Source organism: Sander lucioperca, chromosome 16 (genome assembly GCF_008315115.2).
Source record: "Sander lucioperca isolate FBNREF2018 chromosome 16, SLUC_FBN_1.2, whole genome shotgun sequence".
NCBI lineage: Eukaryota > Metazoa > Chordata > Actinopteri > Perciformes > Percidae > Sander > Sander lucioperca.
This window is the reverse complement of record NC_050188.1, coordinates 4,696,785-4,757,732: the sequence shown is the minus strand read 5'-3', so window position 1 is coordinate 4,757,732 and position 60,948 is coordinate 4,696,785. Positions and strand designations below refer to the sequence as shown.

The 60,948-nt window shown below is 42.0% G+C and overlaps 4 protein-coding genes and 1 long non-coding RNA gene across 5 annotated transcripts in view; 4 read left to right on the top strand and 1 right to left on the bottom strand.

Moving 5' to 3' along the window:
• Positions 1 to 3,026: 3,026 nt before the first annotated feature.
• Positions 3,027 to 19,048, top strand: LOC116041250. The gene is made up of 2 exons (XR_004102880.1): positions 3,027 to 3,146; positions 18,846 to 19,048. It is a non-coding gene; the product is annotated as an uncharacterized LOC116041250 (long non-coding RNA).
• On the top strand, positions 11,516 to 19,048 carry LOC116041246 (CMP-N-acetylneuraminate-beta-galactosamide-alpha-2,3-sialyltransferase 1-like). Its single transcript, XM_031287133.2, has 7 exons — positions 11,516 to 11,561; positions 11,814 to 12,084; positions 12,231 to 12,427; positions 16,108 to 16,287; positions 18,115 to 18,160; positions 18,260 to 18,379; positions 18,534 to 19,048. The coding sequence occupies exons 2-7, from the start codon at positions 11,857 to 11,859 to the stop codon at positions 18,699 to 18,701; spliced, it is 939 nt and encodes a 312-aa protein (XP_031142993.1). The 5' UTR covers positions 11,516 to 11,561; positions 11,814 to 11,856; the 3' UTR covers positions 18,702 to 19,048.
• A 1,457-nt stretch (positions 19,049 to 20,505) lies between these two features.
• Positions 20,506 to 27,549, top strand: LOC116041248 (CMP-N-acetylneuraminate-beta-galactosamide-alpha-2,3-sialyltransferase 1-like). The gene is made up of 7 exons (XM_031287136.2): positions 20,506 to 20,589; positions 20,842 to 21,112; positions 21,259 to 21,455; positions 24,609 to 24,788; positions 26,616 to 26,661; positions 26,761 to 26,880; positions 27,035 to 27,549. Exons 2-7 carry the CDS (start codon positions 20,885 to 20,887, stop codon positions 27,200 to 27,202), a joined length of 939 nt encoding a protein of 312 aa, XP_031142996.1. The 5' UTR covers positions 20,506 to 20,589; positions 20,842 to 20,884; the 3' UTR covers positions 27,203 to 27,549.
• Positions 27,550 to 29,006: 1,457 nt separating this feature from the next.
• On the top strand, positions 29,007 to 33,491 carry LOC116041247 (CMP-N-acetylneuraminate-beta-galactosamide-alpha-2,3-sialyltransferase 1-like). The gene is made up of 7 exons (XM_031287135.2): positions 29,007 to 29,090; positions 29,343 to 29,613; positions 29,760 to 29,956; positions 31,774 to 31,953; positions 32,905 to 32,950; positions 33,050 to 33,169; positions 33,324 to 33,491. The coding sequence occupies exons 2-7, from the start codon at positions 29,386 to 29,388 to the stop codon at positions 33,489 to 33,491; spliced, it is 939 nt and encodes a 312-aa protein (XP_031142995.1). The 5' UTR covers positions 29,007 to 29,090; positions 29,343 to 29,385.
• A 15,284-nt stretch (positions 33,492 to 48,775) lies between these two features.
• LOC116041244 (CMP-N-acetylneuraminate-beta-galactosamide-alpha-2,3-sialyltransferase 1-like) overlaps positions 48,776 to 60,948 on the bottom strand; it is a 21,873-nt gene continuing 9,700 nt past the window's right edge. The window contains exons 2-7 of the mRNA XM_031287131.1: positions 53,190 to 53,457; positions 51,760 to 51,956; positions 51,390 to 51,569; positions 49,867 to 49,912; positions 49,652 to 49,771; positions 48,776 to 49,502 (exon numbers count right to left, since the gene is read on the bottom strand). Coding sequence (XP_031142991.1) covers positions 49,335 to 49,502; positions 49,652 to 49,771; positions 49,867 to 49,912; positions 51,390 to 51,569; positions 51,760 to 51,956; positions 53,190 to 53,417 — 939 coding nt within the window. The 5' untranslated portion in view covers positions 53,418 to 53,457 and the 3' untranslated portion in view covers positions 48,776 to 49,334. The remainder of the gene's footprint in view (positions 49,503 to 49,651; positions 49,772 to 49,866; positions 49,913 to 51,389; positions 51,570 to 51,759; positions 51,957 to 53,189; positions 53,458 to 60,948) is intronic.

Sequence of the window (60,948 nt, the reverse complement as noted above, 5' to 3'; positions counted from 1 at the left end):
ATCGGATAACGAGATTGTTTTTCGTTTTCCGTTTTTTAATATCAAAACAAAAAACGAATAATGGGTTGTTTTCCGTTTTTTGTTTTCCTATTTACTAATGGTAATTGGGAAACTGGCCGTTTTTCGTTTTTGTTTTTTTCCTTTCAAAACGAAAATCCGTTGGCCACCAAGTACACGGACCGTGAAAGTAAACGGACATTGGCGAAAAGACATGAGTCCGGCAAAAATTTCCTGCGGCACTGGAGCAATCCCAGAAGTGGAACGTCGTGGATATAGACTAGAGGGGGCGCTAGCGAGCCATTTTTGCGAGTCTATTCAGAAAACCCTTGAAATACATAAATTTGCACCAGGCCTGATGTGGCCGTAAATCTTGGTGAGTTTTTGAGTGTGTTTAGGCCCTCAAAAAGGCAATTAATTCGGTATAGTAAAAATAATAATACTTCCATCAGTTTCAAGAGGGCCTTCGCTGACCACTTTGGGGTGTAAAATCAAAAATCAAAGCTAACAAGGATTTGGTGAGTATTATTTTGAATGCATTTAACAATAAATTGTGGTGCCTTAAATAGTAATGCTGTGATGCTGTATGAAGAGGAATCCGCCGACACTGTTCTTGATTATAAAAAGGTTTATTACAAGCAAAGATTCAGCATCAATTTTACAAACTCCTGCAGAGAGCTTGGAGAACGACCAACCCAATCTTCCAAAAAGTCGTTCTGCCTTTTCTTTGTGTGAACAACGTATATATCCTATGCATTGTATCAACATAGGACGTGATATGTGTGAGTATATGATTGGACCGGATAACTGACCAATCAATGCCTGTTATCTGGCACAACTCCAAAAAAGGTCTCTTCTGTCTTGGGGGGACCTCTACTCATGTTAACAATTTCCAGATGTTCTCAGTGAATGTAGAGTAAAGTTCATGCATCTCCTTATACCAACTCTTAAGTCAAAGTGTATAGAAAGTTATAGAATGTCAATATACCACAAAACGTTTTTGGCTGTAAAGGTCATGGTTCATAAAAATAGGTTTAAAGCCTAATTCTGATTCACAACAGGTGATGGTCCTTAATCCAGCTTTTATGAGGTATGTTCATGACGTGGCTGGAAAAGAAGGGTTATTACCCCTCCACTGGCTTTCTGGCTTTGATTCTTGCCCTTCATATGCGTGACGAGGTAAGTACGTTTTTAAGTTAGAGTTCTACTTGTGAATGTCACCAGTGTTGCTGTAACAAACAAATAATTAACAAGTGGATGCAAATAATGAATGACTTGTTTAATGACTGGTACTACGTCCTTAGTTCCTGACATTGGTTACTTTTGTTTTCCTAGGTCAGTGCAGGGGCAGATTGGCCATCTGGCAATTCTGGCAAATGCCAGAAGGGCCGGACCATTTTATTTAATGTGGGCCGGTCAGAATTTTTTTTAATTTTTTTATACAAATACATTTTCTTTACAGGCCGACAGCACATAGGCCAAGTTTTTATCACTTGCACAATTTCACTATGGTAATAATAATAATAATAATAATAATAATAACAACAATAACTATTAAGCATTTGGCCAGTCGGCAACGGCCGGCCTGGTCCTGAGATGGGACCGACTGACCCAATCAGAAGTTACTCAAATTGGGACATTCAGTCAAAATCAAGCACATCACCTTTAAACGGGATCTCCGTTTGCAGGATTCAGGCTGTTACCGGACCCTCCCGGTGATCATGCTGCTCTAGGGGACCGGCTGAAGTAGCGAGAAGCCGCTGCTGACGGGCACAGAGCTCTGCCGGAGCTCTGACTGCTGTCCGCACGGCCGTCTGACAGCATCAGTATTAAATTGACAGTTTCATTACCGGTTAAAAATGTCTCGTTGTCGCGTTAAATAGTAGTCTAATTCAGTGTTTTGGTACAGTTGGTTTTAACACCTGATGCAAAGCGGAGCACACATGAAAACCCTGAACAAGCAGCGTCTTTCTGCGCCATCTTTCTGCTGTGCCCCATTCACGTAGTGTCAGGTTTTACACTAATGTAGGTTAAACTCTGCAATTAATCCACGGTTCACATGTATACATGAATTGTGGTGGTCCATTACACTGTAGGCTATATTCAACATCACTGATCATTTTCGATCAATACAATGTAGAAAACATTACACTTCATAACGTTTTGTATCCATAACATGATTGTGTTATTCTACAATTTAGCAGTAAAAGCAGTAGCCTCTGTAATTCGATCCTACATTTTTCAACTTGGGAGCAAAACGTGCTCCTTGGGGGAAAAAAGTGACTATAAACCCCTGTTCATGCTAATTAAACAACTGGACCTTGGGGTCAAGTGTTGTCGTATCCGGCCCATATCCTGGATGTGAAAGCCCCCTTACTGGACTACTGAATATAATAATATTCCATTATATTTTGTATTTTAAATTGTTACCTGCCACCAGAATTTTGTGATTTCCTTGCCATAAATATAGACGTTTTTAGCATAAATTGGTGCCCAAAAATGTATCAGAATGCAGGAATTGAAGTCTTTTACCATCAAAATTTCCTAATTACAGACAGCCATAAAAACATATTTAAATTGCTGAATTAGAGAGTTAAAACAGATGAAAAGATGGAGAACCAGACGGACAACATGTATAGTGTCAACAGAGAGAAACACGGACAATCGAACAGACAGACCGTGACAACAAAGAACAACATACTGTAGAGAATGACAGTATGCAAACGGCATAAACAGACAGTATGTGTACATTTGTTATAAATGTGTGCTCTTTAAAAAGTAGTAAGCATTATTTGCCAGTTACTTACATTAACTGTTTAAAAATGTGTTACATAAGGTACTGCTTAAATTATTTCACCATCTGTACACAAATGTAATTAGTGAATGCACGTGTCCGTGGGTGGAGCTGCATGGTAATGTGGGCTCGGTGCCAGGGCTGAATTTTTGTCCCAGTCCGCCCCTGGGTCAGTGTGTTTGGTTATGGAGCAGACAGTGATGGAAACTGGAGTCATTACTGGGAAAAACGACCACATCCTGGTAGTACAGAGTATAGAATGATCCAGGAGCTAGATGAGCAACAGAAACTCAAGTTTTATACAGGGTTCTGATGTTTCTCTCAGCATTTAAAGGAAGGTTAGTAGTAGGTAACAGTAGAAGAACCTGAAGGGCTGCATTTTTTCCACAATTAAGACGGTTAAGATACCAATGTTTGTGTTTTTGGACGTGTATGTAGATCTCCTGGGTTTGCTAGACAGATGCTACTTTTGAAGGATTATTTGCGTGTGTTAATGACTGGAAGACAAACTATACAATTACAGTGTGTGTTTACACTATAGATAGCCAACTAGTGTAGAATGCACAAGTTATGATTGGGACAAGTAGGATAAAAGTTAGGGATAAAAAGCTGTGTCAAAATGTATTCTTGTTTACATTTAATAAATAAGGTTGGGGTAACGGTGAAGTATACTGCACCTTATTTACTGATGTGGTAACTGAACAAACATTTGACATAAGCTTGTGTCCAAAGCAAACTACAATAAGTGCTTTCAACCTCCACAGGAACACGAGTTAAATGGCAGAAACAAGTCAGATCACAAAGATTCAGGCCCCTATCTTGCACCTGGCGCAGTGCAGCGCAAAGCCCGACCCAAGTGTCTTTGCTAGTTTAAGACCAACGCAGTTGTCAATTTCCCATCCAGTGCCCATGGGCGTGCTGGTCTTACAAGGAGGTGTGTTCAGGTGAATTCTTGGCGTATTGCTATCTTGAGACAGCAGTAAGTGATCGCGCCTTTGACCAAAAAACCTGGTCTACAGTAAATAGTGCAGCATTTCATTTTTATTTTAAAGCAGCCATATTATGCTCATTTTCAGGTTCATAATTGTATTTTAAGGTTGTACCAGAATAGGTTTACATGGTTTAATTTTCAAAAAACACCATATTTTTGTTGTACTGCAGTGCTCTCTCTCACTGCTGCAGATCCTCTTTTCACCTGGTCTCTGTTTTAGCTACAGAGTGAGACCTCTTTTCTTCTTCTTCTTCTGTACTATCTTTGATTGCACTGCACATGTGCAGTAGCTCAGATGTAGATCATGTCAGCTAGCTAGCTCCATAGACAGTAAAAGAAAGGCTGTTTCTACAACTTCGGTCAGTTACAAGGCAGGATTAACTGGGAGACTTCTAAATGAGGGCGCACATGTAAGTAGTTCTTTTGTAGATTATGGTGAACTTGTGTGTGTTGTAGCAGTGCTTTGCTATTGAGAACGAGGTAGCATGCTAGGGTTAGCATTAGCGTTAGCATGCTAACGAGCTAATGGTTGCAGTTAGCCTGCTCGTTTCGGCTTGTGACGTCACAAGCCGTGCCGATTTTGAACAGCTCACCCAGAGACTGAAGGCAGGACACATTCAGAAACTGTATCTCACTCTAAACAGCATGGATGGATTTTTTTCAAAGTTTGTATGTGTGTGGAAGCACCAGAGACACAACGACGTGGCCCATAATCAGTCGCTCCGGATCTCATCTCTCTCGGCGGCCTTCCAGGATACCGCGCCATGGGACCCAGCTGCCTGCCCACGCCCATCGTCCTGCTCGACACCGGTTATCAAGCCACCCTGGACTGAGGTGGTTTGCGGCCGAAAGAGATCCTCGGGTAGGGCTCCATCGCCTCCTGCCCTCAGCCTCTCCAACCGCTTCAATGCTTTGTCGGAGTCGGAGCCGGTGGTGGCCAGTGCGGCTCACCGGGCTCGCCCCGCTTCAAAGCAGACTGACCAGCCGTCGTCACGGAAGACGATTGCTACCGCGCGGCGAAAGCTTCTGAGGGATGCGGTAGTCAGACGGTCCGGTGGCCTACACTGCCTGGATCGGCCAAATGACAACGTTCCTCAAAAACAATCTCCACAACCGAACGGTAAGCATTCTTCCTCTTCTTTTCCCTGCCCATCTGAAACCGACACTGACTGTTTTGCTCCCGTCACCGGCTACCCACACCCCCCCACTCCTCGTCCGCTCTTCCCCCTAACCACAGTAATTATTGGGGACTCCATCACTAGAGACCTACGGTTTCATAATGCTGTCACACACTGTTTTCCCGGAGCCAAAGTTGCAGACATCCTGGCTAAAGTCATGGACCTGATACCCTCATTTCCGACCTCTATCAAACGCATCGTGGTCCATTGTGGACATAACGACATGTCCACTCGGATTCAGGAGTGTGAGCGCACAAGGCGAGACTTTACCACTCTCATTGAGGCTTTAAAAAGCACTGGGAAGTCGGTTTTTATTTCGGGCCCACTTCCATCTCTAGGTCGCGGATCAGGCCTCTTTAGTAGACTACTCTCCCTTAACACCTGGCTCCAGCTCACATGCAGCATTCACAGGATAGGTTTTATTGACAACTTCAATCTGTTTTGGGAACGTGGCTCCCTGTTCAGCAGGGATGGGATTCATCCCAATACACACGGAAGCCAGATGCTACGTGGAAATTTGCACCACGCCCTGCATACCCAGACCTCTGATTGACTGTTTACATCCCGTAAACACTCCCACAAGCACACTGACCAGACACACTCTCCCAAAGTCAATAATCAGAGATACAGCGCTACACGCCCCTCTGTGCTCCCTTCAGAGCAATCACCCATTCATAATCCCATAACCACCGTGTCTGTCCCCCGACTGAGACCGTTTAAACATAACACTAACAAAAGAGGTGCTATACTAAACAACCTAATTGGAATTAAAACAACCACTGCAACGATAGAACAGAATAGGAAAATCAAATGTGGACTATTAAATATTAGATCTCTGTCATCGAAAGCATTATTGGTAAACGAATTGATATCAGATAACCACATTGATTTATTCTGCCTCACCGAAACCTGGCTGGGCCATGACGAATATGTTAGTTTAAACGAAGCCACTCCTCCCAGTCATAATAATACCCAAATTCCACGAGGCTCAGGCCGAGGAGGGGGAGTTGCAGCCATATTTGACTCGAGCCTGTTAATTAATCCTAAACCTAAACTAAATTATAACTCGTTTGAAAGCCTTGTTCTTAATCTTCAACACCCAACATGGAAAACAGTACAGCCAATTATATTCGTTGTTGTTTACCGAGCACCAGGTCCATATTCTGAGTTTTTATCTGAATTCTCAGAGTTTTTATCATGCGTAGTCCTTCAATCAGACAAAGTACTTATTGTAGGTGATTTTAATATCCATGTGGACATTGACAGCAATAGCCTTAGTACTGCTTTCAATTCACTGCTAGATTCTATTGGTTTCAGTCAGAGGGTGCATAAGGCCACGCACTGTTTTAACCACACCCTCGACCTTGTGCTAGAATATGGCATCAAAATTGACGATTTAATAGTATTTCCGCAGAATCCTTTATTATCAGACCATTTTTTAATAACTTTCGAATTCCTACTACCAGACTATACGAAATTAAATCAAAGTTTCTACACTAGATGCTTATCTGACAGTGCTATAGCTAAATTTAAGGAAGATATTCCAACAGCACTTAACTCAATGTCATGCCTTAATATAACAGAGGACTGTTATGTTAACTTTAGTCCCTCCCAACTTGATAACTTTGTAGACGCTGCTACGGCCTGCCTAAGGACTACTTTAGACTCGGTTGCTCCTATCAAAAAGAAGATGATGAAGGAAAGGAAACTAGCACCTTGGTATAACTCCCAAACTCGTAAATTAAAACAAATCTCACGAAAACTTGAAAGTAAATGGCGTTCCACCAAACTGGAAGAATCTCGTGTGGATTGGCAAGATAGTCTAAAAAATTATAGGAGGGCCCTCAGAAATGCCAGATCAGACTACTACTCAATACTAATAGAAGAAAATAAGAACAACCCAAGGTTTCTTTTCAGCACTGTAGCCAGGCTGACAGAGAGTCATAGCTCTGTTGAGCCATCTATTCCTATAGCTCTGAGCAGTGATGACTTCATGACCTTTTTTAATGATAAAATTATAACAATTAGAGAAAAAATTCATCACCTTCTGCCCACAGCTTCCAACGACTCACCATTGGGCGCAGGAGGGCTAGAGAGAACGATAAGACCTGATACTTATTTAGACGGCTTTTATCCTTTAGACCTCCAACAATTAATGTTAAGGGTCTCTTCAGCTAAGCCAACTACCTGTCTCTTAGACCCCATTCCAACGAAGCTACTTAAAGAAGCACTACCCGTGGTCAACACCACATTACTAGATACGATCAATATGTCCTTATTAACGGGTCACGTACCGCAGTCTTTTAAAGTAGCTGTGATAAAACCTATTCTGAAAAAACCCACCCTCGACCCTGAGGTCTTAGCCAACTATAGACCTATATCTAACCTCCCGTTTCTCTCCAAAATCCTTGAGAAGGTAGTCGCTAATCAATTGTGTGACTTTCTGCATAGAAATAGTCTATTTGAAGACTTTCAGTCAGGATTTAGAATGCATCATAGCACAGAGACGGCACTGGTGAAAATCACTAACGACCTTCTAACTGCTGCTGACAAAGGACTTGTCTCCGTACTTGTCTTATTAGATCTTAGTGCTGCATTCGACACTATTGACCATACCATCCTCTTACAGAGACTGGAACATTTAGTTGGCATTAAAGGAATCGCACTAAGCTGGTTTAAGTCCTATTTTTCTGAGCGATCCCAATTTGTTAATATTAACGATAAACCATCCAAATACGCTAAAGTTAGCCATGGCGTTCCTCAAGGCTCAGTGCTTGGACCAATTCTATTCTCTTTATATATGCTTCCTCTAGGCAATATTATTAGGAAACACTCAATTAACTTTCACTGTTACGCAGACGACACCCAATTATATCTGTCAATTAAGCCCGACGAAAACGATCAGTTAGCTAAACTTCAAGCGTGCATTAAAGATATAAAATCCTGGATGACCCACAATTTTCTGATGTTAAACTCAAACAAAACGGAAGTTATTGTGCTGGGACCCAAGCACCACCGAACTTCATTATCTAAATATATAGCTACCCTAGATGGTATTGCCCTGGCCTCCAGCACTACTGTCAGAAATCTAGGAATCATTTTTGACCAGGATCTATCCTTTAACGCCCACTTAAAACAAACCTCAAGAACAGCCTTTTTCCATCTTCGTAACATTGCCAAAATCAGGAACATCCTGTCTCAAAATGATGCTGAAAAACTAGTCCATGCATTCGTAACTTCCCGGCTGGACTACTGTAATTCTTTACTATCAGGCTGCTCAAATAAGTCCCTCAAGACCCTCCAGCTGATCCAGAATGCTGCAGCACGTGTTCTGACAAGAACTAACAAAAGAGATCACATTTCTCCTGTATTAGCTTCTCTGCATTGGCTTCCTGTAAAATCCAGGATTGAATTTAAAATCCTTCTCCTGACCTACAAAGCACTAAATGGTCAAGCACCATCATACATAGAAGAGCTTTTAGTACCTTATTGTCCCACTAGAGCACTGCGCTCCCAGAACTCAGAGCTACTTGTGGTTCCTAGAGTCTCTAAAAGTAGAATCGGAGCCAGAGCCTTCAGCTACCAGGCTCCTCTCCTGTGGAACCAGCTCCCAACTTGGGTTCGGGGGGCTGACACCGTCGCCACATTTAAGAATAAACTGAAAACCATCATCTTTGATAAAGCTTATAGTTAGGGAGTGAGGAGTTGCAGCATAGTAGAGTAGAGTAGAGGGAGGCAGGAAGTACAAGCCCGTTCCGGCAGGGGAGAGTACGAGCCCGGTCCAGGGCCCCTCTCTTTAGCCTGCCTCTCTTAGTTATGCTATTATAACTCTAGACTGCTGTGGGAAGCTCCTTCCAAGGACACAATGAGCCGCTCCCTCTTCTCTCTTTTCACTTGTCTCCTTTTGTGTGCATCTTAGTCCCAGAAATGCCTGTTACTAACCTAGCTCTGGGGAGTTTTCTCCCCGGAGTCCCTTTGCTTCTTCTTCACCCAGAACATCGCCTTGGAATTGGGTGGCACCTACACCGGGGTCCTGGGTGCAGCTGACGCTATGGACTTACTACACCCTGCTACGCTCTGCGTTTCCCCGCAGTGTCCGACTGCGTCCTGCCGCGTCCAACCGCGTCCTCCCAGGCTGCTGTGCCACACTACACCCCGTAACGCCCTGCTGTGCCCTACTATGACATGAACTACTATGACTACCATTGTGATCACTGCTTCACTATCTTTATTATGACTATTATTGCCACCATTCACCACTCCCCCAACTGGTGCCGTCAGACACCGCCTACCAAGAGTCTGGGTCTGTACGAGGTTTCTTCCTAACAAAAAAGGGAGTTTTTCCTTGCCACTGTCGCAATAGCTACTGCTAATGCTTGCTCTTGAGGCAACCACTGTAATAGTTGGGGCTTCGTAAAGTACAGAGTTTGGTCTAGACCTACTCTATCTGTAAAGTGTCTCGAGATAACTCTTGTTATGATTTGATACTATAAATAAAATTGAATTGAATTGAATTGAATGTGCCAAGGTACAAACGCGCCTGGCTTTTAAAGGGAATGGGAGATGACACTCTGGTTTATTGCATGTTACGCCCAAAACACACCTACGAATTAATGAAGATACTAAGTACAACCCTTTTGAACCATGCGCCCGGCGCACGGACCCTATTTTCTGCCGTCAAACTAGAAGAGGTGGCTTTGGACACGCCCTAAATGCACTTGCGCCATGCGCTTCACGCCGTGCGCTTAGATCGTTAAAATAGGGCCCAAAATGTTTAAATTAGGCAACACACAAACTAAATTAGCAATAAATACACAAATGTCCTCAGTTCAGAGGTCCTCTATGTATTGTCTTAATAAAAACATGCACAGAGGATGTGACAAAGATGCGTGTACTGTTGAGCACAGATCCCTGTTGTGTCTCGTCAAGTATGTTAATTTTATTCTTGTTTCATGTTTAGTCCTTTGTTGTCATGAGCACTTTATGTTAAGTTAAAGTCACTCATGTCTAGTCTCATTGTGCACTTCCTGTTTTATTTTGTACTCACCTTTTCCCTCTCGTTTCAGACCCTGACTTCCTCCCTTTGTGTGAATTTCCCACCATTGTGTTTGTCTACCCCGCCCCTGATTGGTTTCACCTGTATTCCCCTACATAATGTATAAATAGTCCTTGTCTCCCTTTGTCTTGTTGCCAGTTTGTCTTGTTCAGTCTGTATGATAGTCTCGTCAAACATCCCAGCCATACTTTCATGTTATCAGGTTTTGATTGAAGCATTTTTTCTTTGTTTGTACTTTAATCCTCAGTGTGAGTGATGTTTTGTGTTGATTGAACTTTGCCCAGTAAATTACTTTTGTTATACCTACTACTGCTTTAGAGTCGTGCATTTGAGTCCACCAGTTTCGGGTCTGAGGTCATTACATTCTCAGCCCGTGGAGACACACACACACACACACACACACACACACACACATACACACACACACACACTTACATACATACATACATACATACACATGCACATGCACACCCACTATTTGGAGACATACTGTAAGTGTATTTTTATGGGTTGTAAAAATGATAAATGATGAGTGAGAGAAAAAAATAATAATGTTAAAATGCTGATGAGAATCCCATTGACTGACGGATGAAAGAGTATACATTTTGGCCTGATAATATGTTGCTCTTTTACATCTGGCTGTAATAAGTGGAAGACAAGACATGATGACTCCACTGATGTGTGCAGTGGAGTCAGGGTACAGGAGTACACCCCTGTTTTAACAATTTGCAAATACAATGAGAAGAACATTACAGAAATATTTCCATATAGCTTAGTTTCACCTAGAATTCCCCTGACATGCCACATCCACATGCTGCCGTAAAAGAAAGGTAACACACCCCAGCAGCATTCAGCTGCAACATACCATGTCTGGTGTAGCCTAAACATTACAGCTCTACAGATCAGCAGTCCAGAGACTGGTATAACAAACTCATCTTCAGGCACCAGCATGTCCAAACATCAGTGTTGGAAATAGCGATCAGTAGATTGTGGAGTGCAAACAGCACAATATGGCAGCATTACTTCACAGGACACGTTGACAAAGAAATGTGCTCCTTTCATGATGTCAATAGTTCTTGAGAAATAAGATTTCCCAATCTGACATCTTCCTAAAAATACAATGGGGTACATTTTTGCTTGTTCCCATTGAGCTGCAACAGCCCCATGTTTCTGTTGAGTTGCAGCTCCACTTGGACTTAGCTGTGCCATAGCTGAAGCCCCTTGTTCCCCCAAGTTGCTCTGACCCGGCTGGGGGGGCAGCCTATGTTAATAAAATGGCAGAAGCCTGAAAATCTGAAAGTTTTCACAGAAAATATATTATTTATTTGTTAAAATTAATGTTTGGATGGATTTGGACAAATGTGTACAAACCACACCCCTTCACCACAGTGTTCCAATTATCTTAGACTCTATCCTGGCACGGATACAAAGCATACTGTACATATGGCATTCAGCTAGTTGATCATCATCCTCCGATACTCTTAGAGTCAGACGTCAGATATTTTCTCAATATAACTGGAGTAGAAGCGGATTTACTCTCATCAGGTAGGACAAAAATAAAACAATCAATTTTAACTTATTATTGTGACTATTATTATTAATTTAACCAAACATATTTTTCATTGATTTTATTTATATTTTGCCTAATAAATAAATGGAAATATGACTACAGGAATCAAGGGAAAACAATAAAGACGTATCATTATTAACTACTTTAAATAAAAAATATGACAAGTTTTTCCTCATTTATGATTGTAGTCTCTCTTGTGTATATTTCGCCAGATATTTTGTCTATAGATTGGAGCTGTTGTTTCCAAATCAGAAGTGTCACACAGCCAAGATGAAACTAAAAGAGAGGGCGCTCATTGTCCTGCTGTGTGTGACTACTATATATGTGTCATGGAGAGGATATAGGCCATGCTCCCTGCCTCAGGAGAAAAGCCCCTGTGCTTGTGAGCGATGTTTATCTGAAGATGATCTGTGGTTTATGAAGCGTTTCAACAAATCTGTTGAACCATTTTTGTCAGCAAACTACAATCTCTCAGAGGACGTTTTCAACTGGTGGAAGGTAAGTTGTAAACTTGCAAGAAAACAGTCTCTCAACCTGCACTTCAGATCAGGGAATAAAATATAATCAACAGTCATCATCACTGTGGTGACAACCCCTGCCATTGTGTTTATATAGTCAATCCATTTGTTTGGTGTGCCTGACAGCGCTTACAGAGTGAAAAGGGCAACTTCAGTACCTTCAGACAAACAGTGGACAGGCTGTTTCTGACGGTCCCACCCAGTCCAGATCTTCTAGAATCCAGCCCTGACCGCTGCAGGACTTGTGCTGTGGTGGGGAATTCTGTGAATTTGAGGAGATCACATTATGGACCGCTCATAGATTTCCACGATGTCATCATACGGTAAGTCCTCAGGCTAAAGAAAGCTGTTTTCTTCTAATATTGTCTTTGTCACAATGAGTTGAGTCAGTGGAAAAAAAACATCAAAGTTGTTTCTTCAATGTCAGAAACTAAAAGTGAAAATTCAAGCAGTCCCTCGATGTATTTCTGCCAAGCACAGTGACATGTGAATTAAATAAAAAAAAACCTTAAAACCACCTCCATCATGCTGGTGCCAAAACACTCCACTGCAACAAGCCTTAATGACTTCCGTCCAGTTGCACTCACTCCCATCATTATGAAGTGCTTCGAGAGGCTGGTCCTGGTCCATCTCAAGACCTGCTTACCACCCTCACTGGACCGCTTCCAATTTACCTACCGTCAGAACAGGAGCACAAAGGATGCCATCTCTACGGCACTTCACTCTGCCCTGTCCCACCTTGACAATATCAACACCTATGTGAGAATGCTGTTCATTGACTTCAGTTCAGCATTCAACACCATCATCCCCTCCAAACTGATCACCAAACTCAGTGAACCGGGCATCAATACCTCCCTCTGTAACTGGATTCTGGACGTCCTAACCAACAGACCTCAGTCTGTTAGGTTAGATAATCACACCTCCTCAACCATCCCCCTGAACACCGGCGTACCACAGGGTTGTGTGCTGAGCCCTCTCCTTTACTCCCTCTTCACCTACGACTGCACATCTGTACATGGCTCTAACACCATTGTCAAGTTTGCAGACGACACTACGGTGATTGGTCTCATCAGCAACAACAATGAGACGGCCTACAAGGAGGAGGTCCAGCACCTATCATCGTGGTCCACTGACAACAACCTGGCTCTCAACACCAACAAGACCAAAGAGCTCATTGTGGACTTCAGGAAGTCTAAAGCTAGCACACACACCCCCATTCTCATCAACAGGACTGAGGTGGAGCGTGTCACCAGCTTCAAGTTTCTGGGTGTCCACATCTCTGAGGACCTCTCTTGGACCCTCAACACCTCTACCCTGATCAAGAAGGCTTAACAGCATCTCTTCTTTCTGAGGAGACTCAAGAAGGTCCATCTGTCTCCTCAGAGCCTGGTGAACTTCTACGGCTGCACCATCGAGAGCATCCTCACCAACTGTGTCACAGTTTGGTATGGCACCTGCTCTGCCTGTGACCGGAAAGCACTGCAGAGGGTGGTGAAAACAGCACAACACATCACCGGTTCCTCACCCCTCTCCATCGAGACCATCCAGGGCAAGCGATGCTTGCGTAAGGGACACACACACACACACACACACACACACACACACGGACAATTTGTACTACCCTATTCCACCCATACTGTTCTATTTATTTTTTTACAAATGTACGTACTGTAATTACACCTAAACATAGCCAGATTATACTGCTCTTCATACTATTCATCCTGCACATACACTTTTTCTTCATACTCTTATAATGTTACCACACTGTACATAACTGTACTATACTGTACATCTGTCTATATGGTTCAGACAGAATATCCGTATTTACTGTTTTTCTTATTATATATTCTGCTAATAACTGTATATATCTATATTATCGCACCGTTGTGACGAAAAGAGAGCTGAGCCAGAAGGCAAAGCTCTCGATCTACCGGTCAGTTTTCGTTCCTACCCTCACCTATGGTCATGAAAGCTGGGTCATGACCGAAAGAACGAGATCCAGGGTACAAGCGGCCGAAATGGGTTTCCTCAGGAGGGTGGCTGGCGTCTCCCTTAGAGATAGGGTGAGAAGCTCAGTCATCCGTGAGGAGCTCGGAGTAGAGCCGCTGCTCCTTCGCGTCGAAAGGAGCCAGTTGAGGTGGTTCGGGCATCTGGTAAGGATGCCCCCTGGGCGCCTCCCTAGGGAGGTGTTCCAGGCACGTCCAGCTGGGAGGAGGCCTCGGGGAAGACCCAGGACTAGGTGGAGGGATTATATCTCCAACCTGGCCTGGGAACGCCTCGGGATCCCCCAGTCGGAGTTGGTTAATGTGGCTCGGGAAAGGGAAGTTTGGGGTCCCCTGCTGGAGCTGCTACCCCCGCGACCCGTTACCGGATAAGCGGACGAAGATGGATCTATATTATTCTTACTACTATTATAATGTCACTGCTACTACACTGCACATATCTGTACATGTTGTTCGTACATTGTTCTCTCATTGGCTCTCTTTCCAGCTCTCAGCGAAGGCGGTCGCTTTTTCTCCCTCTCCCTCCCAGGCCTACCCTGCTTGCTATCTTGTCTTGTGTTGTCTGCTGTTAACTTTTTAGAGACTCTCCCTGCAAGGCTCTACAAATACCTAAAAATCATGGAATTGATTAACTGGTCTCTCAACGCAATTGACACTGTATTCTCGAGGAGGAGCACTGGTTCGGGTGAGCCAGCATGTCCTGACGGAACGTTTGCTGCGGGGTATACGATGGACGGCTGGGAGAAATGGCGTGTCGTGTGTCTCTCTGCTCTTTCCGTGGAGGACGTTGAGGATATCTACCTATTTGGAACCCTGATAACTGGAATGTTGCTGATTGGAGGATGCTTCGCTCTGGTTTATCGAAGAATTGGAAAGACTTTGGTAGCTGTCCAAAGCCCAAGGAAGCTGCCTGGCCTGACTGAAGCTGTCGGAAAAGCGATCAGTTTGCAAACTGGAACTATTAATCGCGTGATGGAAACCAACATGGTAATGACCCGCGGCTTGGATACCATCATGAGGAAGGTCATGGATTTGGAAAGAAAAATTGACCAGTTGAACAGTGTGTAGTTGGACAATAGAATGAATGTTTAAATTAGAGCAGCCATTCGCGTAGACAAAACAAATTTAATCTTTCGGCTCCCTTATCCTGAACGGCCTTGCCAAGGCCGTCTCTTGGAACAAACAGTCACCCTGTTGGGGCTCTGCAAGCGAGATGCTCTTGGTTCCTCCCCCGTCTCCCCCACTGCCTGCTGATTGTCGTATCGGTTCTGGACTGTTCAAGGGTGTCACCATGGCAACGTGCTGTGTTTTCGCTATAACATTCTGCGGACTGGGCCACTAGTGGGACTGCCGGGCTGTGCGTTTCTCAGCAGGCCAAACTCCCCCAACCTACCCTCTCCCCAGTCCAACGCCTTCGCAGCAAATGTGCAACTGTACATTTATGTTATGTTATGTTATGTTATGTTATGTTATGTTATGTTCAGCAGTGCAAATGTACTGTTTGTGTGCCTATGTGCTGAGGTTTTTTTCCTGTTCCCACACTGTTCTTATCTTTATGAGGATAGTCTGTGAGTTGCTTTTTTTCCCTCTCCTCTCCTCATGTGATGCTGTATTCTCCCTGCGAGAGTTAAGGGAGAGTTGTTTTGGCGCCGCATTTATGGCGACTCGGTGTGTCTGTGCGTGTTGCTTTAATGTGACATGCACCTACAGCACCAGGACAAATTCCTCGTGTGTGTAAACGTACTTGGCATTAAAGCTTTTTCTGATTCTGATTCTGATTCTGATTCTGATTACATAGCCATATTTATTCTGCTCTTATAACACTGCAATATATTTCTTGTCCTGCCTATGCACCACCTGTCTATACTTTCCATATCACATGGACTTTTCTGCTTTTTTTGCACTTCTGGTTAGACACAAACTGCATTTCGTTGTCTTTGTACTCTGCACAATGACAATAAAGTTGAATCTAATCTAATATCCCTCTGCTCTCTATTTAGAGTGAATACTGGTCGAATCAAAGGCTATGAAGCAGATGTTGGGACCAGAACAACTCATCGTGTCATGTATCCAGAGAGTTCTATGGATTTAGATAACACCACTCATCTTGTGCTGGCTCCATTTAAGATAGTTGATTTTGAATGGCTCACAAAGGCCCTCACCACAGGATTCAAAGGACGGTGAGTCTGAGTTTTATGGACTATGTGATCCTTTGTCCCTTGCAGTGTTTATTTTGTAAAAAAACTATGGCGATACGTGTCCGTTAACAACTTTTATCCAATGACAAGACGAGACGATACCACCGTGATTAAACGTGTGACGATATCAACATGCAATATCGTTGTCAAAGGAAAGACGAGACTAAAATATATAAAAAAATGTTCTCGCTTCATTTTCAGAAAATTCCACCTTTTCTTCCGCTCCCTCTCTCTCTCTTTTCTGCGTAGCGTCACACACCCTCAGGTAATGCTGGCAGACTGAATGAGATATAATATACACTCACCTAAAGGATTATCAGGAACACCCTACTTCTACCGTGTTTGACCCCCTTTCGCCTTCAGAACTGCCTGAATTCTTCGTGGCATTGATTCAACAAGATGCTGGAAGCATTATTTAGAAATGTTGGCCCATATTGATAGGATAGCATTTTGCAGTTGATGGAGATTTGTGGGATGCACATCCAGGGAACGAAGCTCCCATTCCACCACATCCCAAAGATGTTCTATTGGGTTGAGATCTGGTGACTGTGGGGGCCATTTTATTACAGTGAACTCATTGCCATGTTCAAGAAACCAATTTAAAATGATTCAAACCATGTGACATGGTGCATTATCCTGCTGGAAGTAGCCATCAGAGGATGGGTACATGGTGGTCAAAAAGGGATGGACATGGTCAGAAACAATGCTCAGGTAGGCTGTGGCATTTAAATGATGCCCAGTTGGTACTAAGGGGCCTAAAGTGTGCCAAGAAAACATCCTCCACACCATTACACCACCACCAGCAGCATGCCCAGTGGTAACAAGGCATGACGGATCCCCACACCATTACACCACCACCACCAGCCTGCCCAGTGGTAACAAGGCATGACGGATCCCCACACCAGTACACCACCACCACCAGCCTGCCCAGTGGTAACAAGGCATGACGGATCCCCACACCATTACACCACCACCACCTCATTCTGTTTATGCCAAATTCTGACTCTACCATCTGAATGTCTCAACAAAAATTGAGACTCCTCAGACCAGGCAAAATTTGTACAGTTTTCTACTCTCCAATTTTGGTGAGCTTGTGCAAATTGTAGCCTCATTCTCCTATTTTTAGTGGAGATGAGTGGTACCCGGTGGGGTCTTCTGCTGGTGTAGCCCATCCGCCTCAAGGTTGTGCGCGTTGTGGCTTCACAAATGCTTTGCTGCATACCTCAGTTGTAATGAGTGGTTATTTGAGTCAAAGTTGATCTTCTATCAGCTGGAATCAGTCGGCCCATTCTCCTCTGACCTCTGAACTTGTTTTGGTGGAACGTGTACGTTCAAAAGTTGTTTTAGTCGTGCAACAGAAAACTCAGATTGGACAGATAGTCTAGCTAGCTGTCTGGATTTACCCTGCAGAGATCTGAGGAGCAGTTAACCATAGTCCTCATAAATCCACCGGAGTTTAAAATTACAACACAAAGAAAGCAGAAGGAAACAGACATTGGAGAAAAGACATGCATCCGGCGGAATTTGCTGCAGCACCGGAAGTGGAGCGTCGTGGATATAGACTGGGGGGGGGGCGCTAGCGAGCCATTTTTGAGCGATTATTAACAAACCCCTTGAAATACATAAATTTGCACCAGGCCTGATGCGACTGCAACTTTTGGTGAGTTTTTGACTGTGTTTAGGCCCTCAAAAAGGCGATTCATTCGGTATAATAAAAATAATAATACTCCCATCACTTTCAAGAGGGCCTTCGCTGGCCGATGGATGTCGGATGATATTAAGTGTGACATTTCATGTTTGTTTCAACAGACCACGTTGGGGTTTTAAATCAAAAATCAAAGCTAACAATGATTTGGTGAGTATTATTTTGAATGCATTTAACAATAAATGTTTTTGGCTGCAAAGGTCATGGTTCATAAAAATAGGTTTAAAGTCTAATTCTGATTCACAACAGGTGATGGTCCTTAATCCAGCTTTTATGAGGTATGTTCATGACCTGTGGCTGGAAAAGAAGGGCAAGTACCCCTCCACCGGCTTTCTGGCTTTGATTCTTGCCCTTCATATGTGTGACGAGGTAAGTTCATTTTTAAGTTAGAGTTCTACTTGTGAATGTCACCAGTGTTGCTGTAACACTAATAATTAACAAGTGGATGCAAATAATGAATGACTTGTTTAATGACTGGTACTATGTCCTCAGTTCCTGACATTGGTTACTTTTGTTTTCCTAGGTCAGTGTGTTTGGTTATGGAGCAGACAGTGACGGAAACTGGAGTCATTACTGGGAAAAACTAAACAACAAAAGGTTAAAAACTGGACCACATCCTGGAGATACAGAGTATAGAATGATCCAGGAGCTAGATGATCTACAGGAACTCAGGTTTTATACAGGGTTCTGATTCTGTTCTCTCAGCATTTAAAGGAAGGTTAGTAGTAGGTAACAGTAGAAGAACCTGAAGGGCTGCATTTTTCCACAGTTAAGACGGTTAAGATACCAATCTTTGTGTTTTTGGACGTGTATGTAGATCTCCTGGGTTTGCTAGACAGATGCTACTTCTGAAGGATTATTTGCATGTGTTAATGACTGGAAGACAAACTATACAATTACAGTGTGTGTTTACACTATAGATAGCCAACTAGTGTAGAATGCACAAGTTATGATTGGGACAAGTAGAATAAAAGTTAGGGATAAAATGCTGTGTCAAAATGTCTTGTTGTTTACATTGAATAAATAAGGTTGGGGTAATGGTGCAGTATACTGTACCATTCACTGTATTTACTGAGGTGATAACTGAACAAACATTTGATATAAGCTTGTATCCAAAGCAAACTACAATAAGTGCTTTCAACCTCCACAGGAACACGAGTTAGATGGCAGAAACAAGTCAGATCACAAAGATAAAAAGTTTGAATTAGGCAACACACAAACAAACTTAGCAATAAATATACAAATGTCCTCAGTTCAGTGGTCCTCAATGTATTGTCTTAATAGAAAGGTGCACAGATGATGTGACAAAGATGTTTGCAGTGTTGAGCACAGTTCGCAGCCAGTGGAGACACACACACACACACGTATACACACGCACATACACACAAATAATAATGGCTGTATCTATTTGGAGACATAAGTGTATTTTTTATGAGTTGTAAAAATGATAAATGATGAGTGAGGAAAAAAATAATAATGTTAAAATGCTGATGAGAATCCCATTGACTGACGGATGAAAGAGTATACATTTTGGCCTATCATGATAATATTTTGCTCTTTTACGTCTGGCTGTAATAAGTGGAAGACAAGACATGATGACTCCACTGATGTGTGCAGTGGAGTCAGGGTACAGGAGTACACCCCTGTTTTAACAATTTGCAAATACAATGAGAAGAACATTACAGAAATATTTTAATATAGCTTAGTTTCACCTAGAATTCCCCTGACATGCCACATCCACATGCTGCCGTAAAAGAAAGGTAACACACCCCAGCAGCATTCAGCTGCAACATACCATGTCTGGTGTAGCCTAAACATTACAGCTCTACAGATCAGCAGTCCACAGACTGGTATAACAAACTCATCTTCAGGCACCAGCATGTCCAAACATCAGTGTTGGAAATAGCGATCAGTAGATTGTGGAGTGCAAACAGCACAATATGGCAGCATTACTTCACAGGACACGTTGACAAAGAAATGTGCTCCTTTCATGACGTCAATAGTTCTTGAGAAATAAGATTTCCCAATCTGACATTGTTACACATCTTCCTAAAAATACAATGGGTACATTTTTGCTTGTTCCCATTGAGCTGCAACAGCCCCATGTTTCTGTTGAGTTGCAGCTCCACTCGGACTTAGCTGTGCCATAGCTGAAGCCCCTTGTTCCCCCAAGTTGCTCTGACGCTGGGCAACAGACCAGCTGACCTGTGGCCGGTCTCCAGTCCTCAACCCACTTTTCGGGATTCAGGTCCCCCACCTTCTGCCATTTTATTAACATAGGCTGGGGGGGGCAGCCTATGTTAATAAAATGGCAGAAGCCTGAAAATCTGAAAGTTTTCACAGAAAATATATTATTTATTTGTTAAAATTAATGTTTGGATGGATTTGGACAAATGTGTACAAACCACACCCCTTCACCACAGTGTTCCAATTATCTTAGACTCTATCCTGGCACGGATACAAAGCATACTGTACATATGGCATTCAGCTAGTTGATCATCATCCTCCGATACTCTTAGAGTCAGACGTCAGATATTTTCTCAATATAACTGGAGTAGAAGCGGATTTACTCTCATCAGGTAGGACAAAAATAAAACAATCAATTTTAACTTATTATTGTGACTATTATTATTAATTTAACCAAACATGTTTTTCAACGATTTTATTTATATTTTGCCTAATAAATAAATGGAAATATGACTACAGGAATCAAGGGAAAACAATAAAGACGTATCATTATTAACTACTTTAAATAAAAAATATGACAAGTTTTTCCTCATTTATGATTGTAGTCTCTCTTGTGTATATTTCGCCACATATTTTGTCTATAGATTGGAGCTGTTGTTTCCAAATCAGAAGCGTCACACAGCCAAGATGAAACTAAAAGAGAAGGCGCTCATTGTCCTGCTGTGTGTGACTGCTATCTGTGTGTCATGGAGAGGATATAGGCCATGCTCCCTGCCTCAGGACAAAAGCCCCTGTGCTTGTGAGCGATGTTTATCTGAAGATGATCTGTGGTTTATGAAGCGTTTCAACAAATCTGTTGAACCATTTTTGTCAGCAAACTACAATCTCTCAGAGGACGTTTTCAACTGGTGGAAGGTAAGTTGTAAACTTGCAAGAAAACAGTCTCTCAACCTGCACTTCAGATCAGGGAATAAAATATAATCAACAGTCATCATCACTGTGGTGACAACCCCTGCCATTGTGTTTATATAGTCAATCCATTTGTTTGGTGTGCCTGACAGCGCTTACAGAGTGAAAAGGGCAACTTCAGTACCTTCAGACAAACAGTGGACAGGCTGTTTCTGACGGTCCCACCCAGTCCAGATCTTCTAGAATCCAGCCCTGACCGCTGCAGGACTTGTGCTGTGGTGGGGAATTCTGTGAATTTGAGGAGATCACATTATGGACCGCTCATAGATTTCCACGATGTCATCATACGGTAAGTCCTCAGGCTAAAGAAAGCTGTTTTCTTCTAATATTGTCTTTGTCACAATGAGTTGAGTCAGTGGAAAAAAAACATCAAAGTTGTTTCTTCAATGTCAGAAACTAAAAGTGAAAATTCAAGCAGTCCCTCGATGTATTTCTGCCAAGCACAGTGACATGTGAATTAAATAAAAAAAAACCTTAAAACCACCTCCATCATGCTGGTGCCAAAACACTCCACTGCAACAAGCCTTAATGACTTCCGTCCAGTTGCACTCACTCCCATCATTATGAAGTGCTTCGAGAGGCTGGTCCTGGTCCATCTCAAGACCTGCTTACCACCCTCACTGGACCGCTTCCAATTTACCTACCGTCAGAACAGGAGCACAAAGGATGCCATCTCTACGGCACTTCACTCTGCCCTGTCCCACCTTGACAATATCAACACCTATGTGAGAATGCTGTTCATTGACTTCAGTTCAGCATTCAACACCATCATCCCCTCCAAACTGATCACCAAACTCAGTGAACCGGGCATCAATACCTCCCTCTGTAACTGGATTCTGGACGTCCTAACCAACAGACCTCAGTCTGTTAGGTTAGATAATCACACCTCCTCAACCATCACCCTGAACACCGGCGTACCACAGGGTTGTGTGCTGAGCCCTCTCCTTTACTCCCTCTTCACCTACGACTGCACATCTGTACATGGCTCTAACACCATTGTCAAGTTTGCAGACGACACTACGGTGATTGGTCTCATCAGCAACAACAATGAGACGGCCTACAAGGAGGAGGTCCAGCACCTATCATCGTGGTCCACTGACAACAACCTGGCTCTCAACACCAACAAGACCAAAGAGCTCATTGTGGACTTCAGGAAGTCTAAAGCTAGCACACACACCCCCATTCTCATCAACAGGACTGAGGTGGAGCGTGTCACCAGCTTCAAGTTTCTGGGTGTCCACATCTCTGAGGACCTCTCTTGGACCCTCAACACCTCTACCCTGATCAAGAAGGCTTAACAGCATCTCTTCTTTCTGAGGAGACTCAAGAAGGTCCATCTGTCTCCTCAGAGCCTGGTGAACTTCTACGGCTGCACCATCGAGAGCATCCTCACCAACTGTGTCACAGTTTGGTATGGCACCTGCTCTGCCTGTGACCGGAAAGCACTGCAGAGGGTGGTGAAAACAGCACAACACATCACCGGTTCCTCACCCCTCTCCATCGAGACCATCCAGGGCAAGCGATGCTTGCGTAAGGGACACACACACACACACACACACACACACACGGACAATTTGTACTACCCTATTCCACCCATACTGTTCTATTTATTTTTTTACAAATGTACGTACTGTAATTACACCTAAACATAGCCAGATTATACTGCTCTTCATACTATTCATCCTGCACATACACTTTTTCTTCATACTCTTATAATGTTACCACACTGTACATAACTGTACTATACTGTACATCTGTCTATATGGTTCAGACAGAATATCCGTATTTACTGTTTTTCTTATTATATATTCTGCTAATAACTGTATATATCTATATTATTCTTACTACTATTATAATGTCACTGCTACTACACTGCACATATCTGTACATGTTGTTCGTACATTGTTCTCTCATTGGCTCTCTTTCCAGCTCTCAGCGAAGGCGGTCGCTTTTTCTCCCTCTCCCTCCCAGGCCTACCCTGCTTGCTATCTTGTCTTGTGTTGTCTGCTGTTAACTTTTTAGAGACTCTCCCTGCAAGGCTCTACAAATACCTAAAAATCATGGAATTGATTAACTGGTCTCTCAACGCAATTGACACTGTATTCTCGAGGAGGAGCACTGGTTCGGGTGAGCCAGCATGTCCTGACGGAACGTTTGCTGCGGGGTATACGATGGACGGCTGGGAGAAATGGCGTGTCGTGTGTCTCTCTGCTCTTTCCGTGGAGGACGTTGAGGATATCTACCTATTTGGAACCCTGATAACTGGAATGTTGCTGATTGGAGGATGCTTCGCTCTGGTTTATCGAAGAATTGGAAAGACTTTGGTAGCTGTCCAAAGCCCAAGGAAGCTGCCTGGCCTGACTGAAGCTGTCGGAAAAGCGATCAGTTTGCAAACTGGAACTATTAATCGCGTGATGGAAACCAACATGGTAATGACCCGCGGCTTGGATACCATCATGAGGAAGGTCATGGATTTGGAAAGAAAAATTGACCAGTTGAACAGTGTGTAGTTGGACAATAGAATGAATGTTTAAATTAGAGCAGCCATTCGCGTAGACAAAACAAATTTAATCTTTCGGCTCCCTTATCCTGAACGGCCTTGCCAAGGCCGTCTCTTGGAACAAACAGTCACCCTGTTGGGGCTCTGCAAGCGAGATGCTCTTGGTTCCTCCCCCGTCTCCCCCACTGCCTGCTGATTGTCGTATCGGTTCTGGACTGTTCAAGGGTGTCACCATGGCAACGTGCTGTGTTTTCGCTATAACATTCTGCGGACTGGGCCACTAGTGGGACTGCCGGGCTGTGCGTTTCTCAGCAGGCCAAACTCCCCCAACCTACCCTCTCCCCAGTCCAACGCCTTCGCAGCAAATGTGCAACTGTACATTTATGTTATGTTATGTTATGTTATGTTATGTTATGTTATGTTCAGCAGTGCAAATGTACTGTTTGTGTGCCTATGTGCTGAGGTTTTTTTCCTGTTCCCACACTGTTCTTATCTTTATGAGGATAGTCTGTGAGTTGCTTTTTTTCCCTCTCCTCTCCTCATGTGATGCTGTATTCTCCCTGCGAGAGTTAAGGGAGAGTTGTTTTGGCGCCGCATTTATGGCGACTCGGTGTGTCTGTGCGTGTTGCTTTAATGTGACATGCACCTACAGCACCAGGACAAATTCCTCGTGTGTGTAAACGTACTTGGCATTAAAGCTTTTTCTGATTCTGATTCTGATTCTGATTCTGATTACATAGCCATATTTATTCTGCTCTTATAACACTGCAATATATTTCTTGTCCTGCCTATGCACCACCTGTCTATACTTTCCATATCACATGGACTTTTCTGCTTTTTTTGCACTTCTGGTTAGACACAAACTGCATTTCGTTGTCTTTGTACTCTGCACAATGACAATAAAGTTGAATCTAATCTAATATCCCTCTGCTCTCTATTTAGAGTGAATACTGGTCGAATCGAAGGCTATGAAGCAGATGTTGGGACCAGAACAACTCATCGTGTCATGTATCCAGAGAGTTCTATGGATTTAGATAACACCACTCATCTTGTGCTGGCTCCATTTAAGATAGTTGATTTTGAATGGCTCACAAAGGCCCTCACCACAGGATTCAAAGGACGGTGAGTCTGAGTTTTATGGACTATGTGATCCTTTGTCCCTTGCAGTGTTTATTTTGTAAAAAAACTATGGCGATACGTGTCCGTTAACAACTTTTATCCAATGACAAGACGAGACGATACCACCGTGATTAAACGTGTGACGATATCAACATGCAATATCGTTGTCAAAGGAAAGACGAGACTAAAATATATAAAAAAATGTTCTCGCTTCATTTTCAGAAAATTCCACCTTTTCTTCCGCTCCCTCTCTCTCTCTTTTCTGCGTAGCGTCACACACCCTCAGGTAATGCTGGCAGACTGAATGAGATATAATATACACTCACCTAAAGGATTATCAGGAACACCCTACTTCTACCGTGTTTGACCCCCTTTCGCCTTCAGAACTGCCTGAATTCTTCGTGGCATTGATTCAACAAGATGCTGGAAGCATTATTTAGAAATGTTGGCCCATATTGATAGGATAGCATTTTGCAGTTGATGGAGATTTGTGGGATGCACATCCAGGGAACGAAGCTCCCATTCCACCACATCCCAAAGATGTTCTATTGGGTTGAGATCTGGTGACTGTGGGGGCCATTTTATTACAGTGAACTCATTGCCATGTTCAAGAAACCAATTTAAAATGATTCAAACCATGTGACATGGTGCATTATCCTGCTGGAAGTAGCCATCAGAGGATGGGTACATGGTGGTCAAAAAGGGATGGACATGGTCAGAAACAATGCTCAGGTAGGCTGTGGCATTTAAATGATGCCCAGTTGGTACTAAGGGGCCTAAAGTGTGCCAAGAAAACATCCTCCACACCATTACACCACCACCAGCAGCATGCCCAGTGGTAACAAGGCATGACGGATCCCCACACCATTACACCACCACCACCAGCCTGCCCAGTGGTAACAAGGCATGACGGATCCCCACACCAGTACACCACCACCACCAGCCTGCCCAGTGGTAACAAGGCATGACGGATCCCCACACCATTACACCACCACCACCTCATTCTGTTTATGCCAAATTCTGACTCTACCATCTGAATGTCTCAACAAAAATTGAGACTCCTCAGACCAGGCAAAATTTGTACAGTTTTCTACTCTCCAATTTTGGTGAGCTTGTGCAAATTGTAGCCTCATTCTCCTATTTTTAGTGGAGATGAGTGGTACCCGGTGGGGTCTTCTGCTGGTGTAGCCCATCCGCCTCAAGGTTGTGCGCGTTGTGGCTTCACAAATGCTTTGCTGCATACCTCAGTTGTAATGAGTGGTTATTTGAGTCAAAGTTGATCTTCTATCAGCTGGAATCAGTCGGCCCATTCTCCTCTGACCTCTGAACTTGTTTTGGTGGAACGTGTACGTTCAAAAGTTGTTTTAGTCGTGCAACAGAAAACTCAGATTGGACAGATAGTCTAGCTAGCTGTCTGGATTTACCCTGCAGAGATCTGAGGAGCAGTTAACCATAGTCCTCATAAATCCACCGGAGTTTAAAATTACAACACAAAGAAAGCAGAAGGAAACAGACATTGGAGAAAAGACATGCATCCGGCGGAATTTGCTGCAGCACCGGAAGTGGAGCGTCGTGGATATAGACTGGGGGGGGGGCGCTAGCGAGCCATTTTTGAGCGATTATTAACAAACCCCTTGAAATACATAAATTTGCACCAGGCCTGATGCGACTGCAACTTTTGGTGAGTTTTTGACTGTGTTTAGGCCCTCAAAAAGGCGATTCATTCGGTATAATAAAAATAATAATACTCCCATCACTTTCAAGAGGGCCTTCGCTGGCCGATGGATGTCGGATGATATTAAGTGTGACATTTCATGTTTGTTTCAACAGACCACGTTGGGGTTTTAAATCAAAAATCAAAGCTAACAATGATTTGGTGAGTATTATTTTGAATGCATTTAACAATAAATGTTTTTGGCTGCAAAGGTCATGGTTCATAAAAATAGGTTTAAAGTCTAATTCTGATTCACAACAGGTGATGGTCCTTAATCCAGCTTTTATGAGGTATGTTCATGACCTGTGGCTGGAAAAGAAGGGCAAGTACCCCTCCACCGGCTTTCTGGCTTTGATTCTTGCCCTTCATATGTGTGACGAGGTAAGTTCATTTTTAAGTTAGAGTTCTACTTGTGAATGTCACCAGTGTTGCTGTAACACTAATAATTAACAAGTGGATGCAAATAATGAATGACTTGTTTAATGACTGGTACTATGTCCTCAGTTCCTGACATTGGTTACTTTTGTTTTCCTAGGTCAGTGTGTTTGGTTATGGAGCAGACAGTGACGGAAACTGGAGTCATTACTGGGAAAAACTAAACAACAAAAGGTTAAAAACTGGACCACATCCTGGAGATACAGAGTATAGAATGATCCAGGAGCTAGATGATCTACAGGAACTCAGGTTTTATACAGGGTTCTGATTCTGTTCTCTCAGCATTTAAAGGAAGGTTAGTAGTAGGTAACAGTAGAAGAACCTGAAGGGCTGCATTTTTCCACAGTTAAGACGGTTAAGATACCAATCTTTGTGTTTTTGGACGTGTATGTAGATCTCCTGGGTTTGCTAGACAGATGCTACTTCTGAAGGATTATTTGCATGTGTTAATGACTGGAAGACAAACTATACAATTACAGTGTGTGTTTACACTATAGATAGCCAACTAGTGTAGAATGCACAAGTTATGATTGGGACAAGTAGAATAAAAGTTAGGGATAAAATGCTGTGTCAAAATGTCTTGTTGTTTACATTGAATAAATAAGGTTGGGGTAATGGTGCAGTATACTGTACCATTCACTGTATTTACTGAGGTGATAACTGAACAAACATTTGATATAAGCTTGTATCCAAAGCAAACTACAATAAGTGCTTTCAACCTCCACAGGAACACGAGTTAGATGGCAGAAACAAGTCAGATCACAAAGATAAAAAGTTTGAATTAGGCAACACACAAACAAACTTAGCAATAAATATACAAATGTCCTCAGTTCAGTGGTCCTCAATGTATTGTCTTAATAGAAAGGTGCACAGATGATGTGACAAAGATGTTTGCAGTGTTGAGCACAGTTCGCAGCCAGTGGAGACACACACACACACACGTATACACACGCACATACACACAAATAATAATGGCTGTATCTATTTGGAGACATAAGTGTATTTTTTATGAGTTGTAAAAATGATAAATGATGAGTGAGGAAAAAAATAATAATGTTAAAATGCTGATGAGAATCCCATTGACTGACGGATGAAAGAGTATACATTTTGGCCTATCATGATAATATTTTGCTCTTTTACGTCTGGCTGTAGTAAGTGGAAGACAAGACATGATGACTCCACTGATGTGTGCAGTGGAGTCAGGGTACAGGAGTACACCCCTGTTTTAACAATTTGCAAATACAATGAGAAGAACATTACAGAAATATTTTAATATAGCTTAGTTTCACCTAGAATTCCCCTGACATGCCACATCCACATGCTGCCGTAAAAGAAAGGTAACACACCCCAGCAGCATTCAGCTGCAACATACCATGTCTGGTGTAGCCTAAACATTACAGCTCTACAGATCAGCAGTCCACAGACTGGTATAACAAACTCATCTTCAGGCACCAGCATGTCCAAACATCAGTGTTGGAAATAGCGATCAGTAGATTGTGGAGTGCAAACAGCACAATATGGCAGCATTACTTCACAGGACACGTTGACAAAGAAATGTGCTCCTTTCATGACGTCAATAGTTCTTGAGAAATAAGATTTCCCAATCTGACATTGTTACACATCTTCCTAAAAATACAATGGGTACATTTTTGCTTGTTCCCATTGAGCTGCAACAGCCCCATGTTTCTGTTGAGTTGCAGCTCCACTCGGACTTAGCTGTGCCATAGCTGAAGCCCCTTGTTCCCCCAAGTTGCTCTGACGCTGGGCAACAGACCAGCTGACCTGTGGCCGGTCTCCAGTCCTCAACCCACTTTTCGGGATTCAGGTCCCCCACCTTCTGCCATTTTATTAACATAGGCTGGGGGGGGCAGCCTATGTTAATAAAATGGCAGAAGCCTGAAAATCTGAAAGTTTTCACAGAAAATATATTATTTATTTGTTAAAATTAATGTTTGGATGGATTTGGACAAATGTGTACAAACCACACCCCTTCACCACAGTGTTCCAATTATCTTAGACTCTATCCTGGCACGGATACAAAGCATACTGTACATATGGCATTCAGCTAGTTGATCATCATCCTCCGATACTCTTAGAGTCAGACGTCAGATATTTTCTCAATATAACTGGAGTAGAAGCGGATTTACTCTCATCAGGTAGGACAAAAATAAAACAATCAATTTTAACTTATTATTGTGACTATTATTATTAATTTAACCAAACATGTTTTTCAACGATTTTATTTATATTTTGCCTAATAAATAAATGGAAATATGACTACAGGAATCAAGGGAAAACAATAAAGACGTATCATTATTAACTACTTTAAATAAAAAATATGACAAGTTTTTCCTCATTTATGATTGTAGTCTCTCTTGTGTATATTTCGCCACATATTTTGTCTATAGATTGGAGCTGTTGTTTCCAAATCAGAAGCGTCACACAGCCAAGATGAAACTAAAAGAGAAGGCGCTCATTGTCCTGCTGTGTGTGACTGCTATCTGTGTGTCATGGAGAGGATATAGGCCATGCTCCCTGCCTCAGGACAAAAGCCCCTGTGCTTGTGAGCGATGTTTATCTGAAGATGATCTGTGGTTTATGAAGCGTTTCAACAAATCTGTTGAACCATTTTTGTCAGCAAACTACAATCTCTCAGAGGACGTTTTCAACTGGTGGAAGGTAAGTTGTAAACTTGCAAGAAAACAGTCTCTCAACCTGCACTTCAGATCAGGGAATAGAATATAATCAACAGTCATCATCACTGTGGTGACAACCCCTGCCATTGTGTTTATATAGTCAATCCATTTGTTTGGTGTGCCTGACAGCGCTTACAGAGTGAAAAGGGCAACTTCAGTACCTTCAGACAAACAGTGGACAGGCTGTTTCTGACGGTCCCACCCAGTCCAGATCTTCTAGAATCCAGCCCTGACCGCTGCAGGACTTGTGCTGTGGTGGGGAATTCTGTGAATTTGAGGAGATCACATTATGGACCGCTCATAGATTTCCACGATGTCATCATACGGTAAGTCCTCAGGCTAAAGAAAGCTGTTTTCTTCTAATATTGTCTTTGTCACAATGAGTTGAGTCAGTGGAAAAAAAACATCAAAGTTGTTTCTTCAATGTCAGAAACTAAAAGTGAAAATTCAAGCAGTCCCTCGATGTATTTCTGCCAAGCACAGTGACATGTGAATTAAATAAAAAAAAACTTAAAACCACCTCCATCATGCTGGTGCCAAAACACTCCACTGCAACAAGCCTTAATGACTTCCGTCCAGTTGCACTCACCCCCATCATTATGAAGTGCTTCGAGAGGCTGGTCCTGGTCCATCTCAAGACCTGCTTACCACCCTCACTGGACCGCTTCCAATTTGCCTACCGTCAGAACAGGAGCACAAAGGATGCCATCTCTACGGCACTTCACTCTGCCCTGTCCCACCTTGACAATATCAACACCTACGTGAGAATGCTGTTCATTGACTTCAGTTCAGCATTCAACACCATCATCCCCTCCAAACTGATCACCAAACTCAGTGAACCGGGCATCAATACCTCCCTCTGTAACTGGATTCTGGACGTCCTAACCAACAGACCTCAGTCTGTTAGGTTAGATAATCACACCTCCTCAACCATCACCCTGAACACCGGCGTACCACAGGGTTGTGTGCTGAGCCCTCTCCTTTACTCCCTCTTCACCTACGACTGCACATCTGTACATGGCTCTAACACCATTGTCAAGTTTGCAGACGACACTACGGTTTTTGGTCTCATCAGCAACAACAATGAGACGGCCTACAAGGAGGAGGTCCAGCACCTATCATCGTGGTCCACTGACAACAACCTGGCTCTCAACACCAACAAGACCAAAGAGCTCATTGTGGACTTCAGGAAGTCTAAAGCTAGCACACACACCCCCATTCTCATCAACAGGACTGAGGTGGAGCGTGTCACCAGCTTCAAGTTTCTGGGTGTCCACATCTCTGAGGACCTCTCTTGGACCCTCAACACCTCTACCCTGATCAAGAAGGCTTAACAGCATCTCTTCTTTCTGAGGAGACTCAAGAAGGTCCATCTGTCTCCTCAGAGCCTGGTGAACTTCTACGGCTGCACCATCGAGAGCATCCTCACCAACTGTGTCACAGTTTGGTATGGCACCTGCTCTGCCTGTGACCGGAAAGCACTGCAGAGGGTGGTGAAAACAGCACAACACATCACCGGTTCCTCACCCCTCTCCATCGAGACCATCCAGGGCAAGCGATGCTTGCGTAAGGGACACACACACACACACAGACAATTTGTACTACCCTATTCCACCCATACTGTTCTATTTATTTTTTTACAAATGTACGTACTGTAATTACACCTAAACATAGCCAGATTATACTGCTCTTCATACTATTCATCCTGCACATACACTTTTTCTTCATACTCTTATAATGTTGCCACACTGTACATAACTGTACTATACTGTACATCTGTCTATATGGTTCAGACAGAATATCCGTATTTACTGTTTTTCTTATTATATATTCTGCTAATAACTGCATATATCTATATTATTCTTACTACTATTATAATGTCACTGCTACTACACTGCACATATCTGTACATGTTGTTCGTACATTGTTCATATTACATAGCCATATTTATTCTGCTCTTATAACACTGCAATATATTTCTTGTCCTGCCTATGCACCACCTGTCTATACTTTCCATATCACATGGACTTTTCTGCTTTTTTTGCACTTCTGGTTAGACGCAAACTGCATTTCGTTGTCTTTGTACTCTGCACAATGACAATAAAGTTGAATCTAATCTAATATCCCTCTGCTCTCTATTTAGAGTGAATACTGGTCGAATCAAAGGCTATGAAGCAGATGTTGGGACCAGAACAACTCATCGTGTCATGTATCCAGAGAGTTCTATGGATTTAGATAACACCACTCATCTTGTGCTGGCTCCATTTAAGACAGTTGATTTTGAATGGCTCACAAAGGCCCTCACCACAGGATTCAACGGACGGTGAGTCTGAGTTTTATGGACTATGTTATCCTTTGTCCCTTGCAGTGTTTATTTTGTAAAAAAACTATGGCGATACGTGTCCGTTAACAACTTTTATCCAATGACAAGACGAGACGATACCACCGTGATTAAACGTGTGACGATATCAACATGCAATATCGTTGTCAAAGGAAAGACGAGACTAAAATGTATAAAAAAATGTTCTCGCTTCATTTTCAGAAAATTCCACCTTTTCTTCCGCTCTCTCTCTCTCTCTTTTCTGCGTAGCGTCACACACCCTCAGGTAATGCTGGCAGACTGAATGAGATATAATATACGCTCACCTAAAGGATTATCAGGAACACCCTACTTCTACCGTGTTTGACCCCCTTTCGCCTTCAGAACTGCCTGAATTCTTCGTGGCATTGATTCAACAAGATGCTGGAAGCATTCTTTAGAAATGTTGGCCCATATTGATAGGATAGCATTTTGCAGTTGATGGAGATTTGTGGGATGCACATCCAGGGAACGAAGCTCCCATTCCACCACATCCCAAAGATGTTCTATTGGGTTGAGATCTGGTGACTGTGGGGGCCATTTTATTACAGTGAACTCATTGCCATGTTCAAGAAACCAATTTAATATGATTCGAGCCATGTGATTATCCGTGCATTATCCTGCTGGAAGTAGCCATCAGAGGATTGGTACATGGTGGTCAAAAAGGGATGGACATGGTCAGAAACAATGCTCAGGTAGGCTGATTATTAACAAAACCCTTGAAATACATAAATTTGCACCAGGCCTGATGCGACCGCAACTTTTGGTGAGTTTTTGAGTGTGTTTAGGCCCTCAAAAAGGCGATTCATTCGGTATAATAAAAATAATAATACTTCCATCACTTTCAAGAGGGCCTTCGCTGGCCGATGGATGTCGGATGATATTAAGTGTGACATTTCATGTTTGTTTCAACAGACCACGTTGGGGTTTTAAATCAAAAATCAAAGCTAACAATGATTTGGTGAGTATTATTTTGAATGCATTTAACAATAAATGTTTTTGGCTGCAAAGGTCATGGTTCATAAAAATAGGTTTAAAGCCTAATTCTGATTCACAACAGGTGATGGTCCTTAATCCAGCTTTTATGAGGTATGTTCATGACATGTGGCTGGAAAAGAAGGGCAAGTACCCCTCCACCGGCTTTCTGGCTTTGATTCTTGCCCTTCATATGTGTGACGAGGTAAGTTCATTTTTAAGTTAGAGTTCTACTTGTGAATGCCACCAGTGTTGCTGTAACACTAATAATTAACAAGTGGATGCAAATAATGAATGACTTGTTTAATGACTGGTACTACGTCCTCAGTTCCTGACATTGGTTACTTTTGTTTTCCTAGGTCAGTGTGTTTGGTTATGGAGCAGACAGTGACGGAAACTGGAGTCATTACTGGGAAAAACTAAACAACAAAAGGTTAAAAACTGGACCACATCCTGGAGATACAGAGTATAGAATGATCCAGGAGCTAGATGATCTACAGGAACTCAGGTTTTATACAGGGTTCTGATTCTGTTCTCTTAGCATTTAAAGGAAGGTTAGTAGTAGGTAAGAGTAGAAGAACCTGAAGGGCTGCATTTTTTCCACGGTTAAGACGGTTAAGATACCAATCTTTGTGTTTTTGCACGTGTATGTAGATCTCCTGGGTTTGCTAGGAAGATGCTACTTCTGAGGGATTATTTGCGTGTGTTAATGACTGGAAGACACACTATACAATTACAGTATGTGTTTACACTATAGATAGCCAACTAGTGTAGAATGCACAAGTTATGATTGGGACAATTAGGATAAAAGTTAGGGATAAAAAGATGTGTCAGATTATCTTCTTGAATAAATAAGGTTGGGGTAATGGTGCAGTATACTGTACCATTCACTGTATTTATTGAGGTGATAACTGAACAAACATTTGATATAAGCTTGTATCCAAAGCAAACTACAATAAGTGCTTTCAACCTCCACAGGAACACGAGTTAGATGGCAGAAACAAGTCAGATCACAAAGATAAAAAGTTTAAATTAGGCAACACACAAACAAACTTAGCAATAAATATACAAATGTCCTCAGTTCAGTGGTCCTCTATGTATTGTCTTAATAAAAAGGTGCACAGATGATGTGACAAAGATGTTTGCAGTGTTGAGCACAGTTCGCAGCCAGTGGAGACACACACACACATATACACACGCACATACACACAAATAATAATGGCTGTATCTATTTGGAGACATAAGTGTATTTTTTATGAGTTGTAAAAATTATAAATGATGAGTGAGGAAAAAAATAATAATGTTAAAATGATGATGAGAATCCCATTGACTGACGGATGAAAGAGTATACATTTTGGTCTATCATGATAATATTTTGCTCTTTTACGTCTGGCTGTAGTAAGTGGAAGACTAGACATGACTCCATTGATGTGTGCAGTGGAGTCAGGGTACAGGAAAACACCCCTGTTTTAACAATTTGCAAATACAATGAGAAGAACATTACAGAAATATTTTAATATAGCTTAGTTTCACCTAGAATTCCCCTCTGCACTGACATGCCACATCCACATGCTGCCGTAAAAGAGAGATAACACACCCCAGCAGCATTCAGCTGCAACATACCATGTCTGGTTTAGCCTAAACATTACAGCTCTACAGATCAGCAGTCCAGAGAATGGTATAACAAACTCATCTTCAGGTGCCAGCAGTGTGTGTGTGCATGTTTGTCAAAGATATTGTCACAGTTAGTGTTCCCGTTGAGCTGCTTTTCACAGGACACGTTGACAAAGAAATGTGCTCCTTTCATGACGTCAATAGTTCTTGAGAAATAAGATTTCCCAATCTGACATTGTTACACATCTTCCTAAAAATACAATGGGTACATTTTTGCTTGTTCCCATTGAGCTGCAACAGCCCCATGTTTCTGTTGAGTTGCTGCTCCAATCAGACTTAGCTAGGCCTCAGAAGCCCCTTGTTCCCCTAGTTGCACTGACGCCGGGCTACAGACCAGCTGACCTGTGGCCGGTCTCCAGTCCTCCAACCCACTTTTTGGGCTCATGTCTCCTTGTTGACCTGCTCAAGAGCCAATGACACTCACCTCAGGGAGGGAGAGGTGCTTGCCAAGACCAAACAGGTTCCACAGATACTAAACATATAAACAAATAAAAACAGTGAAAAACCAGAGGTTGTTTAGCAATCACAAAGAAAGATATGTGTAGATGTGGCTTGACTAAGAAGATAGTTTAACCATGCAAATGGCTTGCCTCTAGATGGCACTGTCGGCCAGTCTGTCTGTCCACCACCCTGGTACAGATCGAAATATCTCAACTATTGAATGGCCATGAAACTGTGTGCTATAGACATTCATGGTTCCGAGAAAATTAATCCCACTGATATGATCTACTGACTCGTCATCAGTGTACAGTATGTATAAAATAGGTGACAGGACACAGCCCTGCAGTGTTGTGTTTTAATGTCGGGCTCCACAGAAATATGACACAGAGCTTGAGCCATTCTCCTGATCTTTAAAATTATACAATTGTATTTTGACATAATTTACGCCTCATGTGGACGGCGCACACACGCCTCTGTCTGCAGTCAGCGTCTCCTTTCTTCATCCGTCTGTGTGTGCTCACACATGGGGACACAGCAGCGAACTGCAGCTCTAGAGAATGTCAGTAATATTTTCCTCATTTATGATGTATTATTTCACCTACCTATCCGCTACTGCTAATAATCAGAATAAAATAGCCATGAAACTGTGTACTACAGACATTCATGGTCATAAATTACTTTTTTGAAACATATTAATAATTATATTCAGAAGATGATACTCATATCAATCACCGTGTTTACAGCTTGTAGCCATCCTAACCTTTGTAGCCTTTGCTGAGACTAACTTTTCAAAATTAAGAAGGGACTAGTTTTAGGAAGCATTTTCAGGAAATTAAAAAGATAAGCAGGTTGTTGCCGAGGTTTTTGTTCACAGAGTAAGATGTATATAGCTTTGTTTGGGTATGTGCATACACAACATATGTTTTGGCATTTTTGGCACACTTCTACCTCTGACACAAGTACTTTTGCATATTCTGCTAAAATAGAGACCTGTGATGCCATGCCAACAATCTCATTCAACCATTTTACAAACTGAGGATAGGGTCGTGACATGGGTCAGAGGGCATCAGAGGTCAGAAATGATGAACCAATCCATCGGCTCTGCTCCAATAGGCACCTTGGAGTTTATATGGACAACACCTGTCTGGCAGGCCCGTGTTCAAAGTGCGTGTTATCATTTAGAGCAGAAAATCAGTGAATCAGAGGGTTAATGTATAACAAGGCTGCATTACAGAGCATTTTAATATGTCAGCATGGCAATATCTAAAAACATCTCATTTAAAGCGTGCTTGTCAGGTGGCTGTCTCTCCAGGCAAGCACAGAGAATATGGTCAGATCCATCTTTATTTTCCATGCCAAGTATCCTCTGACAGAAGAAATAGGGTACCCCAATGTAAACTAAATATTTCTAAACTATAGCCCTAATTTGGACTTACCTTAAATAATGTTGCTTGAGGCTGCAGGGGTTTTGCAATAGCTTCATGATATAATGCATACAGGGTTGTGTGTTGCTCTTGACACTGTCTGTGAAAGATGAGCAATAGACTGTGGCTGTGTGATGTGATTCAGTCTGGCTACATATCATTTTATGTTTTTTTTTATTGTAAGTATATGTCAGCTGTATGATGTCACGTGTTATGTCTGAAGCATTTGAACTCAAGGCAGATATCCCTCTGGGGACAATAAAGTATTGCTTACAAATTGGTCTCCATGATATGTACAATTGAAACGTTGTCGTAGGACTATATCAAACACATCGTTTGAAAGGTCTCAACCTCGACAGTAACATATGTCACTCTGAAGAGGATACATTACTCCTGCTTTGAAATATTGACCTCTGAACCTACATGTTTGAAGGCTTGTCATTTAGCAACAGAAGGTGCTACAAACATAGGACCAGCTGTTATAGAAAGCTCTGGACCTCACCTGTCATGTAAATATGGTCACCAAAGTTTACCCACTGTACCCACTGTCAAATATGGTAATAAGCTATTTTTACCTATTTAACGATTTGATTTTTAAAATCTGATGATACCAGTGGGTTCCCCATCCCAAAAAACCCCAGGGTATATCCAAAATTCTACACTGCCAACTTCTACTTATGAGAAATATACCAATATATTTAAAAACTACAACTCCCACTATATATGCTGCCCAGAACCTGTTAGAAAGCTAATTTACTTGTAGTTCTTCCGGGGTGGGTGGGGGGACATGTTCGGCTCCTGTGTTTCTGCTGTCTGCCGTGAGTGGGCTTCATTCCATTTCAGATTGCTGCCGGCCGGCCGACCAAGAGAATAGTATATGAGACAAATACATGAAACTGTATTTTATTATTATTGTTATCTTTATAGTTTAAATCCTCAAATACAACGTTAGACAAAAACATCAATATTACAAATATTATGTATTTTTATCTTTCCTAACCGCGGAGCGGTAATTACTACGTCACTTCCGGAGTCTTCAGCCGATTTATTTAAACGTTATTACGGTGCATAACTCACTGGAACAAAACTGAGCAACGTGTTGTTGCTGGTGACAAAACCACTGATTAAATATGTACATTGAAGCGATACTGGCGTTAAAGACCCGCTGATCTCTGAAATGAATGCCCACGTGGCATTGTGGGATATCGGCTCGAATGCGCCCAGCTCATATTGTAGCCTACTGTTCTGTTTTATTTACTGTAATATTTCACTGGTAATAAGACCGAAATATTAAAATTAAAAAAAAAGCATACCATGATAACATCTAAATAAATGTTGATAGATGTAGTGTTATAGTTCGACCTCCGTTTGAACAGTCATAGACTTTACGACACTCACTCACATGCCCTGTTGCCAGCCAATAAAACCCAACTCCAAAATGGCTTTCTCAGGGAAACGCCTGAATTGAGTGTCTTGCGGCGAGAGTCGTTACATTGTGCTAGCAGATAAAATTAAAATAGCCCTTGACATCCTGACATTTTGTATGAAATCTGTTTTAATGAAGCCATTCACGTCAAGAGCCCACCGCCCTTGGCTCAGACTCTGCATCCACACACATCTCTGTATAGAAGCAACAGCCATTGTTCCACAAAAAGCCATACTTTTTCATCTTTTACCACTAGCACTCTGTAGCATTTGTATTTATTTTTTATACTTATTCTGTGCAGTAGTACTTGTTTTATTCAGGGCAGTATTGATGAGCCAGTGGTACGAAATGTTGTGCATATGTGCGGTTAAACGTGGATCTCTGAGCCTACTGCCACCATTCATCTGCATGTACGGCAAAACAGAAAATCGCCAAACTTTCCCTTAAAGGACTATTTAGTTTTTTTGGTCAACCTGGAACGCATTTCCCCATGCATTTCTGTCTAATAGACTGATGTGACCAAAATATTTGAAAGTGGTCCAGTATTGATGGAGATTATAGCGACGGGCCGGTGTGAACCGAGCTGCAATGCAACCTAATGAGGCAATTGGGCACCCTTGATTTTTCGTCTACTAAAAGTGATTGTTTTTGCCACTGACAGGCTCAGATTGATATTAAAAGTGGATAGTGACAACAACATCGATCTCACGTGGTGACTTTTTGGCCGAAGACAGCGGTCTGAAAGGTGGAACAAGTCGGGCAAAAGGCGTTTCGGTAGTTTGTTGTTTTGGAGAAGGTTAGAGAAATGATAGGTACGTTTTGTTATCTAAAAGATTTCCAGTGCCCTGGCTCAATATTTAGGCCTAAATGATTTCGACAATGTGGATGAGGTCATTATAATTGGATGGAGTATGTCTAGGGACCTACAAAAACACAGCTGAATACAAAAGTGTTCATTTCATACAGCTAAACACATGAATAAATGGTGTTTTATTTCATATCTGAGCAAATTGAATGAAAACTACATTTCCCATAATCCTTAGTTTTGATGTTAATTGTAATGTATTTTCTGACTGGGTAATCTAGCTAAAAAGTATCAAAAACAGAAGAAAAGAGCACTGTGGGGAGGAAATAAACAAAAAGTGGCAACAGCACTGGGAACGACAACAAAAGGGAAGACATTTATATAACATCCAAAATAGTGTTGGTAATGTATAGGAGAGGAGGAGGAAATAGGAAAGAGGAGACAGTCATCACCAGACTGAGAATTGTGCATACTTATTTAAATAGTACGCTTTTTAACATGGGGAAACATCCAACAGGGTTGTGCAGAAACTGCAATAAAAGGTTTTAAATGAATGTAGGAATTATATGTTAGAGAGAAGGATCATGATGGATGGAATGAGAAGAGCAGGACTGAGGGTAACTGGATTGGGAAACATACTAGAATGTGGAGGAGGTGAACAAGGCAGGAGGTATCTGATTAGTTCTTTTAACGGTAGCTGAGTTGTTGGACATAATCTGAGTAACTAGCCTGCAACCGTAGGTGAAATGTGACACCAGTAGTTGGCGGTAGTGCAACGCAATGGATGCAAACCGCCGTTAGAAGAAGAAGATAAGATAAGATAAGATAATATTTTATTGTCTGTTACACAAGGGTTACGCAACATTTTCTTTGACAAGGCTCCAGACACAAAGAGACATTCACACAGACATATAAAAACAAGACATGGGGTGTTGAGGTATCAGCTGACTGTGGTGTTCATTTTGTGCTGTTCAGTATGGCTATTGCAGAGGGGATGAAGGATGAAGGAAGAAGAAGAAGAAGAAGACGAAGAAGAAGTAATCTAGCTAAGCCAATCAGAGATCACTACGTTGGGACGTAGGAAAAACAAGGAAGTTTGCGAGAGAAAACTAGTTTTAACGGATAAGAATTTAGAGTTCTTGATTAATAACTTGATTGAACATTGTATTCATTTCATTTTACAACAAGGGGTGTTACAGGGTTAAGTATTTAAAGGTCAAACCCCACATCAACGGTTGGAAAAATGAGCTAAAGTTTTTTGCTACATCTCTTTAATACATGACAAAGGAAAACGCCAAGAGACTTATTATATTATATTAGTTATGTTTTGTTGTATATATTGTCTCTACCTCAAAGCTGTCAACACTTTTTTTTTGACAAATAATATACATTGTGCCTTGATTGTTTGTATCACTATTATACAATAAAGAATAAAAAAAAAAGTTTGCAAGAGAACCGTGGTGAGCAAAGCAGAGAAGAACTAAGATTAAAGTCGAGGTGACTGATGTTTTTAGACTAAAGTAGCCTACTTTCAAAGTATTGGCACAAGTATCATTTTGCACCTAACAGTCGTGTGCAACTCACGTGGTTGGTAACTTGTGATCCTGTAGTTTTAAATGAAGTTTAAGTTAAGGCCCGGACACAGAGAGCCAATAATCGGCCGTTGGACAGTCTGGCGAGGTCAGTGACTCAAGTCTGTTCCGTGCCGTCGTCCGTCCGAGGGGCATAATGTATAATCGGCGGGGCGGGCCATGCCGGCAGTCAGACTCAAATGACCCGTCTGATTGGTAGAATGCTAACCCAGAAATGGGGAGCGGAATGAGCGTGACTAGAGTCTCTCAAAATCTGACGAAAATCTTTTAAACTGACCTTTGTCGATCTGAAATGAAGACAGATTCAGCAACTGCACGGCCTATTTATCGCTTAAAATGTTTTCAGAAACACGTTTCGGTGAACTATTTTAGTACAATATGAGAAACACGGTTGGGAAACTGACATACTGACAAAGTCCAGAAGTGAAGCAAACACACAAACTGACTGGAACAAACACAACACAAAACAATGATCTGACACTGGACAGAGGAAAGACAAAGACTAAATACAGTGTTGGGACCGTCCAGGAGTGAGTTAAACATTATCTTGTCAAACAAAGGATTTCTGGCCAACATGTGCTCAGAGACAATGGGCCTGAGACAAAGAAGGGCCTACCTGGAAAATTCCGATCCAGGTCTCCTCAGGAAAGATGGTTCATCACCCATTTTCTAACAACAGCCTGCATGCAGACCTTGCAGCCTAAAGGTGGTGCCCCGTTTTGATTGTTTGTTGATTTAATAAAGTTATTATTCATAACTTTATTAATAATGATAAACATCTTTGATAATATGCCAATAATCTGATCTGGGGCCTGTTTCACAAAACCAAGATAAGGGATTAAGCCGGGATTTATCAGTTATCCTGGATGATTTAAGCCTTGACTCGGTTTCACGAAAGTGGAGGCACATAAATCACCATGGAGATTTATTCTGTGCAGCTAGCCTGCTCCCGACCAGGCTAACAGCCAGGATTTATTAATCCTGGAGCCTTTTCTGATCACCCAGCAGTGGTTTTACCCTATTGTTATCAGCCTGGATTAAAATACAACAGGTACATATTGCTGTTCATTTAAGTACTGTTATTATTTAAAGTTGGGACCATAAGTTTTTTTAATAATTATTCATGTGACTGTTCATTGTTACTGTTATATTGCTGTATGAAGACTGCTGTTCATATTGTTGTTAGAAGTTTGATGAATATATTATGACAGTTGTTGAGATAATTAGAAAAGCCTGATAAAATTTCAAATGTGTTTTAAATGAAGTCTGTTACTAAGGGCAATACATACAATGTTGTACATTTCTAGAGTTGACCAATGCACCTTGAATTATTTTAGTTGATTCATTTTTTTTTTAAATTCTGGATCATGTTTGTTCCACTTCCATGTGCATGGTATTTGGCATTCTTAGCACACAAATTGTGTTGTCCAGTAAACTGGGACTATAATTGGGGAGGATTGTACAATTTAAAGAACATATCCTAATTGTACAATCCTCCCAAATTATAGTCTTAGTTCACTGGACCAGTAACTATCTAGTGATGTAGGCTACTGTACATTCATGTAACAACAGGGAGAGGACACCCCAATGGTTTTTGACCTTATGTTTTGCTGGGGGGGGGAGATAACTGATGAATATACTCTGTTACATTCATGTTTACAGTGTGCATGGAATTTATCACTTAATTATCTTTATAGTTTCTAGATTTTAGAGTCCAATTTCTTCAGTGTCTTTATTTTCTATGTCCACAAGGGAGCAAGGCATATAATATGTAGAGAAGAAACTCGTCCTCTATAAAAAATTTAAAAAAAAACGCGAGAAAAAGCGTGGCAGATAATAGCGGACCGACTGAATGATAGTCATATAGTCAAATGATAGATACATTTATGAACTACTGCTCTTAACTGAAACCATTCAATGAGTCCCTTGTCATTTGCAAAAGCAAACAGTTGTACACTTTGCATTAAAAGCGAGCAATGGAAGTTAATATGACTTAGGACATTTATATTTTAGCCCATGAGGGAGAGGGAGGAACAGAGTGAAAGAGATATTTATGCATCATACTCTAGCATTGTAGAAAATTGATCTTCATGGTAAATTTCCTGAGTAACATTATCTTCTGCTTACTTTTAAGGCAAAGAGTACAACTGTTAATTTGTGCAAATGATTAGTAGCCTAATCCTTGAATGGAATGATTATGACGGTTTCAGTTCAGAGCAGTCATTCATGTATATATTTAGGCTATTTACGCATTCAGTCGGTCCGTGATCATCGGCTACGCTTTCTCTCGCTGTTTCATTACAGCGGCCGTGTTTCTTTTCTTTTTATACAAAAAAATGTGTTTCACGTCATCATACTTCCACAAGAAGCTGCTGCTCACTCTGTATAAAGTATGTACAATGCGTATTCTCCATTTTGGCATCAGTAAATCTGTGATCGACCTCGCGGTCTTTTGAGGAAAGCCGTGGACGCGCATCTATCTGAATTACTTCAGCCTGGCTCGACCTAGTCGCTCCTCCTCAGCCTGGCTTGGCCTTCATGAAACGCACCAAGCCAGGATGCACAGATTAGACTAGGTCAAGCCTCGCTTTATCAGTTATCCTGGATTTATATATTCTGCTTTTGTGAAACAGGCCCCTGTACCCCTACGAGTTCCAACAACAGAGTAACGAGGAAACACAAGATAGGTGACACAAGGCTGGGATACAGGTGAAACACATTAGGGCAATCACAAGGGCGGGAAAACAGAGAGTAAAACTAGACAAGACAAGACAGAGAACAGACTATCAAAATAAAACAGGAAACAGAAAATCACACAAACAGAAGGAAACAAGACATGACAGAAAACCAGGCTACAAAAATGACAGGAAAACAGACTACAGTAAGACAAGACACAACACCAAAACCATAACACTCCGCCCAAGTAGCAGAAGTAGCACTGCTTCGCCTTTCTGAGAAGCAGCTGGTTGCCTCCCAATCTCCAGCTCACTTCCAGTCAATCGGCCTATATCGTAGTGTTCTGTCTTACAGCATATTGTAATATTTCACCGGTAATAAGACCGAAATAATATTATTAAAATAAAGAAATAAATACCATGAAAACATCCAAATAAATATTGATAGATGTAGCGTTATAGTTTTAAAAATATCAAACAAAGCAATCCAGCTTCCCTGGCAATAAGACCAAAATAATAACATTAAAAGAAATTCATATAAACCATGATAAGATCTGGTGAATACATGTTGATTAAAACAGTGGTTATAGGGCTAAAAATACCTATAATAGCAAAACTGTATACAGCTTCTCTGCTGCAGCCTGACTGGCAGAAAGAATTGTGCTGTAATTACGAAAGATGCTTACCATTGAAATACATTAGTTTAAAAAACGTGCTGACCATCAAAAAAAAAAAAACGAGATAAACGTGTCCATGTACACGAACCAACAGATTAAATTACGTGAACATTTCACGAACTGCCGTGAGACTGGGTTGCAACCTGAAACATTACAGCTCTACAGATCAGCAGTGCAGAGACTGAAATAACAACCTAATCTTCGGGCGCCGGCTGTGTGTGTGTGTGTGTGTGTGTGTGTGTGTGTGTGTGCATGTTTGTCAAAGATATTAAATGTTGATATTGTCACAGTGAGTGTTAATGGTGTTGGTGCTGTTTCGTAATCGTCTCATCTTGGTCATGGAAATGAAGGGCTTTGACATACATATATGTACGAAATCAACACTGCATGCAGGTTTGAGACTGCAGTAAGGGCAAGTTCTTTGAAATGTCTACAGAGTTTAGCATAGCATAGCCTTTGTGAAATAGAACTTCCTCCGGAGATTGACGTTCACATTCAGAATGATGCTTTACTTTCATGCTCTGCTTTACTTTTCTTCATGGAATGACTTGTAAATCATTTTACTGACAAAAACATACACTGTGTTCCAAATTATTATGCAAATTATATTTTACACTGATTTTCCTAAATAGTCAATGCAAATGACAGTCAATATAATTATCAAGTCACCAACCGTTAGGGTATAAGTCAAATTTCATTGAACAAACCACCCAATGAAAACAGTATTTTGAAAACTCAAAATGCTCTGTTCCACATTATTATGCACAACAGAGTTTCAAAACATTTTATAGATTGTAAAGAACTGAAAATGGTCATTTGCTGAATTTGCAGCATTAGGAGGTCATATTTAATGGGTGGATAGTGATGGTGCAGTGGATATGACACATACCTTTGGTGCGGGACACCCGCGTTCGATTCCCACTGTGATACATCAACCAATGTGTCCCTGAGCAAGACACTTAACCCTGCTTGCTCCAGAGGCATGCGACCTCTGACGTATATAGCAATTGTAAGTCACTTTGGATAAAAGCGTCAGCTAAATGACATGTAATGTAATGTATTTACTGAAATCAAAAGCTATTTCAACCAAACACATCTTAACAGGGCAAGTTACATGTTAACATAGGACCCCTTCTTTCATATCACCTTCACAATTCTTGCATCCATTGAACTTGTGAGTTTATGGAGAGTTTCTGCTTGAATTTCATCGCAGGATGTCAGAATAGCCTCCTAGAGCTGCTGTTTTGATGCGAACTGCCTCCCACCCTCATAGATCTTTTGCTTGAGGATGCTCCAAAGGTTCTCAATAGGGTTGAGATCAGGGGAGGATGGTTGCAGTGGGCCCAGAAATACATGAAGACTAATTTTCAAACAGTCTTCTTTACTGATGAGGGCCGTGCAACCCTGGATGGTCCAGATGAATGGAGTAGTGGATGGCCACCATGTCCCAATAAGGCTGCGACGTCAGCAAGGAGGTGGCGGAGTCATGTTTTGGGCCGGATGAAAATGTCTTCGGCAAAGTATGTAGAGGTTCTGACTGACCACTTTCTTCCACGGTACAAAAAGAAGTGCCTTCCGTAGCAAAATCATCTTCATGCATGACGATGTACTATCTCATGCTGCAAAGAATACCTCTGTGTCATTGGTTGCTATGGGCATAAAATGAGAGAAACTCATGGTGTGGCCCCCATCCTCCCCTGATCTCAACCCTATTGAGAACCTTTGGAGCATCCTCAAGCAAAAGATCTATGAGGGTGGGAGGCAGTTCACATCAAAACAGCAGCTCTAGGAGGCTATTCTGACATTCTGCAAAGAAATTCAAGCAGAAACTCTCCATAAACTCACAAGTTCAATGGATGCAAGAATTGTGAAGTGATATCAAAGAAGGGGTCCTATGTTAACATGTAACTTTCCCTGTTAAGATGTGTTTGATTGAAATAGCTTTTGATTTCAGTAAATATGACCCAATGCTGCAAATTCAGCAAATGACTATTTTCAGTTCTTTACAACCTATAAAATGTTTTGAAACTCTGTTGTGCATAATAATTTGGAACAGTGCATTTTGAGTTTTTTATTTCTGAAAAAAATACTGTACATTTTTTATAATAGTTAATATTTTACATTCATCATTATGATAAAAAATGTGGGGGGTTAAACTGGCCACTTTTGGTTATTGTTAAACCCCCCATCCACCAAATTATACATTTGCGCGTACTTGTGGACCAACTCAACGATTGGGGAGGGGGAGTGATAGTGGTCATGTAATATTGATTTATTTATAATTTATTATTATTATTGTGAAATTAGTGTTCATTAACGAGTAATGTATGGTCTTTTAACAATTTCAAGTGAATAATATAACAATTTACGGAAAATATTGTTAAAGCTTGTGTCATGTGGTGCCCCCCCACTGGTTGTGAATGGTTGGTGCCCCTGGGCACTGGCCCAAGTGCCGTTATGGATAATCCAGGCATGCCTACCAGCTCTCTTCCCATGATTCTGGCCCAAAACATGACTCCGCCACCTCCTTGCTGACGTCGCAGCCTTATTGGGACATGGTGGCCATCCACTACTCCATTCATCTGGACCATCCAGGGTTGCACGGCCCTCATCAGTAAAGAAGACTGTTTGAAAATTAGTCTTCATGTATTTCTGGGCCCACTGCAACCATCCTCCCCTGATCTCAACCCTATTGAGAACCTTTGGAGCATCCTCAAGCAAAAGATCTATGAGGGTGGGAGGCAGTTCGCATCAAAACAGCAGCTCTAGGAGGCTATTCTGACATTCTGCAATGAAATTCAAGCAGAAACTCTCCATAAACTCACAAGTTCAATGGATGCAAGAATTGTGAAGGTGATATGAAAGAAGGGGTCCTATGTTAACATGTAACTTGCCCTGTTAAGATGTGTTTGGTTGAAATAGCTTTTGATTTCAGTAAATACATTACATTACATGTCATTTAGCTGACGCTTTTATCCAAAGTGACTTACAATTGCTATATACGTCAGAGGTCGCATGCCTCTGGAGCAAGCAGGATTAAGTGTCTTGCTCAGGGACACATTGGTTGATGTATCACAGTGGGAATCAAACGCAGGTGTCCCGCACCAAAGGTATGTGTCATATCCACTGCACCATCACTATCCACCCATTAAATATGACCTCCTAATGCTGCAAATTCAGCAAATGACCATTTTCAGTTCTTTACAATCTATAAAATGTTTTGAAACTCTGTTGTGCATAATAATGTGGAACAGAGCATTTTGAGTTTTCAAAATACTGTTTTCATTGGGTGGTTTGTTCAATGAAATTCGACTTATACCGGTTTCACGGTTTCCGGTATAACGGTTGGTGACTTGAAAATTATACTGACTGTCAAAGTTCTTCAGATCATTTAACCAGAACAGGTCAATGTGGGAACTGTGCTCAACACTGCACACATCTTTGTCACATTATCTGTGCACCTTTTTATTAAGACAATACATAGAGGACCACTGAACTGAGGACATTTATTTCTAATTGAGTTTGTGTGTTGCCTAATATAAACCCTTTATCTGTGTGTGAGACTTTTTTCTGCCATCTAACTCTTGTTTCTGTGGAGGTTGAATGCACTCATTGTAGTTTGTTTGGACACAAGCTTCAAGTCAATTGAAAGTCATGCGACCCAATTTGATAATGAACTCATTTTATTGACGTAGCTTACAGGTAAATTCAAGTTTTTAACATTAAAATGCACATTGCAAAAACTAACATATGCACAAAATAATACAGTAATTAAAATACAGGATAGTGCACGAGAATATTTTTTGCAGTAATCATGTCAGTAAATGCATTTAATAATGTACAGTATACTAAAACCATTACACCAACCTTTCCTATTCAATGTAAACAGAAGACATTTTGGCACAGGTTTTTATTCATAACTTTTTAGGTTGCTTCAGTCAGGAACACTCATCATAGATTTGTTTCAACAAATGGAAGCAGCATGCTAAGCCAAAACAGGGAGCGCAATGAAGAAAACCCCCAATGGGTATACAAAAGCAGGCCCAAAGCAAGACATTGAAAACCATTTTAACCTTTAAGTCATGTAAGGACTGTGAACTAAAAAGGTGGAGGCTGGGGTAGTGGATGCAAAGCTTTGCCAGCAGCAGCAGTGAGAGAGGCAGCATTGGTGTAGCATGGATCAGTAAGAAGGGAGTCATATTTAAATGGACCCCTTTTTGAGAATGGGCTGTAAATAGTGTGTGACTGATATAATAATAAATTAATCAGAATGACTTCTGTGTCCTCTATGATATAATTGTCACCGCCAGCGCTGGGTAAACTTGATCACTCTACTTACATCAAGGATTATGCCAGAGCTTGGTTCTACTCATGCATTGAAAACTGGAAAAATTAGCCGCCCGACTAAAGGTAAGGGTTACAGGCCTAACTGGCATGTCCTCACCTTCGGCGATGGCCAGCCCGCTCTTCTTCACTCGTCAGTTGGTGCAGCTTCAAAAAGCGTTCACACTCAGTTCAGCGTGACATCATGACTTTGCGTAAACATACACGCCCCTTTCTAAAGCCAAGTGCCGTGTTATCTGTACGCATTTTGAGCTATCCGTGTGTATGTCTACACCGTGTGTGTGTCTACCATATACAGTGCGTTGCATTTTGAGCTAGCCGCGTGTATGTTTACGCCGTACGTAGCTTGCTGTCACGTGACGATTTGGAAGGTGTTCACACACCATTTTGGGATCCTACGCTATCGGTTGCCAGGGGCTACAGTGTCAGAGCGACACAGAGACGGAGCAGGAAATGCGGCTCGATGAATTAGCATCACGGCGAACGGGTTGGGTTTAGGAAAAGAAGAACGGGACAGTTGGGTTTTGGAAAACAATAACGGGATTGGATTAGGAAAAAAGGAAAGCAACGGTTGGGTTTTGGAAACGTGACACGCGGGACACAAACCCTGGTCTCCTGGGTGAAAGTCCTGTGTTGTTTGACCCATCCTCCACCCCAACCAACCTCCCTATGCGGATTTTCGGGCTTTCATACTACTCGCTACGGCGTAAATTGACACGCAATCGCAAGGTAATGTAAGTGAATGGAGGCCGAACGGCATTGATAAACACGTTAAACGATTATGCGTCTTGATAACATGCCAAAACAGTATACGAATTTGTGTGTCATACACACGTCATTTCTTGAGATTAGTCTGCTCAGTTGACAGTTCATTTGTTTGAGACTTAAAACGCAGACATAACATTAACACAAACTCGATGGGGGAAACGTCACGACAAGTCAGAAAACACAATCCTCTCCAGCAGTCTCTCACTGAGCTCTTCCACCGTAACGTGTCCCTCGAGTCTGCTTCACTTGTTGCCAATAGAAACCAACAGGTGGATTATGAAGTGACAATAATGCAATGCCTGAATTAATGGGATGTTGGCTTTATAGAGTAAATATAAACAGTGTTTTCTATCAGTCAGTAACACATGCAAATAATACCTTCAGAAGTGGCATCTGCCTTTTAAGCCCAGGAGATTTACATACACATGCAAAAACACAAAGATTGGTATCTGTCTGAACAGTGGACAAACTGCAGCTCAGGAAGCCCTTCAGGTTCTTCTACTGTTACCTACTACTAACCTTCCTTTAAATGCTGAGAGAAACATCAAAACCCTGTATAAAACCTGAGTTTCTGTTGCTCATCTAGCTCCTGGATCATTCTATACTCTGTATCTCCAGGATGTGCTCCAGTTTTTAGCTTTTTGTCCATGAGTTCTTCCCAGTAATGACTCCAGTTTCCATCACTGTCTGCTCCATAACCAAACACACTGACCTAGGAAAACAAAAGTAACCAATGTTAGAAACCATGGACGTAGTTTAGCTTAAAATCTCGCTTATTTGCATCAACTTGCTAATCATTAGTGTGTTAAAGCAACACTGGTGACATTTACAAGGAAAACGCTAACTTAAAAATTAACTTACCTCGTCACACATATGAAGGGCAAGAATCAAAGCCAGAAAGCCAGTGGAGGGGTACTTGCCCTTCTTTTCCAGCCACATGACATGAACATACCTCATAAAAGCTGGATTTAGGACCATCACCTGTTGTGAATCAGAATTCAAACTTATTTTATTGAACCATGTCCTTTGCAGCCAATACAGTTTACTGTTGAATGCATCATCAAAGAAATACTTACCAAATCCATATTAGATTTGATTTTTGATTTTACTGGTGCATATGATCTGTTGAAAATGGCGTAAAATGTCACATTTAACATCAAGTGATTGTATGGTTTTGTCAGTAAAATTATTTACAAGGCAATCCATAAAGAAAAGTAAAGCAGAGGTTATTTTTAATGTGAACGTCTTACACTATCTCAGGAGGAAGTTCTATTTCACATAGGCTATGCTTAACTCTGTAGACTTTTCAAAGAACTTGCCCTTACTATGGGCTCAAAACAGCACGCAGCGTTGATTTCGTTAATGAAAACTGTGAGGAAATATGTACGTCAACGACCTTTATTTCCATGACTAAGATGAGACGATAATAAGACGGCACCAACTTTCATTAAACACTAACTGTGAGGATATCAACATGAAATATCGTCGACACACACGCACACACTGTTTTTTGTTGTTTTGTTACACTTGGGTACTACTTAGGCAACCAAATATGATATAGCACTAAGAGAGGATTAAGTTGACCGTTAGGTTTCATTTGTTGAATGGTGTCCAAGGTATTTAAAGATTCATCAAGTAAGAAACAAAGTCAAAATTTGGGTGGTCACCCTAACTGTGACCACCCAATGTGAATCACAGATCATTCGACCCAATCAACAATAATACATCCTTGTGCATGTCAACTGTCCTGTCCAGTCCCGTCTTGTCAGTTCTGATATTGTCCCTTCTCACTTCCCTCTGTTGTCTGTCTGTCACCTTGTCGCGTTTTATGTGTTACACTCTGTACGTGGTGCTTTAATCCCCTCTGCCCTTATATGGATCCAGGGTCTCACTAAAACAGGGTGAATAGTTATGGTATGGCAACAGTAAATGCACTGAATGCAATTATAATGTAATTGTATAACTCAGTTTACAGTTCAATGAGACATACAACCAACACCATCCATGGTCCAGACCTGTAAGGTTACTGTAATGTTAACATTTCAACATTTAAATAGGTTTTTTGCAATATTTACAGTGTTACCTCATGCCAATTAAGCCATTTAAATTGAATTAAGAGAGATATTTTAAAGAATTTTGTACACATTTTATTCTCATTTTCTTTTTCCTCAATGATATTGCATGTTGCCATCGTCATGTGTTTAATGACATCTGTGCCTTTTCGTCATCGTCTCATCTTGAAAATCATCATTGAAAAAAATAATTAAATTGTTAATTTGTATTTCATATTCGTAAATCTAAATTAGCCAACCACAAACCATTCTTTTTAAAATGAACTCTTTACATTTTATCAATTAAATATGTATGTATGTATTAAGTACCCACTATAAAATGTTCATGAACAGATTTATTTTTGTTTTAATTGTGATCCCCCCTGGCATTATGTATGTTCGTGTTCTCTATGTTCTGATTGTTGTTCTGCCCGTCTTTGAATGTTGGGGAGAAAAAGAGAAAAAAACATATTTCGTCATAGTTTTCGTTTACAAGATAAACTCTGCTAGGGACAAATGATCACATAATCCATAAAAATCGGACTCACCGTCCGTGAAATCCTGTGGTGAGGGCCTTTGTGAGCCACTCAAAATCCAGTATCTTAAATGGAGCCAGCACAAGATGAGTGGTGTTATCTAAATCTACAGAACTCTCTGGATACATGACACGATGAGTTGTTCTGGTCCCAACATCTGCTTCATAGCCTTCGGTATGACCAGCGTTCATTCTAAATAGTGCAGAGGAATAAAGTTCACATATCACTGTGCTTGGCAGAAATACATCAGGGGACTGCTTGAATTTTGACTTTTATTTTCTGACATTGAGGAAACAACTTTGATGTGTGTCCCACTGAGTCAAATCATTGTGACCAAAGACAATATTAGAAGAAAACTGCTTTCTTTCGCTGGACGACTTACCTTATGATGACATCTTGGAAATCTATGAGCGGTCCATAATGTGATCTCCTCAAATTACCAGAATTCCCCACCACAGCACAAGTCCTGCAGCGGTCAGGGCTGGATTCTAGAACATCTGGACTGGGTGGGACCGTCAGAAACAGCCTGTCCACTGTTTGTCTGAAGGTACTGAAGTTGCCCTTTTCACCCTGTAAGCGCTGTCAGGCACACCAAACAAATGGATTGTTATGAACACATTGGCAGGCGCCTGGGTCAAATGACTAAGGGGGCAGGTAAAATTTGCGAGGGGGCGATTTTTTTTTCATAAAGTAGGATAAAATTAAATAATTTACCCAGGCCTTGCCCGCACTGCCGCAACAGGGTCAGCACTCGCAAATATGGCATTTCTTGAAGCAGTTAAGTTGTCCATTTTTATCTATTTTTTAAATAAAAAGTAGTATTGTTGTGATTGGTCGTAGTGTTATCCAATTGCGTGCGGTGAAATTTTCAAATGCATGCTTGGTGCTGCCCGTCGAGTTGGGCCATTTTCATTACTCGATGCCAGACCCTTAATCTTTCGGATTTGGGTCTGGATTTCCAGGCTAGCGGATCTGTAGTTCGAATGAGACACAATGAGACATTATGACAGCGGTAATGGACAACTCTGCTTCCAACCTGTATGGGGACCGAAGCGGGAAAAGTGCTTTAGTGTTGCTTTAAGAATAACATTTTTTTAAAGTTTAACTAGTGCAGTAGCTAACGTTAGAAACTGCTAACGTTACACGAGTTACGTCTAGGAACGTTAACTAGGATGTGTAGGCTATCGCTTGACTGTAACTGGGGCACCTGTCACATCAGGCTCTGAGGGCAGCTGCGCTGCGATGATACGGGTAGGTGGATGCTCCTTGTCATCAGATGAAGATTCCTCATCTGATGAAAGTGACGGATCATTGATCTCTTCACGATCCAATTCTCAATCACTCATGTCCAAATCTAGCTTGCTCTAGCTTCTGATAATGTCAATGCCGCCATGACAAAAGACATGAAAACAATTTGCATTGCTAGGCTACTGGCGGTGGTCTGAGCGCAGTGCAGCAGTTTTTTCAAGGGGTAAAGTCATAGACTTATTAATGAAGTGAGAAGACGGCTGGAGCGGTCGCTCTCTGTGACAAATATTGTCGCAGATGGTATTCCATTGTTGTTGTAGTTGAAAGCCCCCATGCGATGTAGATGCCAAGTAGAACTTGGAGTAATTGTGTTGTTGTGTTTGTACGTTTCATGGATTTATGATGTTGAAACAAGGGGGCAGAAAATACAAAATACAAAATACAGCAAAGCCCCCTTTTGCCCCCTTGTGGCACCGGGTGCGTGGTGATGGTCGTTGATTATATTTTATTCCCTGATCTGAAGTGCAGGTTGAGAGACTGTTTTCTTGCAAGTTTACAACTTACCTTCCACCAGTTGAAAGCGTCCTCTGAGAGATTGTAGTTTGCTGACAAAAATGGTTCAACAGATTTGTTGAAACGCTTCATAAACCACGGATCATCTTCAGATAAACATCGCTCACAAGCACAGGGGCTTTTGTCCTGAGGCAGGGAGCATGATGTATATCCTCTCCATGACACACAGATAGTAGTCACACACAGCAGGAAAATGAGCGCCTTCCCTTTTGAATTCATCTCGGCCGTGTGACGCTTCTGATTGGGAAACAGTTCCAATCTATAGAAAAAATATTTGGTGAAATACACAAGAGAGACTACAATCATAAATGAGGAAGAACTTGTCATATTGTTCATTTAAAGCTATAATCATAAAAGAAAATAAGGCAGTTTGGTAGCGAAAGACTCCACTTAGATAAACTCATCTTCAAGTAAATACAGCTGCCAGTCATTATGAAATAGATATCACAGTTTGCATTATTTCTCTGATGACAACTATGGGGCGTCAAATGTAAAAATTCAGATACAATTTTATAGCTGATATTTTTTTATTATTCAGCTCAGCCAATGAAAATTTCACTTTCAACATTAATATGAGTTCCCCCAGCCTGCCTATGGTCCCCCAGTGGCTAGAAATGGTGATAGGTGTAAACCGAGCCCTGGGTATCCTGCTCTGCCTTTGAGAAAATGAAAGCTCAGATGGGCCGATCTGGAATCTCCTCCTTATGACGTCATAATCCATCTTGCCCCCCCCCCCCCCCTCCTCCTCAATAACATTTAAAGCTACAGACACCATCCTAAGTAAAGCTCATTGTGGGACTGGCTCTAGTGGCTGTAATTCTGCACCAAGGCTGAATTTCGGGAAAGAGACTTCAGATACAGTATTAGGGACCACTAAGGTCTATATAAAGAGACTTCAGATACAGTATTAGGGACCACTAAGGCCTATATAAAAGAGACTTCAGATACAGTATTAGGAGACCACTAAGGTCTATATAAAAGAGACTTCAGATACAGTATTAGGGGACCACTAAGGTCTATATAAAAGAGACTTCAGATACAGTATTAGGGGACCACTAAGGCCTATATAAAAGAGACTTCAGATACAGTATTAGGGGACCACTAAGGCCTATATAAAAGAGACTTCAGATACAGTATTAGGGGACCACTAAGGCCTATATAAAAGAGACTTCAGATACAGTATTAGGGGACCACTAAGGCCTATATAAAAGCATCCAAAAAGCAGCATGTCATAGGACCTTTAAAATACAATTAGGCCTATATAAAGAAATCTCCTGCTACCTTTTACCTGCATACTCAATAACACAGGCTTTTGCCTGTCATATTGTGATTGATTATGTCGCTGTCAATCCCCTGCTCCATATCCTATCCACCAATCACAGTGTCTCTCGGATGAAAACGCCCCTTTAGTTACCCCCCTTCATCCCCCCCACTTTACAGTGCGTGCATGTGCATTAGGTAATCAGAGTGAGACTAAAATGGACAGATTTGTTATTAAAAAAGCAAAACCTAATTAAAGCTGCAAGCAGCGATGGACGGACCCTCGTGCCTCTGCGCGCGTTGGGGTTACCCAATTACTGCAATTCGTCAACAATGAAAAGGGAACTCCCTACCGAGTTCAACGATACAATGAAACAAGACTCTACGTCATACGGTTCATTAGCTGTGAAAAGGGGGCGTGGCTAAAGCATAGGGGGCGGGTCAAACCATCACCAATTAAAAATGAAGACTCTGCTGAGTTCAATGATACCTCACATAAGACTCTATCATAAACGGGTCACCATTTATGAAAGGGGGCGTGGCTTAAGCATAAGGGGGCGGGCCAAACCATCACCAATGAAGAAGGAAGTCTTTGCTGAGTTCAATGATACCTCATACAAAGGTCTACATCAAACGGATCATTAGTTATAAAAGGGGGAGTGGCTAAAGCTTAGGGGGCGGGTCAAACCATGACCAATGATAAAAGGAAGTCTGCTGAGTTCATTGATACCTCATATAAGACTCTACCATAAACAGGTGACCAATTACGAAAGGGGGCGTGGCTAAGCACAGAGGGGCGTGCCAAACAATCACTAATGAATAAGGAACTCTCTGCTGAGTTCAATGATACCTCACACAAGGGTATACCTTAAACGGTTCAAATGTTGAGAAATGGGGCGTGGCTTAAGCATAGGGGGCGGGCCAAACCATCATCAATGAAAAAGCAACTCTACTGAGTTCAATGACACCTCACACAATACTCTACATTAAACGGTTCAAATGTATATTTAAATCCTTTGAGGATTTGAAAAAATCAGGCCACTTCCATATGTGGTCCTGAATCAGACCCAGATCAGATTTTTTTCAATGCGGCCGCAGTGTGAACAACCAAGGCGGATTTGATGCGACTTTTACCTCAATAACCCTTGCTGCGCCCTCTCTCCCAGCGGGGAGGGACGGGGCCCCCTGCTCCCGGTGCAGCTGTCAACCGGGGCAGACTGTCCTCAGTGTGCTGCGCGTCGCCAGGGCGGGGATCGGCTCACGTAAAAAAGGCAATGTCGGCAACCCACCCAAGCCGTCTTGAAACACGGACAAAGGAGTTTAACGCACACACGAGTCAGACGGTCGCCCCGTGGCGCAATGAAAGCGAGGGCCGGCGCGCACCGGCTGAGGTTGGATCCCAGTCCCTCGGGGACGTGCGTGCGAGGGCGAAGCCAGAGGAAACTCTGGTGGAGGCCCGTAGCGGTCCTGACGTGCAAATCGGTCATCCAGTCACACAGACCTCTATAGTGAATTTGCAGCTATAACTCCACAAAAGACCAAAATAGCCAATTTGGCTCTCTTTCTCTTCATTCTTCTCCTCCTCAGCACCTGCTCATTAATGTTATGGCTGCCATTACACAAACATTTTGAAATAAAATCGAAAATGCTTACTTCTGCCATAACCTCCCTAACTTTAGTGCAAAAGCGTGCTGCGTCTGATGTCATTGTTATTGTTCTTTCGCGCATGCGGGTCATTTCAAAACTGCAAACAGTTCACACTGGAATCTGATAGAGAGTATAAGTGGTGAGCTTCTTTCACTCAAATATGCGAGTTTGATTGATGACAGCCAGGTCAAGAGGTCACGACCTGTCAAAATTTTGATTGATGTTCGACAGGTGTTTCTGACGCAATCCTTCCGGAACCTTCTAGAAAGAGGGCGTGCCTCAGACCGGATGTTTCCTGGGAGGAGTCCGGAAACTGCATATTAATGCATCGAGACAGGAAATTGCGTGTTTTTAAATGAGCCAATGGGCGTGATACGGGAAATTGCATTTTTTAAAAATGAGCCAGTGAGAGAAGAGGGGTGGATCAACAAGTAGTATGGTTCAAGGATAAAAAGGGTGTCTTTTCTGGTCTAAAACATAGAAAGACGACCTTTCATTCTACTCACCATGAATGTAAACTTCAATAGCGCTGCTTCAGAGATGTCTGACGAAGAAGTTGACTCTCCACTGAGTCCGTATCAAGGAGATGTCTCCGGCAGGTGGTCCTCTTCGCTGATCTGTGAGACTCCGATAACGGTGTTCCAAGACGCTCTTACAGCACCCGGAGCTCCAAAGAAATGCACGTTGTATCTGTGTCGTAGCCAGTTACCCCCGACTGAATCTCTGCACGAGGAATGGTCTCTACAGTCGAGTGGTATGTGTGGAGACTGGGGCTATGTCTTCAAGTACGAAGAAGGTGAACTCTGCTTTTATCAGCTGAAGGAAGGGGAGAAATTATCTCCTTCAACCGTCATGGTGAAAATGACCTTTGATGACTGGGGTGTGATGAAGACGTTGCTACAATTTGGTACTTCTCAGAGTAACGCCAATAAGGAAAATGAGGGTGTGGCTGGAGCGACCCGAGATAAAGAGACTCAAACGGTTATGGTAGAATGTAAGGAGGAGGAGACGGCTGTAAACATTTGTAGCAATGATGAAGAGAATAACGAGACGGAGTCTCCTAGATCATCCAATTACCCCAGCGATAGCGACTTGGCTAAGATGAACATCGTCTTGGGATCGTCATGGCCGTCTGTTACCACAACCTCAGGCCGATGGTGGTTCCAGGCCCTTCTGCTATCCAGGGATTTGGAAGAAAAGAGAGCCTGCGACTTGTTTGTTTTGCAAAGATTTAATCCAGACTGCGGTTTATTCCGAACCGTGCTAGTCTTACCAGCGCTGGAATGGGTGGAGCGGATGATGGAGATGGGGGATAGGGTTACCAGTCTCTTCCTTAGCAGCCGCGGATGGAAAAATACCCTGGTTGTGAAAAAAACTCTAAACTTTTGAACTTTACCACGCCTCCTTTCCGGAACTTTCCCGACCCCACTTCCTTTCCAGAACTTTCCCGACCCCACTTCCTTTCCAGAATTTTCCTAACCACACCCCCTTACGATACTATAAAGACTGAAGCAGACTGCTTTACAATGTACAAGATGTTCAACGGCGAGCAGAAGAAAATCGCAACGATGTCCAGCTCAACAACAACAACAACAGCAAAGAGATCCCCTACCCTATGGATGAGGACCCTTACCCCGCGGGTACTCTTCGCCTCCTCAGAGGCGGTCGGTCAAAACATGGTCTGTCCGCCTCCCTCTCCCGAGACAGCGACTCAGGACTACACGGGTGTGTGTGACTCTAACGAGGATGAGGCCACTCAGGACTACACTAATGAGGCCGGGACAGTCGCTACAACTCCGGATGAGGGAATCCCCGATTCATCGGAGGAGGAGGAGGAAAGCGTTGATTCGTCAGATGAAAACCCTGGTTCTTCAGAAGATGAAATGGAGTCAGAAATCCCGGATGAGCAGGACGAGGAAGGCGGTCAGGAGGAGAGTCCTGAAAGTCCTCCAAACGCTCAGGAGGAGAGCCCTCCTCCTCCTTGCCAGGAGGATGAGGTAGACGGTTGGGGTTCTTCTCTCATCATCGACACCATCAAATCGGCGGTTTTTCATCTTCTCAATCTAATTATTCACGACGACAGACGCTCTGAGTGCTATGGCTGTAAGGTCGACCATCCTAGCCAACGGGAGCACGCATGTCTGGAAGTACTTGAGGACGACTTTTACGAGCGCCGCTTTTACCACCTGATGAGAAGACTCATCACACCTCGCTTTATTCCTGCTATTCAGAGTCTGTTACTTGCCCGCAACATCAAAACAGAGGATTTCAGAGTCCGTGTAGTCGCAGAGACGCTACTCCATGAACTGAAATTAGCAAAGAAAATCTTTGACCCCATCACGGACATGTACGATAATTTGATTGGGCAAGATTCTGTGAAAATCTTTCAACTGCGGTTGGTCACAGAGCGTTTCAAGGACTCGTAAGGGCTATATGTTCCCTGCTTTATGAAGAAAACAAAACAGAAAAGCCCAAAAAAAAAAAAAAAAAGTAATGTAAGTGTTATGTAACCTGTTTTAAGAATTGTATTTTTCTTTTGAACAGAAAAACAATGTTTTTTTAAACGAGTGATTTCTACTTTTTAATATAACCTGTTTTAAGAATTGTATTTTTCTTTTGAACAGAAAAAACAATGTTTTTTAAACGAGTGATTTCTACTTTTTAATATAACCTGTTTTAAGAATTGTATTTTCTTTTGAACAGAAAAACAATGTTTTTTAAACGAGTGAAATCTACTTTTTAATATAACCTGTTTTAAGAATTGTATTTTTCCGTCCTTTGAAAATAAAGAATAGAAAAAAAAATAAAATGAATAAAGAGTCATTCTTGCTCATGCGTTGTGTTAGAAAACATTAGAGAGCTCAGAGGAAAGGATGGCGGAGAAACGGGTGATGGAAAAAGTGTATTACGACCCTTTACATCCTGCTAGCTTTGGAGGAGTACAACGACTCCGTCAGGGTGTACAGGACGAAACTGGTGAAAAACTCAGTGTTCAGAAAGTTAAAGATTTTTTATCCGAACAAGATGCTTATACATTACATAAACCAGCCCGAGTACATTTCAAGAGAAATAGAGTGTTTGTTACTAAACCTTTAAACCAATTTCAAGCCGACCTCTGTGACATGCAGGCCTTGGCAGCGCATAATGATGGGTTTAATTATTTACTGACCGTCATAGACGTATTTTCGAAAAAAGCGTATGTGCGTCCCTTGAAGAGGAAGACGGCTGGTGAGGTTGTAAAAGCGTTTGAATCAGTGTTTCGAGAGAGTTTAATACCCGCCAAGCTACAAACTGACGCAGGCAAAGAATTTTTCAACAAGAAATTTGAGACTCTCATGAAGAAATATGGTATCAATCACTTTAGAACTGCCAGTGACTTAAAGGCATCGGTCATTGAGAGATATAACCGTACCCTGAAATCTCGCATGTTTAAATATTTTACGGCTCGCAACACCAAACGTTACTTGGACGTCTTACCAGACCTGGTAGATAGTTATAATAACAGTTATCACAGCTCTATAAAAATGACACCAATGGCTGTAACACCCGAGAACGCCGATCAGGTGTTTCGCAACCTGTACGGTACCTTCTCCTCGCGTCACAGGAATAAAATAAAGATGACGTTTAAGAAGGGGGATCTGGTACGTTTATCCAAGGTGAGAGGCGTGTTTGATAAAAAATATGAACAGAGTTTTACGGACGAAGTCTTTACAGTGACGGATCGTATCCCTCGTACACCCCCCGTATACAAATTAGAAGACTACGACGGCGAACCTATCGAGGGTTCATTTTATGAAGCGGAGCTGCAAAAAGTAAAAATGGCCGCAAACAAAATGTTTCAAGTGGAGAAAATCTTAAAACGACGTAACGTCAAGGGTGAAAAACAAGTTTTCGTGCAATGGAAAAACTGGCCAGAGAAGTTTAACAGTTGGGTTAAATTGTCTGATGTGGTCAGTATATAAAAAGTCTGTGCACAAAGGCCAATCCATCACTCGATTTCAAAAGAGAATCATGGAACACACAACCGCCGAGGGTTTTTACGTGACCCTGCCTTCCAACGCCAGTAAGGAAGTATTTAAAAGTAATACCAGCAGTTGTTATACAATCGATTTGGCTAAACCGATTGAACTGAGCGGTGAATGGGTGGTGGGTCTATGCGAAATCATATATCCTCGTACGTGGTACAATTTACCCGCAGACTCGAGCTATTTTGAACTGAACCGTGTGACGGACGAACCTCAACCGCTGGTGATTGTGAAATTCAATCGCGGCGCTTACTATAATCGACCAAAAGATCTCCTGGAATACTTGACCCCGGCGCTCAAAAAGCACGATCCCTCTTTTGATGCTTCTTTCAACAGCGCAACCAAATGCGTCGACTTCAAAGGCGATGGTCTTTACAAAATACGAACCTATCCCCCGCTGGCTTACATGTTAGGATTAAAACCCGCCGAATGGTGGACGCTCTCCAAGAGACCGTCTACCTATCCTTGTGATTTAAACGCGGGAGTATATAACCTTTTTGTATACACCGACATTATTCAGTATCAAGCGGTCGGCGACAGCTACTCACCGCTGCTCTGTGTGGTGAATGTGAAAGGTGACTTTGGAGACGTGACTAGCATCAGATACAATACGATACATTATATACCTTTGTCTAAAAATTACATCAAAAACATACGCATAGAAATTAAAACCGATCGCAACAGGAACATAGACTTTGTTTTTGGAAAGACAATTGTGAAATTACACTTTAAACCCGTCCAACGCTCTTTGTAAGTTCCCGGTAAGATGATACATATCAAAGAAGACCCTCGGCGCTTTGTAGCGTACTATGAAGGTC

What these genes read in the sequence shown, in the direction of transcription:
- LOC116041246 (XM_031287133.2), top strand. Translation starts at nt 11,857, where the DNA reads ATGAAACTAAAAGAGAGGGCGCTCATTGTCCTGCTGTGTGTGACTACT. An exon ending in ACGTTTTCAACTGGTGGAAG is followed by an intron (nt 12,085 to 12,230) that starts GTAAGTTGTAAA and finishes TGTGCCTGACAG; the next exon opens with CGCTTACAGAGTGAAAAGGG. An exon ending in ACCACAGGATTCAAAGGACG is followed by an intron (nt 16,288 to 18,114) that starts GTGAGTCTGAGT and finishes TTGTTTCAACAG; the next exon opens with ACCACGTTGGGGTTTTAAAT.
- LOC116041248 (XM_031287136.2), top strand. Translation starts at nt 20,885, where the DNA reads ATGAAACTAAAAGAGAAGGCGCTCATTGTCCTGCTGTGTGTGACTGCT. An exon ending in TTCCACGATGTCATCATACG is followed by an intron (nt 21,456 to 24,608) that starts GTAAGTCCTCAG and finishes CTCTCTATTTAG; the next exon opens with AGTGAATACTGGTCGAATCG. An exon ending in TCAAAGCTAACAATGATTTG is followed by an intron (nt 26,662 to 26,760) that starts GTGAGTATTATT and finishes GATTCACAACAG; the next exon opens with GTGATGGTCCTTAATCCAGC.
- LOC116041247 (XM_031287135.2), top strand. Translation starts at nt 29,386, where the DNA reads ATGAAACTAAAAGAGAAGGCGCTCATTGTCCTGCTGTGTGTGACTGCT. An exon ending in ACCACAGGATTCAACGGACG is followed by an intron (nt 31,954 to 32,904) that starts GTGAGTCTGAGT and finishes TTGTTTCAACAG; the next exon opens with ACCACGTTGGGGTTTTAAAT. An exon ending in TCAAAGCTAACAATGATTTG is followed by an intron (nt 32,951 to 33,049) that starts GTGAGTATTATT and finishes GATTCACAACAG; the next exon opens with GTGATGGTCCTTAATCCAGC.